General features: G+C 33.6%; 3 protein-coding genes across 6 annotated transcripts; 1 reads left to right on the top strand and 2 right to left on the bottom strand.

The window, feature by feature from the left end:
* Positions 1 to 9297: 9297 nt before the first annotated feature.
* Positions 9298 to 17245, bottom strand: LOC111997730 (amino acid transporter AVT1A). Of its 2 annotated transcripts, XM_065761284.1 has the most exons (12): positions 16904 to 17244; positions 13851 to 14137; positions 13261 to 13475; positions 12832 to 12855; positions 12566 to 12746; positions 12265 to 12484; positions 12046 to 12181; positions 11930 to 11947; positions 11674 to 11821; positions 11019 to 11062; positions 10581 to 10643; positions 9298 to 9688 (listed from the first exon to the last, which is right to left on the bottom strand). In XM_065761284.1, exons 1-12 carry the CDS (start codon positions 17107 to 17109, stop codon positions 9596 to 9598), a joined length of 1635 nt encoding a protein of 544 aa, XP_065617356.1. In that variant the 5' UTR covers positions 17110 to 17244; the 3' UTR covers positions 9298 to 9595. The 2 variants fall into 2 exon arrangements, 1 of the variants encoding a protein (XP_065617356.1); XR_010624115.1 differs by lacking the exons at positions 9298 to 9688; positions 11930 to 11947 and having other exon boundaries at positions 10583 to 10643; positions 11674 to 11781; positions 16904 to 17245.
* Positions 17246 to 41004: 23759 nt separating this feature from the next.
* On the top strand, positions 41005 to 46952 carry LOC111997715 (phosphatidylinositol 4-phosphate 5-kinase 4). Its single transcript, XM_024029853.2, has 8 exons — positions 41005 to 42718; positions 43857 to 44024; positions 44307 to 44472; positions 44557 to 44673; positions 44893 to 45086; positions 45243 to 45373; positions 45470 to 45542; positions 46264 to 46952. Exons 1-8 carry the CDS (start codon positions 41523 to 41525, stop codon positions 46550 to 46552), a joined length of 2334 nt encoding a protein of 777 aa, XP_023885621.1. The 5' UTR covers positions 41005 to 41522; the 3' UTR covers positions 46553 to 46952.
* A 6288-nt stretch (positions 46953 to 53240) lies between these two features.
* Positions 53241 to 58515, bottom strand: LOC111997679 (nonsense-mediated mRNA decay factor SMG7). Of its 3 annotated transcripts, none has more exons than XM_065761262.1 (7): positions 58351 to 58515; positions 57366 to 57971; positions 57135 to 57257; positions 56687 to 56913; positions 54644 to 56593; positions 54358 to 54506; positions 53241 to 53908 (listed from the first exon to the last, which is right to left on the bottom strand). In XM_065761262.1, the coding sequence occupies exons 1-5, from the start codon at positions 58414 to 58416 to the stop codon at positions 54658 to 54660; spliced, it is 2958 nt and encodes a 985-aa protein (XP_065617334.1). In that variant the 5' UTR covers positions 58417 to 58515; the 3' UTR covers positions 53241 to 53908; positions 54358 to 54506; positions 54644 to 54657. The 3 variants fall into 3 exon arrangements, with proteins under 3 accessions (XP_065617334.1, XP_065617333.1, XP_065617335.1); XM_065761261.1 differs by having other exon boundaries at positions 54358 to 54497; XM_065761263.1 differs by having other exon boundaries at positions 54358 to 54497; positions 58347 to 58494.
* Between the last annotated feature and the right edge of the window lie 13574 nt (positions 58516 to 72089).

Here is a 72089-nt window from a genome sequence, read left to right as displayed (position 1 = left end):
GGTGACACTGTAATGTAGTTGTCACTAAACATTGGCTAACGGGGTTTCAGCTGTTACTTTGATATGTGTGTGTGTGTGGAATTCTCCAGCATTGTAGTTTACCGACGTAGTTTTGTATCCATCAACATACTTTGATGTCAACCACAAGCATGTTGATGAAGGCAATCTTATCTTAGTGTCAAACTAATTGCCTCAATGCATAGGTAACTTAGAGTTTGATGTTTTTATTTTGAGGAGAGTATCATACTTGTTCAATCAGAGAAGGGTTGTAAATACCCTTTTATTTTATTTTATTATTTTAAGGATGATTTTCTATTGACTGTTCTGCATTTTGTGTTTACGATTTCACACTTATATTGGTTTGTGTGAAAATAACTTCTTGTCATGTACTTTCTTTTAGCTTTGTTTGGATTCAGCTGTTAATCAATCATAATTAAAATTTATCATGGAAGGATGTTGGTAGAAAGAGTAGCACACTATTTGTGATAACTGATTACTATAGTCCTATAGTTGAGTAATACAGTAGTCTTCCTGTATTTGAACATAATCTTTGGACACTTTAAGAAGACAATAGGATTCCATGATCTTCTTCCTGAGAAAAGTTAACGCAAGCAGATATGTCTTCAATTAATAGTCGCAATCTTTTCTCAAATGAGGGCATCTGTGCGTGACATGCATACAGGTTACAGTCTAATAAAAAGAATTGTTCTGGGTGTTAAAATACAGTGATAATATAGTGTTGATTATTCTAATGTTGAATAGGAATTTAGGAATGGCAATTGGGGAAGTCCTTATGTATGGTGCCTTTGATATTTGATGGCCCTAAAGTTGCAGATGCATATGTTTCTTTATGATGCTGTTTGGTAATTCAAGTGTTGCTGTCTGAAAAATACAATGTGTTTGCAGGTTGATTTTCATGATGGAAATGATGGACTGTATGTAATTTAAAGTCTTTGGTGTTTTCTTTAATGTGAGTTACTGAATTCAATTGTGGATTAGTGAAACTAAATAATATGTTTCTTATTCTGTTAAGGGGACATTTTCATCTGGTGGTCTTTGTTATTGTCAAGGAAGTTATTTTCTTTTTCAAGGCATATAAGCTGTACTTTTGGGAGATATAGGGTACCATGGAAAAGAAAGAACACTGCCAAGGCCTGAAAACAACTTGTTACTCTTTGGGACCAAGATTTAACTTTGCCTTGAGATTAAAAATGAGATTACATCATACAAAGATACAATTGTATACAACAATGAAGATTTCCAACCATGAGAAGTGGAAGCATATAAGCATAAACAAACTATTTTTGTATTTATTTGTATGTAAGTTTTTGGTGTTATATTATTGCAATTTTAATGTGGAAATTGTTACTATAAATCTTGATTTATTTGTTCAAATATACAAATTTTATTTATTAGTGCTTAATAAAGAAAAAAAAACATATAATATATCAAAATAAATTTCTTGAACTTTTTTATGCATATCACGGGATAGCGACTAGTTAAACATAATCAGCGCTAACTCATTTATTTAAGTAGTGATGATGTGACAAATTCTAAACCGCTCATTTAACAATAAATAGATATAAATTCAATAATGGAAACCTCTAAAGCATCTTAAAATCCCATATGCATGTACGGAGGGGAGAGAGACTTACAGAATCAAGGCCAGCACTGTCTTTGAGGCTGTATGCGTTAGATTCAGGATCATCCTGAAGATCAAGGAAAAATATAAAGTTTTGAGGAATGAATTAGTAAATTACCGAAGAAAGAAAAATCAACCTAAAACCTGTATAAATCACTAAAATTAACCTCTTTTTTTTTTTTTTTTCAAAAATAAAATTAGAAATTCAAATAAAGTATAGAAGGAAAAATCACCACAATTTTTGCGAGTAGGCCCGATTTGGAGTCGCCGACTCTCAGGATCTTAAACACAGGATAGCTAAATTTTCAACAAAAACAAAAAAAGAAAGTAAAATCAAATAATGAAGAAAATGTTGAAAATCGAAATTATAGATCGGAGGATGGTGTTTGTATAGAAGGAAAACGAAAACGAGGGACTTACTATTCGTCGTTCATGATTGAAGGTTTTTGGGCTTGCTCTGGATCCTCTTCGGTTTCTCTTTTGGGCAGCTAATCAAACAAAATTGTGAACAGTAAACCAGTTCTATTTCTATTTTTTTACGTATATAAGTGTGAATGTGCGTAAAGTAATTTGCACTGTGTGTTTGAATATCGTTTATTTTGTTAAAAATAAATAATTTATTGTTAAAAATAAAAAAAAAATTTAAAATACTGAAAATAATAAAAAAATATTATTTCTAAATTACTGTCTAGCTTTTCCTTAATGTACTGTCAGGAAAAATGCTCCCCCACTCCCCAAAAAACTTTCAGGTAGTGAACATCGCACAAGGAGAATTGAATAACCTGAACCGTTGAGAGAGAGGGAGGGGAGATGATCCAACCAGAAGTCTATATCCACCTCGGTATCCTCTCTCTGGTGCCGGAGTTCCGCCGTCGTCTCACTAGCTATTCACCGCTGGTATACTTTCCTCTCTCCTTTTTTTTTTTTTTTTTTTTTTGCTGCTCACTGTTTTTTTCAATTCTGCTTGTGCGATGTTCTTTTTTCTTGGTTTGATAGCTAGTTGTGGTGGATTGGGTAGGCTTGGTTGTGGTAAAATGCCCATAGTTAGTTGTTTTTCCAATTCACTGCTCTTTGTATGTATAATGCAATGCTTTTTGAGAATGCTACATAGCTGTTTGATGAAGTGCCTGAGAGGGAAACGGCCATTAGAGGGGTTGGTTGTTTGATAGGATTTTAGATGGGTTTGAAATTTCCTGATTATGGTTTTAGTTTATTTTGATGCATTTCTAATAACTTAATATTTTTGAGTATATTATTACGATGAGTCCGTTGATGAGAATTTACTTTGGCACCATATGGTTGTGAGCTAATTGGTGGGAGAACAGGTTGGGCTACTATTATTAACTGTTTACTTGGCTCTTCTAAAGTGAATGTGGTATATGTAGTGTAGTTAGATGATTAATAAGTGAGCTTGATTGTTTCATATAAGCTAATGGAAATTAAAAATGAAACAAACGTTTAATTTGGGACTTAAATTTACTGTGCATATCAAGTGAGGTGATTTTGTTCTCTAGTATAACATCATGTCATTCTTTTAATGATTTGCGAAAGAAAATTTGAAAAAGCAGTGGCTGTATTACATTTGGGGGTTCAAAAGGTAACACTGCTACATTTTTAAAAAAATAGCCCAAATCAGGTCTATAGCTGCGTTTTCTACACCCCTATGGCTGCGTTTTTACACACCCATAAGCTGAGATTTATAGCTGCTTTTTTATAAAAAAAACGCGGCTATAGACCCGCTTTGGGCTGTGTTTAAAACACGGCTATAGGCTAAGACCTAGAGCTGCGTTTTTTAAAACGTCACTATAGGTCCATTCCAAAGTCCACCCAAAATCAAACCCATTCCAAAAATCCAACCCAAACCCATCAGAACCCAGCCACAACTACGGCCCCATGCCATAACTGCACCTCCACAACCCACCACGACCCAGACCTGCCACAACTCACCAACCCAAAACCCACTCCCACACAAATCAAAACTCCACACCCACAAAAACCTCCACAACCAAAAAGTTCAAGCCACAAAAAATGAAGCTAAGGAAGAAATGTAAACATAATTCCACTTAAAATCAAAGAAAATATATATTATGGTACCTGAATGCCAAAAGTGATACTCTTTGAAAAGTGCAGGGAGAGATTTTCTAACCAATTGCATATCACCAGTCCTGCTGTATATGGCATGAACCATAACACTCAGGAGGGGAGGCTGGCTGCAAAAGGTACCCCTAAGTTTGTGGTTTAACTCTAATTATATAATCATTTAGATTATGAAAGAAATTATGTAAATGAAATTTGCATAAATGAGATTCATATGACAAAATGTCAAAAGGGAGAAGAAAACAAAAACAATAACTTGAGGATCAAATGATTAAGCCAAAAAGTGTGATATAAAAGCTGAAGCATTAATACCAAGTTTAATGAAATGAAACTGTATGTGCCCTACCTTTCAACTAGAGACTAGTGGTCTAGTATTCATTTTATTTATAATAAAAAGGTAGCATAAACAGTTTAAATTTCAGGTTTGGACTATATTAATTGATAGTTTAAATTTCAGGTTTGGACATAATGACAAGTTTTAAGTTTTAAAAATTTTTACATTATGGGTTATACAACTTATATATACTCATAGCCTTATTAATTATAATGTGCTTTAGAGTTGAGACACCTATGTTAAGACATTAATTTGGATTAGACATGAGAGAGAGAGAGAGAGAGAGGTCTTTAACAGTGCCCAGTGCCAATTGGTTTTAATAATTATAACATCTCACTAAATCCATGACCAAAATAAAGACCCTCTGATGGACTAGCATTCCTGACAGAAATAAAGACCAACAAGTGTTAGAACCGAGCCCCTAGAGGCACCCTCAGTTTGTGGTCATTTTAAATTTGCCCCTTTAACATTTTTATGTCCCTAATGTAATATAAGATTTTCATTTGATCTGTTTATTAGAAATTGAAAAGGATTTCTTAAACCATATAAATAAATAAATATTATAAGAAAAAAACAATATCAATAGATAACTAGATATTTTATTAGCACCCAAAAAAAAAAAAAAAAACTAGATGTTTTAGTAAACAATTAGAGGACATAGAGAATAAAAGAAGTGTTCATGTACTTACCGTTGCTTCTGTGGAAGGTACTTTTCCAAATCAACAACCGGCTGATTGATACCAACAGAAGAACCCCAAACTAGATGTTAATGACTGAATAGAAGGTCTCTTGGGCTTGTTGGTCTTTTTCTTCAGTCGAGCTGCATTGAGGTTAGCCTCTAACAGTTAGCGAAAGCTAAGAAACAAGGTTTCAAAACAATTAGATACATCAGGCTCTAATGGCCATTAAATAAAGTCAGTTTTTTTTTATAGCATTTTTTTTTATTATTATTTAATTTCTGGTATTAGTATCAACTCAAGCTAGGGACTACTACTGCATAGCCGCCTTCATTTAGCAGCCCATATTTTGATGTGTGTTTCCAAGTAGTGCTTTCACCTTTTATTTACAATGGTCATTTTGAAGTGGGATTAATTGGCAAGAGAGAGTATTTTGTTTTCCTTCTACTTGATTCTTCTTATGGAGGCTAGGAGCATACTTTTAAGTCCACTAATAGAATGGAGTCTTAATGATAACAGCAAAGCACTATAGTTCTCTCCAGTTTCTCCTTGCACTATAGTTTTTTCGTTGTTGATAAGTTTGGGGTTTGCTGTGTTTGAACTCCTTGCAGTTAGTATGTCACAACCCTAGGTGTGGTGTGTCATGGGGATTTATGATGCCATATGCTCTCCATGCATTGACTTTTTTTGGGTAATGTAAATCCTATACTCGCTATTAGCATTGTAAAAAGAATAGCCAATGACCCAATTGGTCTAATGGCACCTCTCTAGGTACTAAGTACCTAGGGGTTGAGGGGTAGGGGAGGGATTTGGGTATTAGGTTAGGAGATTTCTAACCATTTAAAAAAAAAAAAAAAAAGGGACCAGGCCCCGTAAACTTCCATACCATATCTCATTAATTTAAGTATATCATGAACTCATGATCTCTATGATCTCAGGCTTACACAATCACATGGGGACAAAAACTAGAATAATTTAGCATCCATTGCACATCAGTTTTGAGATCCCATCACAATCACTAAGAAGCGTGAGTTTTTTTTTTTTTTTTTTTTTTTAATAGATAAGACCAAGGGTAGATATTTAGCCTTTGTACACTAAAGTTTTGAGATCCCATCACAATCACTAAGAAGCGTGAGTTTTTTTTTTTTTTTTTTTTTTTAATAGATAAGACCAAGGGTAGATATTTAGCCTTTGTACACTAACACCAGTGTTAGGCTCCCTCTAAAAGTGTAGGTATGGAGCATAGCAATGTATAATACTAAAATGAACATATCCAACTATTGCGCACTTGACTTTGTAAGCAAATGCACAATTATAAGAAGAACAATTCATTGCCTCCAGCAGTGAAAAAAATGGTTATAATAAGGCACTCCATAGTGTTGTCTATGCATCAATAGACACAAAGAAGATAAAAATTTTAATTTTTTGTAATGTCTTAAACATATATATGAAATAAGAAAATAAAGTGTTGGAAATATGGATACTACAAGAATGAAGTGTCATAAACTGAGGGGCAAGTAAATTGATGAATGCATAATAAAGTGAGAGGAAGAAGAAGCCATCATGGCATTGTATACTAGTGGACACAATACATGCTAGAGCAAATCCTAGACAAAAAAAAAAAATCCATTTTTCTTTTATTTATTTTTATAAGTAACTCCTTGCAGACTAAAGGCTAACAATGGGATGATAATAAGCTCGACTGTAAGTAAAAATAGTTATTTGTGGAGATGATGAGATGACAGCATTGTTAGGGTCTGCGGATAGAGGTAGGGGTGGGGGATAGAGTGAAATTTTGGACAGATCAGTGGTGTGGGGAATCACCACTCTATATTTCCTTCCCGGCTGTGTATGGGATTGCTTTTCATAGAGAGGCATCCGTGGCCTCTTCTCTGGAAAGGTTAGGGTCTGCGGATAGGAGAAGCTGGAATGTTCGTTTACTCAAGGACCCAAATGATTGGGAGACAGGTGAGGTGGAGGCTTTCTTTCGAACCTTGGGCTCTAATTTACCTAAATCAGAGCACGGAGACCGTATGAGGTGGAAGTTGTCGAAGAAGGGGGATTTTAACATCCGCTCTTTCTATGATAAGCTTCGGAGTCCCTCGCCTATTATCTTTCCTTGGAAAGGTATTTGGAAGGTTAAGGCCCCTCCGCGTGTCTCTTTCTTTGTTTGGACTGCAGTTTGGGAGAAGATCCGTACAGGGGACAATTTGCGGGGTAGAGGCTTTGATTCTGTTGACTGGTGCATTATGTGTCGATGTAGCGGGGAGACGGTGAATCATTTACTTCTCCATTGTGTCAAAGCTCATCATCTGTGGAGCTTGGTTTTTAGATCTTTTGGGATCTCTTGGGTTATGCCAAGATCAGTTGCAGATACGCTTTTTGGGTGGTGGAATTGGTTGGGAAAGCACTCCTCTAGCATTTGGAACTTAGTTCCTCTTTGTCTAATGTGGTGTATCTGGAGGGAGCGAAACTGGCGAACTTTTGAAGATAAGGATAAAACCGATGATCAGTTGCTAGCTTTCTTTAGTGGCTCTCTATTTGATTGGTCTAGGGCTTGGAGACTCACCTCTAGTGACTCTCTCCCATTGTTCCTCAATTCTCTTCTTTGTTACAACCCTCATGGGGTAAAAAAGTTAGGTTCCTTTCCAAGCCCAACACGAGGGCCAGCTCCACAGGATAATTCTAGAATTACCTGACACATGGGTGAGGGCATTTGCTATGTTCTTGGAAGAACAGTCTCGTCTAAAGGGAATAAGTCAAAAAGGCTAATCAGCCTACAAAAGGAGAAACTGCAATTGTATTAACTGTTGCTTTAGCAGTACACAAACTTTAGAAGTATGAAAAAGAACTCTCAGTTGCCAATTAGTTCTAGCTCAAATGACTTAAGAATGGGGTGGAGGGTCATACTTATTAAATATATATATTTTTTATATTTTTTTATATTAAAGTCTCATACTTATTAAACAATTTCAATTTGAATCTTATATCCATGTCCTCATTGTTCTTTGCAATAACTAAGTAGAGAAAATGGCGAAACTTTTGATAAAACTTAAGTAATTAGTTTTGATTTTCTAGCAATCACTTTCTTACACTAAACAAAACTTTCACTCTCTAAGAGCAGTTTTCTCTCCCTACCATCTTTGTTCAATATGTTCCAACAGTGGCACAAATGACACCCAATACAGCTATTGTGGTACTTGAAACAATCTGATTATGTAGGTGAAGAGAAATAGTGTCAAGAAAGGTAGGAAACCAATATACACATCAAAAAGAAAAAAAGAAAAAAGAAAAAAGAAGAAGAAGAGAACATGGATATAGTAAGTAAAGAAAAACATGCAAACATAAATGGCACTATCTTTTCTGGAAGAGTGCAAGAAAATAGGGGGAAAAAAGAATATTGAAACGTGTTTTTGTATAATAAGTCTCCTTTATGGTCTTATTGTAAGAATTAGTCTTGCATGGGAAAAATATAAACTAGGAATAACTGTCTCAAAAATTTTTGTTTTAAGAAACCAAGAGGGACTTGAAGGGCCAGTTTGACAAATTCTTTGATAAATCTCAGGATTCAGGTCTTACTTATTGCCATTAAATTTATTCAGCCTTAAGATCCTCCTAAAACAAATTCTTTTCCTCTGATTTGAAAGACACTTTGCAGGGGGATAATCAATGAATTTAAATTTACATTTGCTATTGAGTCAGTATTCACTGTCCTAACCACTTTCATTGTTCAAGTAGAACTCACCATCTTATTAAATTAGTTTATTCTAGGTCCACCTAATGGTCTTCTATTCTTTTCTTTTTTATTTTTAAATTTCCCATCATCGGATTTCACCATGCCATAAAGGAGATATTTTGATGTATCATTTTGGGTTCTACTATTTACAGCTAGTAATGGGCATATTTTTAAATTTTAAGGAATTAGTCCTATCTGCAATAAACAGAGACCACAACAATAGTCTTCATATCAGCCGTTATCTAAAGTGACATGGTATTGTGTAGCACCAAATTGCTGTCAGATTCTTCCCCCATCTGGATAGAATAATTTTCTTCCTAGATGATTTTGAATAAAGAATATATATATATATATATATATATAGAGAGAGAGAGAGAGAGAGAGTAAAACTCTGCTTACCTGTGTCCTTGTAGCTTTATTCCCCTTTATTTTTAAAAAAACATAAAGCTGGCCTTGGGGAGCAGTAGAGCCTGCTTTACCGCATTAGCCACATAGCCGGCCGTCCCTCCTTGGAAGTCCTTGATGGATGCACTGGCTGGCAGAGGAGCCCCATCCAGCATTGGGGCAGGGAGCCAGGCTGGAGGTACAACATGAGGATCACTCCTCTTCTCAGCACCTTTTTGCCCCACCTTAGCTTGCTTGGCCGCTCTTTGGGCCTCATCCTTTTGAGGGGGGTGGGTTTTTCCCACTTCCACCACCTCCTTGCCCTTTGGCTCCCTTTTCCTTTTTAAGTCTGCAAGTTCTAGTCGGAAGGGTTGGGCAAGTGGGGGGGAAAAAAAAAAAAAAAAAAAAAAAAAAAAAGGGATTGCAGTAAGCAAAGGACATAAGTATCATCATTACAGAAATTACAGCTAGTGTGACTGCTGATCTTCTTCAATGTAACAAATGATAATATCAATGTATCCAGTACAAAAATTACCATAAAAAAATGTGTTTAATAAAAGTCCTTAAAGGCTACATTTAAAGATATAATGAGTTTCAGCATTCAAAAGGTCTAATTCCTGGCTATAATCTGTGACTTGAATATTTAATGTGATGCAAAGAGAATGCACATACCACAGGGATGGGTATTTACCAGAATTATTGACATGTTGAACCATTTGAATATTTCAGTAACTCTTCACAATGTCTGACACTGAAGAATATGTTCCAACAATTGCACAAATGACACCCAATACAGCTATTGTGGTACTTGAAACAATCTGATTATGTAGGTGAAGAGAAATAGTGTCAAGAAAGGTAGGAGACCAATATACACATCAAAAGAAAAAAGAAAAGAAAAAGAAAAAAGAAGAGGACATGAATATAGTAAGTAAAGAAAAACATGCAAACATAAATGGCACTAGCTTTTCTGGAAGAGTGCAAGAAAATATGGGGAAAAAAAGAATATTGAAACGTGTTTTGTATATGGATCCCTAATAAGTCTCCTTTATGGTCTTATTGTAAGAACCAGTCTTGCATGGGAAAAATATAAACCAGGAATAACCGTCTCAAAAAATTTTGTTTTAAGAAACCAAGAGGGACTTGAAGGGCCGGGTCTTACTTATTGCCATTACATATATTCAGCCTTAAGATCCTCCTACAACAAATTCTTTTCCTCTGATTTGAAAGACACTTTGCAGGGGGATAATCAATGAATTTAAATTTACATTTGCTATTGAGTCAGTATTCACTGTCCTAACCACTTTCATTGTTGAAGTAGAACTCACCATCTTATTAAATTAGTTTATTCTAGGTCCACCTAATGGCCTTCTTTTCTTTTTTATTTTTAATTTTCCCATCATCAGATTTCACCATGCCATAAAGGAGATATTTTTATGTATCATTTTGGGTTCTACTGTTTACAGCTAGTAATGAGCATATTTTTAAATTTTAAGGAATTAGTCCTATCTGCAATAAACAGAGCCCACAACTATAGTCTTCATATCAGCCGTTATCTAAAGTGACATGGTATTGTGTAGCACCAAATTGCTGTCAGATTCTTCCCCCATATGTATAGAATAATTTTCTTCCAAAATGATTTTGAATAAAGAATATATATATGTATAGAGAGAGAGAGAGAGAGAGAGAGAGAGAGAGTAAAACTCTGCTTACTTGTGTCCTTGTAGCTTTATTCCCCTTGATTTTTAAAAAACATAAAGCTGGCATTATTATTGACTGGATCAAAGACACATCCATCCATTAAAACATGTTATGTCATATTGGTTGGCATAAATCAGCATTTCAGAAACAATGCAGGCTATACACCACAAACCAAGTGAATTTGTGTTTTGCAAGTGCAGAAACATTTATATCAAACTACAATGACTTATGAAAATTAATGATCTTTTATGTCATGTTGCCCTCCAGAATCTTTGTTTAATAAGGTCAAACAAAATTCCTTTTCTTTAAGTAAAAGTTTCTTGACAAGAGTTTTGTGAAGAATCATCATTAAAATATTTAGAATGTTTAAAAAAAATGATTGTATGGAATTCTTACATGAAATTGATGTGGACTACAACTATGTATATATTGAACAAAGTGAAAGCTTACCACAATTATACTGAAGAGAGAACCAATTAAAGCCATAACAAGACCTGCAACCATTAAAAAAAAGAAAAAAGAGACTATTAAGTAATTGAGTTCACTTGATAGCCCAAGAAGTTGTTGGAGCTGGAAAAGAATGAATCAGAAGTTGCAACTATTTCCACCAAATCCTTACAGGTTACACCTATAAAACGTTTCTAAATTGAAAGTAAGAAAAATTAATTACAAGAAACATATTTAGATGCATGATTATTTTTGTTTTGTAAATAAATTAGTCAGCAGGATAAAAAACTGAAAATTGCAATGTCACCAAATTGGCATTAGTTCAAAAATGACCTAGTAAGAATGAACCCCTAAGTAAGAATGATTTGATTACTTATGAAATCAGATAATATGATTTCCCTCAGATTGCATAATTCGTGATCAAGTTAATTGCTGACTAGGTTATATTGCAACTGTACAATCAAAATAACTTACAGAAGAGCAGATGGGTTTATGTTGAACAAAAGCATATTATATTTAATTGCAGGATATGGTAGACAAGTTTTATGTCCAGAATCAAGTGAGTTTGCTGATAATATTTTGATACCTTTTACTATCTAACTAATAATATAAAATGAAACTAAGAACTGAAGTATTTGCCTTAAGTCAGATTATTTACCAAAAAAAGGAAGAAGAAAAGCCACACAAACTGAAGAAGCGACAAGTGCTGTTCTTAAAAGGACATAACACCAGAGACTACTTGAAACTCCAACCGGCAGCAGCTCCTCTATACTCCTTGCCAAAGGGTTCATCAATAGCGCATATTTGTTCAATGTTAAGAAATCAAAATCAATAAAAAGAATGCAGATAATGATTTAAAAAATGTAGCCTAATTTGATTTCAATAAATAAGTAATATTTGTAAAAAGGATATTTAGTGCATGGATTAATAACCTGCAGAAAGCAGGAAAGCCAAGCTTAGAATCCACGTAAATGTTCATGACCCAAGTTCAAACACAATCATTGCATTTCCATGACAATCTCATACTTACTGTTGTCCAAATTGCAACTTTGGAAACAAAAGCCTCTGGTGGCATATTCAAAGTTATCTGGGACAATGTATTTTGACCATAAATGAGATACCCCATCACTGCAACACCCCCGTATATCAAGACACACAAAAGAAAACTGCACAAAAAGATGAAGTCAAGGCATGCGAGAATAGAAGACAAGTACAACGTGAGCCCAATCTAAACAACAAAGTTGTTTACCATATTATGAGTGCCTTGCTAAATTTTGTCTTGTCAGCCATTGAGTGGTAGATATTTGGAAAAACAGAATGCCCAGAAAAGCAAAATCCATATGCACCAATGACAAATGGAATGCCACTCCAGTTCACTACTTGAGCAGTTTGAGGGAACTCAATTCCATCTATTGTACCAAGGAAAAGTACACATAGGGTTATCAAAACTGTTGCAAGGACCCCGCCAGCTGCAAAATAGATGACAAGAATTCAGATGTCTGTGCAATTTCAAGAACCAATGGAGGCCTGCCAGAACATGTTTGCAATACCTGAAAGGTATGAGATCACGCGGAGATCCCTCAACCAAACGGTTGGCAGAACAATCAGGGCAATTAGAATTCCAAACAAGTGCATGGAGTCCAGATGAACACCAGCCCAATCCAATGATGTTCCAGGGAATAGCTTGGTGAGATTATCTCCTTCCAAAATAATAAATTCTACACAATAGGACTGAACATATGGAAAATAAGTGGATTAACTTGACCAAGATTGAAGGGAATATAATCCAAGGATTCAGAATCAGCATGTCACTTACATATAATTCACCGTACAAAACGATCTGCACCAGGATCCAAAAAAATCAATAACATCAGAGATATTGGACACAAAACAAATCAAGGAGATGAGTAAAATAATTCATATTCATCTCCCAAGATTAACACTCCAAAAAAGTTCATAAGAAAATAGGGCTAAACAATAGAATTCAAAATAAATTAATTGTAGACAAATTATCATGTCTGTATATACACAATGAACTAACCAAACACGAGATTAAATTGAATCCATCCAATTTAAACTAATCGATGTTAATTCAAGATTTAAGATATTCCAAATAAATTCTTAACCTGTAAAGGAATGGAGAACCAACAGTTTGGTATCAACAACTATAAAGAACTAGCCTGACCAATTTAAAAAAAAAAAAAAAGAGATATCATGTTTCCATTTGAAGTTTCAAGCAACTCACAGCTATGAAAAGACGTCCATATCTTCCAAAAGCAGCTTCTCCTAAATCTGGGTAGGTTATGATGCTTTCTTTGCTCTCAAAGCAGTATCTCAGGAGGGAAGCAGTGTAATAACATACAACTGCGAAAAAAACTAGGATTACCAAACTTGCCCAGCCACCTTCTTTCACCGTGTAAGGTGTAGAAAGAAGCCCAACTCCAGCCAGCACATTAATTCCTGCCTCAAAAAAAAGTGATGTTATAAAACTATTCCAAAGACGGTCAGAAGATAATAAGTTCAAATTATAAAGCATACACATATGTCCAAATCTTCATTCATAATAATTTCAGTAAGTTATGTCATTACGCAAAGTTGAATCTCTGCTTCCTGGTATCTAGTAAGGATAAATGAGAACATAAGAGATAAACAACTATTAAACTTTATATCATACATTAGTCATTCTCTTCCGATGATGAGTATTGGTTATTTGATACCTTTTCACATATATCAGGAATTTCTCCACCAGTACTAGAATGTATGATATATCAAAAAGAGGCTCAGATCAGATATCTAATTGTTATAGTAACAAAACACTAGAATATCATAGCTTACCATTGAAGACAGTCTGAGTAAGGCTGCAACCATGACCAATGGGTAACTCCCCAGTAGCCTGCATATGAAATGAGGCTTTCTCTGACAATGATGATTGTGCCCTTGAGATCCTATCCAAGTCTTGCTTCTGATAACTTCTTTCATAATCAGACAATAAAGGAGACTTTCCATCAAGGTCTAAATTACTTTTAGAATGATTGTCAAATCCAAAAGATGTCACACTTGGACCATGACCAAGATATCCAAAACTTGGTGATGCAGCGATGGTATAAGAATCAGTAGTCTCTCTGCAAGATAATGACCAAAAGACAAGAACATAAAAACATTGAGTACTTGAGTGTATCCAATCTATAGAACATGACTTAAAATACACATTGCCTCACTAGTAATTCGATTTTTACGTATTGTTAGGACATATTTGAATCATATTAGGAACATATGTTATTTAGAATTAGCTAATCCTTTGAAAAAATGCACTTGTAATTGGATAGATCTAGGATGTGTTTAATACTTCAAGGAACAAAAGTTCAAGTCTAAGTGTTAAAGCCATGCAAATCTATTCAAAAATCAAGTGAAGAAGTGCTATATTTTAAAGCTCAACAGCTAGCTCGACAGATAGCATCTATTGAGATTTAAATGGCATGTTTAGCCCGATGCTCAATAGCTACTCGATAGATAACTTATCTATCGAGATATATGAAAATCAATTTTTCAGAACAAGTCCAATTGTGTATTGGGGTAAGGGTTCAATTGTAGATTGGTATAAGGTATTAAGATTACTTTACTTGTAATCGCTTGCTGTGATAATAGTGAATTTTCGGGAGTAGTAACCTTAAAATCACCCGGTGGAGTTTTTGCCTTGTAGGTTTTTCTCATTCGTAAACAAATCACCGGATTAACTTTATTTTTTGCTGTATATTAACTTAGTTAGTGATTTGTTTGTACTACCATGCATATTGCACGCTAATTGAATTAATTAATTAACTTAGCTAATTAATTGGTTAATTCATCACAAGGAGTCAATACATTTTTGACCTATCACGTATATACTATACAACATTGTACTTGATAATTTGCTCAAATGAACTCAAAGTACACACATATGCTTTGGGTGTCTTATCAATTAAGCACCAGGCTGTAGGACATATTGATGTGGCAAATGGCAAAGCTAGCTAAGTTACTTATTCATGTTTTCATGTGTGTGAAAAAAATCATTCTCAATTCTATAATTCTAGAATTTGCATCACATTGCTTAGTTCATGTGTGCAAAACATTCGTTTCCAGCTTTTCATAGAACATAGAAACTGACTGAAACAGTATCTCAAGGATGTAATTTCCAATAAATTCATATTGGCTAGCACTTTGTTTAGTTAGGACTAGATCATGTCCAAATATCACATGCCGGCAGATGGAGTCATCATAGGTACTCAAGATATTCTTTCTAGATAGGTGGATAGATAGGGCTATTAGTTGCTTGATCAGGACCCTAGATTTATTGCAAGCCAAAAACCATGACGAATTCCCCTTCCCTTTCTGTCTACACTAGTAGAAACAAAGGACTTCCCTACACCCAAAATTATATGTAATGTAATGCTTGGTATGTTTTTTTTTTTTTTTTTTGATAAGTTAATGCTTGGTATGTATTATGTATCATATGAGCATGATAAATATTTGTACTTCCTATGTGTCATCAAACACACCCTAAAATATACAAGAGCACTCTAACCAATAACCATGATAATACCATTTGTTGCCACATAGGTTACTGAACTTAACACATAATTGGAGGAATATGATTTCCTAAACCAATCCTCCATTTTAAGAGTCTGTTGAAAATTAACACATAAACAGGCTATGGACGGTAATATATATTTATATATATATATATATATATATTCACAATATTCATCAAGCTATTCAATATTGACATCTTAAATCTCATCATGTTCACCAATATCCTTGTTAGGGTAAATTATGGTCCCTCTAGCATAGGCAAATTGACTTAACAGAAATATCATCCCCTAAACCACAAAGCTTTGATGCAGTCTAGTTATATGACTTTGTAAATGGGCAAGCTCCTTCTCCCACACACTTCCAAGGGGTAGCAATGACGCTATTGCCATTCTAAAAGTTCACTTAAGACAACCTGGACACATGTTTGGATTGAAGAGTATGAAATGAAACTCCATATATTTCAAACTAAATCTGAAAAAAATATACAAAATTATTTTATAACATAAACTATTGATTTTAGATTGTAAATTCGGTTCAGCACTATGATGCTTAAAGTAACATATAGGCTAAGGTTGAAATGAAAACTCATAAGTTGAACAGGATTATTGGCTAAAACCACAACTCAAGCAGACTAATTAGACATTCTAAGCTTAGTTGAAATCCCTTAGTTCCAAAAAAAGCATAAAGTGCGGACATTACCTAATTCTTGATAAAATTTTGGAGTTTAAATGTTAGTGACCATAGAACATGTGTGACATACTGGCTTATTTTCATGCATGTCACGCAGGAAAGCTAGAATGTACCACATATACCTTATTCTGAACTGTCACCTGTCTATTTATGACTTATTCCAAACTATTATTCCACTGTTCTAACTACCGACGGCAGTCCCACATTTACTGTTCATTAACATTGATTTGAAAGAGTTTTGTGGGCTAGTTCTTTGTGCAACAAAAATTTTTTATTCAGAAGAAAAAAAAAAAAAAAAAAAAAAAAACACAGACAGTAAACTACACAAACTCTCTTTGGTTCAATAGAAATTATTATCCAATATTTTCTAAAGTCCAAATAAAAGCCCTAAAATAATTCTCACACAAAAGAAAAAAAAATGTACATACAAGTTGTTTTTCATTCCGAGAGAGAGAGAGAGAGAGTCAATTTCCAGTTAAAATTTTATTTTAGTCTACAGAATTTTAAATGACTTGACACTGAATATATGAAAACAGAATTAAGTTTTTTGAAATTGGTATCTTCTTGACTGTTTCAAATTATTTATTTTTATGCAAAACCAAACGGAGAAGATTGTGGAAAACACTTACCTATAACTCTGTGGCCATTGCTGAGAAATGAAAGAACAAGAAGGAGAACCCTGTAAACCTCCTTCAACATTTTCAGTATCACTGCTGCTAATATTATTAACAGCACCAGCACCACCATAACTCTTGTTCACTTCAAAAACATCATCAACACTCTCATCCAACAAAAACTGTTCAGCTTCTCTCTCCTTATCCTTTTCTGAAGCCATTTTGCACTATCCACTGGGATGATCTCTCTCTAGCCACACACACAAAACCAGGCAACTTAAAAAGGCTGTCTTTTTTGTTTCTGAGTTCTTTGTCTTCTTGGGAAATTTATAGTATTGTGAGATATGTCGCGAAGGATCCAGAGTGTACTTGGAAGCGGTCCAAAATATGAGACACTGACAAGCCTCTTCTGGAAAAATTAAACAAAAATTAATTATCGACTCAGCAATTTTAAACAAATAGAAGTTTTTTAATGAAATAGTGAACAAGTGACGTGGTCCACCAGAGGACTCTATAATTTCTCTATTTTTTGAGCGAGATTGGGTTCAAGGTTCACCAAAACGCTTCTTTTTTTTTTAATAGTTCTAGTGCCACTTAAACCGCCATAAGTTTTGCCTTAGCTATTCTATGCGTCAAATTATGGCCGATTATTTGTCACTTTTATATAGGTTAACTATTTTTTCTTCTTCGCTCATAGCCTATCATATAAACAGCTGTGATACAAATTGTGCAATTTTATGTGGTCTAATAATTTTTTCGCATTTTAGGCAACTACTACTTGGAACAATTCACTTTATGAACAAAAAGAGAGTTGTGAAAAATTGTCCTCTCTTTACCAGGTTGTCTTAAAAAAAGTTTTAAAGTTTCAAAAATAGGATATCTAATTCTAGTATATTAGATCATTAGTAGTTTATTTTATAATTTTAAAAAAGAAAAATGCTAATGAATACCTTAAGGGCACTTGTTAATAATTCATTTAAAAAAAGTTTTTATGAGAAATGAAAAAAAAGTAATTAATATTTTGATAATTTTTTTTATTTTTCATAAAAGTGGTATAAAAACTTTTTCAAAATGAATTATTAACGAATGTTGTGGTTAACATGACCTTTTAAAAAAAGCCCTTTTATTTATATTAGTTTTTTTTTTTTTTTTTGAGAAAAAACATTGTAATTGTTATTAACTATGGATGGCCGTGCTTCCTGATATAGCGAACTCCACTACTGCAAACTGGCTTACAAGTAGTTTTGCATCCTCAATTAGATTACCAAACTCAGTCAGCGATGGAACATTGATAAGCTTTAAAAAACCTTGTCTTTTTCCTCTACACGTGTGTGTGTGTGTATATATATATATATATATATAAAAGAGGTTTCCTTTAGTTTCAGCCGTAACACACGTTTGAGCTTTTAACATTGATAAGCTTTTAAGTATAGTTTTCTCCGGCTCTAAATTTAGAAAGTTGGAATATTGGAATATCCAATGGTTAGTAATTGTTCCCACGCTTATGGAAAGATATGGGTCTGTGCATCTATTATTTTTGGTACCTAGTAGAATATAATTGGAAAAGCTGACCTATCATTATTTGAATGGGAAAGCTGACCTATGATTGTTACAGTATTAATATAGGCATTGCACGTATAGCTGTATGGTCCTCCATAGGCTTTGAGATTGATTGGATAAAAAAATAGTACATGATAGAGTAATAGGCATAGACTTTATCAATTTAAGTTTGTCATCATGTAAATGGGAAAATGTTGCTTTATGGTTAATATACTTCCTCATCATCCTTCTAGTGATGTGTATTCATCTCTAATTCATTGCAGTAGGCAGCAATACTTTTCAAGCCTATAATATCTTTTTAGCTCCTATAACGCAGGGATAAGAAATCACGTCTTATCTAAGTTAACCAATTTGTCATCCACGCACTGCCATTGTTCAAAAATTTGTCCAGATTTATCATTTAATTTTGGCAGCATCAAGGGAATAATGGGCTAGCTATAGGATTGATAAATTAAGATATAATATTGGCTTCAACTATATTAGATTGATAAGATATGATTATAATGTGGCTTCTAAGAATTGTAGTAGACTATATGATGGCTGGACACGTAATGAAATGCTAGAGTTCTATAGAGTTGTAGTACAATCATGCCAATTAATAGATGGTGAGAATATTTGAAATATAAAAACCGAACAAAACTAAAAGTGAACTGGAGAGTGTATTAAATAAATGGAAAATTTTGGAAATATTAGCGTTGTTCAAGATTATATTGTTTAAGTATGAAAACAAAGTTTAGTGGGAAATTTTTGTATTGATGGACCTATGTTTAGTGTTGTTAGGTTCTAATTCTACTGATTTATTGTGACTCAAGGGTGGTTGATTTTTTTTTTTTTTTGTTGCAAATAAGAGGTAAGTGGTGTTTACTAATTTGAGGATTTTCCCAAAAGCAATTTTGATTATGAAACTATTCTTATATCAAAGAAATATGTTGATATTCTATGAATATATAGATATTCTATATACGTTTGATGTGCACATTGTATGAAAACGTTGACTATTTGTTATATGAAAAACTTGTGGGATAACCTAAACTTATTTTAACTTGTATGTGTGGATAAATCTTTGTATTTTTGAGTATTATGACTGAATTATTTGTTGTGAGCATCTTGAAATTTGTTTTGAATCCTATGGCAAGTCGTGATTAAAAGCTCAATGTTGTATTTAGTCTTTAGTAAAGGATAATCATACAGTTGCTAGTCCTTAGCAAGGGACAGTCCCATAAAGGGGACAGTATACATTTGGTAGCTCCTTAGCAAAGGGGTATATCATTGAGGATTCGAAAAGGTTCTCTTTAGCAATGGGTACACCTTTAGGTTCCAAAGGAGTCACCTTTAAAAAAGGGATGAAAGGGGATTCCAATCCTAAAAGGAGATAGCACAACTTTGTCAACGTGGTGTAAACGTTGACCACGAGAAAAGCCTAAAAATTTGTTTATATGATAGTGTTTGTATATCATGATAGCTCACAATATAATGATATTTTATACGAAATAAATGATGTTAAAAAAAAAAAAATAGATGGCTTGCAAGTTATAACTTTTTTTAATGGATTATTCTTTTAAAAGGTTTGTTCCCACACCTCAATTTTAGTGAATTTCATTTATTGAGTTATCCCTTCCCCCCCTCTCCCCCCCTTATTCCCTTTACAGATGCATTAGAGGGATCATTGGAGTAAAGATTTTTGGAAGACAACAGTTACAAATTATATTGTGGAACTAAGGATTTTATTATTATTTTATGGTATTAAATATTGTACTAGAGAATTATTTTGAGAATATTTTATCTTTGGTGGGATTAGAGCCCTGACAATTGTGATGAGATTTTAGGTTGCTGGTTGCATTTATTTATTTATTTTATGGATTATTTCCATTGAATAGACTTTTATTATTTATGATTTTGGGACGTTACATAAAAGGTTCAAGGATTTTAGAGTTTCAAGTTTCAATTAAGAATTTATCAATATAACCGTTAAAATTCTTTTAATTACTTAATTTTATTTAGAATTCAAATTTATTTTAGAGTAAAATGACATTAATTTTTAGTATGCAGATTGTGGGGGAGAAAAACCCAGCCCAACTTATTGGGCCCAGGCCCTGAATGAGGAACACTCTTCATCCGAGGAGATAAGGCCTTCAGTCGGAAGCCCACGCCAATGGGGGACGCCTGGGGATGAGCACGTATACCATCCGAGGAGATACTCATATGTCCGAGTAGTCATGCGTCCTCGGATCCGAAGAGGTTTGATCAAACACGAGTATGGGAGGTTCAAGTGATCTATTTGACAAGTGTCAAGGGGGAGAAGGACCTCGGACACACATAGAGATAACGACAACAGAGAAATATCAAGGAGGCATACTTCAACCACCGCATTTAATGCACTGCACCTACCTTCCTGGCCGCATTTATGTGGATAGGACCCCTGAACAGTGCTTTCTCAGCTACCGCCACTCGCATAAGGCTAAAAGTGGGGTGATGGGACATGTACTCAAGTGGGTGCCTGGATGACGAACAAATGGACGGAGGAGATGTAAGAAGGCAATGCTATATAAGGGAAGGGTACCTCTGATAGAGGGGGATCGAAAAACAGGAGAGAGAAAGGGTACCTTACATGGTTGTAGCTCCAGCAATTGTAACCCTTGATTATCAATGAACAACTTCTCTTCGGACAGAGTACTCATTAGTCCGAGAGCACATTAATTCAACTTCTCTCATTGGTGTTGCTGTTTAATACTGTAATTTTCATTATTTGCCTAGCCCTTTCGCCCACTCTCTACAAAATTTATTGTTTTGGGCTCAGAGGNCGGAAAACTACAATTTTGAGGGGCTAATGTGGGGGGAGAAAAACCCAGCCCAACTTATTGGGCCCGAGGCCCTGAATGAGGAACACTCTTCATCCGAGGAGATAAGGCCTTCAGTCGGAAGCCCACGCCAATGGGGGACGCCTGGGGATGAGCACGTATACCATCCGAGGAGATACTCATATGTCCGAGTAGTCATGCGTCCTCGGATCCGAAGAGGTTTGATCAAACACGAGTATGGGAGGTTCAAGTGATCTATTTGACAAGTGTCAAGGGGGAGAAGGACCTCGGACACACATAGAGATAACGACAACAGAGAAATATCAAGGAGGCATACTTCAACCACCGCATTTAATGCACTGCACCTACCTTCCTGGCCGCATTTATGTGGATAGGACCCCTGAACAGTGCTTTCTCAGCTACCGCCACTCGCATAAGGCTAAAAGTGGGGTGATGGGACATGTACTCAAGTGGGTGCCTGGATGACGAACAAATGGACGGAGGAGATGTAAGAAGGCAATGCTATATAAGGGAAGGGTACCTCTGATAGAGGGGGATCGAAAAACAGGAGAGAGAAAGGGTACCTTACATGGTTGTAGCTCCAGCAATTGTAACCCTTGATTATCAATGAACAACTTCTCTTCGGACAGAGTACTCATTAGTCCGAGAGCACATTAATTCAACTTCTCTCATTGGTGTTGCTGTTTAATACTGTAATTTTCATTATTTGCCTAGCCCTTTCGCCCACTCTCTACAAAATTTATTGTTTTGGGCTCAGAGGGTTCCAAATCCATACCTCCTTGGGCTTGGGCCGCAAAAACTGACCCTACAACAGATTAACATGAAATTAACCTATTTATTAATTATGTTAAAGTGTGTTAACTCATTTTTTTACACTAGCTAACCCATAGAAAACCGTGTCATATTCAAATTGTGTTAACTATTGCCACCCCAGAAAACCATACTCAGAAGATTATACAGTCCACATCATTCTTATTGAGCCTCAAAGCCACAATTATCTACGCACTGCTAGGGACCGTGAAAAGCACTTTTCAACTACAAGGCCATAACCATAAATAGATCACCCATAAATCCCCACTAAAGCCCAACGCAAACCCATGGCCTAAATCAAACCCAAACTGATCTGCCACCTAAAGCTTCCAACAGCAACCATGCAGTAACGGTTCTAGGAATTTTTTTTCAAGAGATCATTAGGAAATTTAAATTAAACAAAATTTAATAGAAAAAAAACACTTGAATATATAGAGTCCCCCCCCCCCCCAAAAAAAAAGCAAATATATGAAATTTTACAACTTTTACGATTTTTCATATTTTAAAATTGTTACATGATAGTTCGTTATCATTTTTTATTATCTATTGTCAATGTGGCTATGTGTGATCTTTTTATTTTGTTAAGTTTGTATAACACTTATTTATTTTTATAAAAATATTTTAAACTAAAATGACAAAATGCAACCCACTGACAATATATTATTTATTAACCCACACATCCATAATCATCTAAATATACTTATTACACTAAGTGTCTACCTAACCAATCAAATATTTGAACAATTGCTAATTTTACTATTTTTTTTTCTTCAATTACATACTAACATAAATAGTACACTAAATGTTTGATTGTTGTTTAGTTTTAGGTTGTACTGATTTGTGATTAGAGTGTGCAAGATTTCAACCAATGTATGTAAAAATATTTTTAAGTGTAAAATAAAGTAATAATATATATATATATATATTAAGTTAGGGGGTTCATTTGAACCCCTAAACAACAAGTGCCACCGCCCTTGCCACCACGCCTCTCTGCCTTCAACCACATGCCACCGAAACACCAAACTTTATAGCAAATTCATCGAAGTCCTTACTGTAGCCTTAGACCTGTGGCTAAGGTGACTGAAACCACCATATTCCAAATCTACCTTTAGCCTTAGACATACTGCCAAGTGACCAAAGGGATTTTGATAATAACTTAATTTTGTATATTTATATCATTATTCGAAAGTATTATCATATTTATTTTGAGTTAATATATGCATTTTATATTAGGTTTTGAAATAATATTGAATAACTAATTTTATGTTTAAATGAATTTTAATGCGTAAATATGTCTTTTTTATAGGAGAATAAGATTAAATGAGTGGATTTGTGTAAAGAAGAAAACTAATGGACTTTATTTATACGAGGCCATATTGAAGTTAAAAAAAGTCAACCCAATTAAATTTGAGTCCAATTGGAGTAAGAAATCAAATGAAATTTGCACAAAATCCAAGTCAAATTCAGATCAGGATTCTAACATGCGCACCTGTTAGTATTTTAGGCATAACTTTAAGCTTAAATATCCAATTGAGATGATTTAAGTTGGGCTGGAAAGATACATTAAAGGGCTACAACTTTGTAGTTTACCAAAAGTCCGAATTTTGAATTTAAAATGGCCTAAAATGTCGGTTAAATGAAGCTTGAAAACTTGAAATTTTCTCCAAATGGGAATCCAACTTGTAATAGGATTACTTGGCTTATTTAAAGGCCCCTCAGGGAAAAATTCAGAAGGTAGCTGCCCTAGAATGAAAATTAGGTTTTCTTAAAATTTCTTTAGAATTTTCAGAGTTTTATTTGGTGTAATGGCTTGCTAGAAGCCTTGCTAAGGCAAGGGTTGAAACCAAACGGTTTATTGGTATGTTCTTAACAATTATTTTATGGTTTTAATGCTTATTTTCTTGTGTTTTTGATTTATTTAATTATCTAGAAAAGTTTAGTTCTATATAATTCTTTGATTTAGCGTAGACTTTGGGCATGTTAAATGCTTAATATTCCTTACGAATTAATTCGCTAATTTGTTTTGCTTAAAATCAATTAATTTTAGGAAACTACGTTAGAAAATTAATTCTTGAATTCTTATTTTTAAATAATCCGACTAAGATCATCCTTTGTATGAATTTTAGTTGAGTTATAAAATAAATATTGTTAATACTACCAATAGATGTGTGTGTGTGGATCCCTAAATTTTTATTTTTTATTTTTTTGAGAAAATGGATCCCTAAACTTTATGTGTTTTTCCTCCCTTGAAAAACCTTCTTTCTTCAAGTTCAACAACTCCACGACAAATCCTCGATAGATTCTCTTTCTATCGAGCCTTCTTTCTCTTTTCTCGATAGATTCTCGATCCATCGATCCAAATTTCTGAGCATTCTATCTGCTCGATAGCTTCTCGATAAATTCTCGATCCATCAAGGTGAGTTTTATCGTTGATAGATCCTCAATAGATTCATTTCTATTGAGAGTTTATGCTTGACAGATTCTCGGTAGAATCTTCGATCCATCGAGCTGCATTTTATATTTAAAGCTAAGGCGCGATTCAAACTTTACTCTTCTCATATCTCTTTCAACAAATATCCTTCTCTCTTGCCCCAAACACTCTCGTCTCACTTAAATCACTCCACCCACCCAAGTTTCGGCCTAGATCAAGCTCAAATCACTTGGTAAGCATCCTTAATCGCTTCATTTCCATGCATTCATGCATTTTTAGACCTAGGTTTTGGGTTTTTGAAATTTTTTGGGGTTTTTGAATTTTTTTGTGAAATTTTTGGGTTGGGTTGTGTTGATTTGGTGATATATGCTCATGATTGCATTCTCATTACATTATAACAACGTTTCATGCATTTTAGATGTGTGATTGATTATTGTTGTTTGAGTGCTAGTAGGTTTGGATTGGGTTTTTACCCATGATGCTTTAAATTTTTGCACATCACATGTTCATGCATTTTTCATGCATACGTTTCTTTTCTTTCCTATTCTGAGTTGTGTTGTGCTTTGTTCTCTTTCTCTCTCTCTCTCTTTCTCGGATAGACTGCGCTACGGCACCTAAAGCGCGTAAATCCATTTCGGCTTGGAATCCTCTTCAAGGTTCCGGGTCTTCTTCTTCTGATCCTCCTGTCCCCCTCCACATTTGGTTCCGTATTGAGAAGGCCAGGAAGGACTTCTTTGAGAACTTCTAGAAACGCGGTGTTCATCCGGAATGCCAGGTTATCTTGTCGAATTTTGCCGACACTCCTCTTCCCGTTGTCATTTGGACTCGGGGTTGGGAATCTCTTCTTGAGAGACCCATAAGGTGTCCCATCGTGTTTATACAAAAGTTTTACTTTAATATACATGGCATCGATACCTTTGTACCTCAGTTTGCTACTACATTCAGAGGTACACGTATCGTAGTTACTCCGGATCTTATATCCGAGGTACTACATGTTCTCGGGGTAGCGCATCCTGACTATCCTGGCTGTGAGTGTATCTTGATAGTGTCTAGGGATGAGCTTTTCTCTCACTTTTGTGAGAATCCTTCCATATGGGGTAGTAAGCTAAACACCCTACGCTCGAGCTTTGCCAAAGGCTTAAGGTTCCTTCACTTGGTGATGACATTCACTCTCATTTCGTTGTCTCACTATAACTCTATCATTGAGCCTCGTGCTCATTTTCTTCTTTCCTTGATGGAGGATCTTTCTATAGACTTTCCCTCTCACTTCATCACATCTATTCTAGATATGTATCAGGATACCACTACTCGTGATAAGCTCATCTTTCCTTCGGCTATCTTGCGAATCCTTCAGTGCTTCTCCATTCCTATTACTTTCTCTCATCTTTTCACCTTTATGGGTGCCATCAGCACTAGTTCTGTCCGATGGAGAGAGGCTCAGCTTCAACTGAAGTGGCCACGAGTAGAGACGGCCGATCCTGCAACTCCTATGGCTCCACCCTCTTCGGCTCCTTCTTTTTCTGCTCCTTCTTCTTCATCTCCTTCCTCTTCCGTCGCTGGTGGTGTAACCCTCGAGGCCATCATGGAGTAGCTTCAGTGGATGGATTCTTGTCTTGTCTATCTCACAGATGAGATGTGTTAGATGAACACTCGAGTCGATCGCATTGCCTACGGACAGACTTGCATGGCTGGCTTTGCTCCTTCACCTTCCCCTTCTCTAGAGGTCTCGGTTGATGAGGGTGATGATGATGAGGATGATGATGCTAATGATGATGAGGATGATGATGTTGATGCTGATGATGATGAGGATGATGCTAGCTCTTTCGGTGATGACGAGATGATGACCTCTCAGTGACTTGCCCTTTGTCATTCGTGATAAAAAGGGGTAGTAGTTTTGGTTTGAGAGTAGTCTTATACTTAGGGGGAAAGTTAGTATATATATATATATATATATTTTTTTTTTTTTATAGGGGGAGTGTATATAGATTTTGAGGGATGTAGTGAGGTTTATATGTACTTTTTTTTAAAATTTTTTTTTATTTACATTAGCCTCTTGTACACCGGTCTTGTGATCATTTTACATACATTGTACTTTATTTTCATATATATGATGATGATGTATGTTTTTATTCACCTATCTCTATATGTGTTGTTTCTTTTCTATCTTTATACACATGTTTCTTTATGTACGCAATCTTTATTTCTGTTTCACACATGATGCCTTGATGAGTTTTGTTTAAGTGTTTCAGAAAGACATGTTGTGAAAGTCTATCTTGCCATGAACTCTCTTTTTGCAAAGTTTTTCAAGAGTTTATATTAAGGTTAGATTTATTTTGTAATTCAACAAGTGGTTATGAGTTTAGTAATTTAAGACTTCTCTCATAATTCATTTGTTTGTTGTGGTTTTGTCACGGATTGCCAAAGCAGGAGATTGTTAGGGACATATTTATGTAATTGGCTAATCCTTTGACAAAACACACTTTACTTGTAATTGGATAGATCTAAGATGCATTTAGTACTTCAAGAAACAAGTGCTCAAGTTAAGTATTGAAGCCATACAAATTTGACCAAGAAACAAGTGAAGGAAGTGTTGTTCATTAAAGTTCGACAGAAGTCTTGACAGAATCATTTCTATCAAGATTTAATGTTAAAACTCGACAAAAGCTCGACAAGAGCTGTATTTGTCGATAATTACGAAATCAGACTTTTCAGATCTGATTACACGCATATTCCTATGTATTTGTGTAGGGTTTCCTTTCTCTCAACCTTAGACATATATAAGGATTATTTTAAAGGCCATCGCACATGCATTGTGCGACCGAATGCAAAAAGTGACATAGTTCATCATTCTCTCTGAAGAAGCTACTGCGTCTTTACGCCAAGGGTTTTGTGACCAAGGAGCTTTCTAATCTTCGTTATTGATGAACTGAAAATTTTTGCAGCCAACATCTTCCTCAAGTTGGTGAGTTAGTCATGTACTGAGATCCGTGTATCATTGGTTAGTCACGTATTAGGATTCGTGCATTGAATGGAGAGATTGCCGCAACAATACAAATCCAATTGGGTAGTTCAATTGTAGGTTGGTATTTCGGGATAGGCCAAAGGGTTTGGTAAGATTTTTTATACTTGTAACCGTTTGTGATTGATAGTAGTGGATTCTCGGGAGTGGCGACCTTAAATTCACCCGATAGGGTTTTGACTCGGTGGTTTTTCCCATTTGTAAACAAATCACTTGTATCAAATTCATTTTCTGTTGCATTTAGTTATTTGGTGATTTGTTTGTACTACCACGCAATTGCATGTAATTTGACTAATTAATTAACTCGGGTAATTAATTAATTTGGAAGGGGTCAATTCATTTTAACCCAACATTAGGGAAGATGATGACCTTAGTATTAGGGTGGTTAGTCTAATTAAGAAACTTGAAGCCATGGAATTAAGAAAGGTCAATGGAGTCATTACTTTGCCTAAGATTGATGAGGTTTGTAGAAATTGTGAGACCATGGAACAACCTACAAATGAATGTCTTACAATTCTAGCTTTTAAAGAGGGGTTGCATGATCAAGCAAATGCTATAAACATGGTGAAAAAATCATGCCTTTCACCCTATTCATAGACTTATAATTTAGGGTGGAGGAATCACCAAAATCTTAGTTGAAGGAATGATAATGTGGTTACACCTTCTACACATGGTTCTTCTAATTATGTTCCCTACAATCCCCCTCCAAAAAAGAGTCTTGAACACACTTTACAACTGCGGTACTTTCGTTGAGTACAACCAGGGAGTTGAGGTGGCAAAACATGACCTGTGGAGGCAAAGTGTTGAGATATTGTAGTGTGGCTAATATGGCAGCCGAGTAAGGGGATTTTTTATTTTATTTTTATAAAGTAAGATGGTAACTTTAGGTCTATATATGTGTGTTAGAAAATTTTTTCCTTTTTTGTATTTGGACGAGTGCTTATTCCCGATTTACATAGAAGAGGAATCCTAATTTGGAAGGGATTCTTTTTCCTTATGTTGCGGACTTGAGATTCGGTGTTTGGATTTGTAAAGATTATAGGCCAAATTGTATTTTATTGGATTGTTTCAATTAATTTTTTTTTTTTTAAATTTTTATGGATATTTTCTTATCTCAGAATCTGGGGGGCTAGTAAGTTTCTTTTAATTTCCCTAACAATTATAAAAATCTTCCATTTTATCAGTATTATAAATGGAAAATTTGAAAATTCAGCCCCTTGGCCCCTCCCTGCAAGTACTCCAGTTACAAGTTGGATTTCTGTTTGAATTTTTTTTTTTTTTTTTTTTTTTTTTTTTTAAGTTTTCAACCTCTTTGCCTCATTTACAGTCGTAATTCAAACTTTTGGTAAACTGCAAAGTTGTAGCCTTTAAGTCATCTTGCCAACCCAACTTGAATCATCTCAACTGAATATCAGAGTTGAAAGTTATGCCCAAAACACTAACAAGTGGACAAACTGGAATCCTAATAAGAATTCAACTTGGATTTGGTGTAAATTTCCTTTGATTCTTTAATCCAATTAGACTCAAATTTAATTGAGTTGAATTTATTTAACTTCATTATGACCCTTGTATAAATAAAGTCCATTAACTTTCTTTTTTGTACAAATTCAATCAATTAATTTCATTCTCCTGTAAAAAAGACATTCACGCATTAAAATTCATTTAAGTAGAAAATTAATTATTTAATATTATTACAAAACCTAATATAAAATGCATGAATTAACTCAAAATAAATATGATAATACTTTCTAATAATGATATAAATATGCAAAATTAAGCTATTATTAAGTTATGGCTATTGAAATCAATAAAAGGAAAATGTTTCTTCATCAATGCCCAATTATTGACTTCGTTCATTCTCAAAGGTCAACTTACTAACTGAAATGAAAAACATGACCAACATGTAAACAAAATCAAATATGAAATTTCAAAATAAAAATAATCCCCAACTTTAAAGGTTAAAAAGTGTAATTTAGTTTAAAAATTACTTCTCCAATCAATGAACAATTACATTATATTATATACTAGGAAAAAGTATTATATATTTTACATACACTCGAAATACAAGATACCATCTCTTAACCTAGTAGGTATTTTACCAAGTCATGCCATATCATTACAATGCATGAGAAATAGTATAAGTGGTTAGTCTTTCATAAGTACTCTAATCACTATTTATTACCTCAATCACTTAATGCATGAGAAATGGTATAAGCGGTGAGTGATGCATGCATACCCTAATCATTGTTTATTACCTCAATCACTTTTATATATATATATATATATATAATCATGAAAAATAATATTTTAAGCAAAAAAAATCTAGTAGCACAAATAAATTCATTTTGTCACCAACTTTTTTATGTGAATGACTTTGAGTAGCAAAAAGAAAAAAAAAAAAAAAAAAAAATCATGTGAAAGTCACATGTGGTCACTCGTCATATATATAAAATTGTGGCAGAAGTTGTTTATGAGTTTGTAGTACTTCAACAAAATTGCCCTAGGTAGATTGCTTTACATTTTTTATTATGTCTCAACTTTGAAGCGAACCAGGCGGGACCACATCACATGCATACTTTGTCTCTTTGTCAATTAAGGTACCTCCAAGCACTACGCTCCACAAAAGTTCCATCCTCCCCAAAGATGTGTGACATCCAGAGTCTACAGATGTCCAAATTAATTATATAAACAAAAAGTAAGACTTTTAACTGACATTAAAAAAAAAAAAAGTATGACTTTTAACTCTAATTACCCCTTCCCCTACCCCTAACTCTGAACTCATGAAGGCAGTGATAATTACACATTGTATGTATGAGATATATAAATATAATTGAAATTGTATTTTTGAAATACAATTTTAATTATAATTATGAAATGTTTCAATTAGAGTGTGTACGGCAATTTATAATTTAGCATGTACAAAAATAATTAGTGACTCATAAAAGTGACATAGTTTTCTCATGCCATGCCTAACATTAAAAAAAAAAAAAAAGGGCATGGTTTGGCACCCTCACACTTTTAGCAGTCAAGTGACATGATTTATAAAATGGGAAAATTATTTATCGTTGTTGTTATTATTATTATTGTTTTTGTTGTTGTTCTTGGTTCAGTTATGAAAAGTAGCTAACAAAATTAATAATTCTTTTCTTTTCTAATAAAAATTTTATAAAAATATTTACTAAATCAATACTATTAGGGTATCTGTTAAAATTTTCCTATTCATATTAGGAAGTGGTGTAGATGATGGCAAGTGCTTTTTATGAGGGTTTGGATCCTTTTTATTTCCGAGTGTCCATTTAAGGGCAATGATTTAAAGCGGAGTAAGTTTAGAGTCTAGATTGCGCTAACTCATTTAAAAACTTATTATAATTCTAGTTTTGTTTAGAGAACTTATAACTCTAATTTAGTTTAACCACAATTAAATTTAACCATAGTTAAAATTGAAATGAGTTGGCACAATAATCTAGATTCTAGAATAAATCCACTTAGTATCATGGCCTTTGAAATAGAGAGGAGAGGATCCTTATCCCTTTCATGGTTTTACCAAAAACTATCATGTGGTGGTTTAGGTACCAAAATCACTCTCCCAAAAAAAAAAAAAAAAAAAAAAATTAAAGAATAATGTTGTTTGCCATCACTTCTCTAGAACTCTATAAAAGGGGAAGTTTTGTACCCCTTTTACCTGTGCAATGTATATTCTCTATCTTAAGTGATAGGTTGTTGTTGGTTGTTATAGGTGGACAAAAAAGTAATTTAAGGTGTAGATTCAAATTGGAACCAATAACAACTTAATACCTATAATTTGTTGTGAAAATATTGTGAAAATACTGTAGACGTATCACCTCTCTTTGCTTAAGAATAAACAGAATCTCCATGAACCAAAGCTTTTTATGTTACCCAGCGCCAGCGGCCAGTGGAGAATCAAAGAAGATTTCATTTCTAGGGACAAGATGAGTATAAATAATTTCTCAAAGTGGACTTCGTAAAATACATCTAGATTATGGAGTTATCGATGGAAAGTTATAAATTATGGGGTATCTCTAAGTCTAACTTTAGCTAGATTCTTCCCTATGATTTCTTAATTTGATAATGCTTTTTAAGCGTTTATAATAATTGATTTTGTTATTATATCCCATATATATGGAATATCAGGTGTGAGAGTGAGAATATGTAAAAATGTAATTCTTTATACTTATCATGACATATAAAATGAATAATAATCTTCTATTTCATTCTTATTTTATTTTATAATTATTAAAGTTACTAACTCTAATATGCCATGATCAGTGATTTTTAGGTCAAATGACATTTCAAGATATTTCTAAATGAGAGTATTTTCCATTATCTGATTTTTTTTTTTCCATTACTCTATAAAGAAAAACATTTTGTTAGTGTAGTAGGATACAAATTTTCTGTACTACTTTTTATGCTCCCTCTAAGAGAATCAATATCCAAGTTTGCATTTGAACAAAAGAGAAGGATTGTGGTTGATCAACAGCCAATGTTGAATTTCAGTAACGTTCAAAATTTCAAAAAATAAAAGAGAGAAAGATAGCAAAATTCAATAGTTTTTTAGGACTCCTCTTCCTTTCAAAATGGATATTTGATGAAACACGCTAACAACTAAAAAAAAAAATAAGCCAAAGCATTTCCTCAAATAACAGTAACTTGCAAGTAGTTCCTTCCTTGAGCATAAAATTAAATAGCTTTTCCAAATTCTTTCCTCTCTTTAATCTGACAAGATTTCATCATGACTTTGCTTCTTGCCTATGAAATGGGAAATACTCTTCTCACTGGCCAAGTCTTGTTGTTCCTTGGATCAAATAAAGCATATAAATTTCCTTTGGTGTCTGTGTAATTAGCCACCCTATCCCTATTGTGACACTGACACCCCTTTCAAAGGGAAACAGAAATATGGGTGGAGCTTTGCAGAAATTTGCTGCTGGTATAACCTCTAGCTCTATGTCTTTTATATAAAAAGTGGTGTGCACAATTATGTTACATATTACCTATTCCATTTTTAAAAAAAAAATTCTTTTGAACTATGATAAAGCTGATGTTTTGCTGGTAAATATATGGAAAATGTGCATACATATATGTCAACGTGTTTAAAAGTCCATTGTTGAATTGAATGTTATTTCAAGATTATGTCCATCATGATGGGATCATGGAAAATGTATACATAAATGTTATGAAATGTTATTATTTAATGTGTATAAAAAGTTTGTTGTCGGTTATCCAGTTGAATTTAGTAAATGTTATGATCATCAGGGTGCAATTGAATTGCCCCAACATAGTCAGCATAATCCACAGTAATTGGAGCAGAAGACAGTAGGAGCTAACATGATTTCATAAAATTCTAGATGTTTAATCTCTCATCAACAACGAAAGCAAATCATTTCTGATACTTACAGAAAAGAATGGCTCATTCAAATGCCATGTAATAAGCACAACTTTGTGAATGAAATCTCACAAATTGTCCAAATTGGAAAACTTATCTCATGTGGAAGACCAGCGTTGCATTTTTCCGCACAACATTTTTATGCGTAGATTGTGGATTACTAACACCATTTACTTGTTTTGTTATATTTATAGATTTTCAAATTGATCCTTGTTATTGATATGACCAGAAGGGCTTCTTATTTTTTACTTTCTCATGCAGGAAGTGAGGAAAAGGCTAAAGAAATCAATGAAATTATAGAAAAAAGCTATGACGCACATTTTACCATCACCACGGAGCAGATGAGCTATGTTGAATTCTTTCGAGCAGTTTGAATCAAATTTTGACAGAGATATCAACAAAAAGCTCGGTAACACACAATTTCGTGTACCGAAGACCACAACACTCACCTATGCCTACAAGGTAAGAATTGACTCCATCAGGCACCTTCTACCTTTTAAATTGATACGTTTCATATGTTCACTAATTTGATAATTTGCCCTCCTCTCCAGCCCCCCTAACAGGCAATGTGGATGAACTGTGTGTGACCCTTAGTTTTTTTTTTTTTTGGATTTGGGTGACCCTTAGTTATTGATCCTATTTAGTTTCTTTGCATGTGGCATTAATTACATGTATGTTTCTAGCACATCCAAATATGGTAGGTGCAACTGTAGTTATTAAATGTGATGAGCAGTCCTTTAGGCCCAAGATTTGCACAAACAAAACAAATATTTATCAAACTAATCTTCTACAAGTTGTTTGGAAAATCAAACTAATATTTGGTCCAATATTATGGATTGTACTTGATGCACAAAACTCTTATTTTTGCGAATTTGGGAGGGGTGGTTGGTAAACAACCTTACACCAAATTTTGGCTTAGTATTATGAGTATTATCCATTTACAATTAACCTTATTATAACATAAATAATCAAAATAATAGTTTTCTGATTAGAAATCAATAAAATAAAGGGTTTGATTAACGAGTGTTTTTAGGAAATTTGTTAATAGACCACTTAAGAAAAGTTTTAATACTGCTTTTATGAAAAAATATAAAAAACTGTCAAAAAAGTTAATTTCTTTTTTTTCTCTTATAAAAAGTTGTTAAAAATATTTCATAAACCAATGCTCTTAGAACATCTATAAAATTTTCCCTAAAATAAAATAGAAATAAAATGGGCTTGGTTTAGTTTCTTGGAATTGATCCCTTTAGCAAATTGTTGTCAACCCAAACACATTCAAGATCAATGGATTTTGATGCATTAAAATGAGCTACAATTCACAAAAACGCTTGAATAAACAGAGGTTGGAGCTGCCAAGTGATCATTGTCTTTATCATCGTATAAGTTAAAAACTAAGTCCCACTTGAGAAAAATGGTAGCCCATGCTTATGTACTGTACAATAAAGCTTTCTATACCTTATGTTAATCATTGATTTCTACGAAATTAAATGCTGATAAATGGTTAATATCATTTGCAGAAACATTTCAAAAGCAAAGGAACACCATTGAACAAGGATGAATTTCAAGATATGCTCAAAGAAGTGATTTTAGATACAGGAGTTACTGGCATTGGTGGGGCAAAAGATTTAATCCTTTACATCTTTGGTGTCCCAATAACTGCATTTGTTATCAAGCAAAGTATAATGCCACGTGCAATTCCTAATGAAATTTTCATCCCAAGCATCACTTCAGCCACAGTCTTCATTCTTGCCAAACTCAACAAGATATGAAAATTATGCAATTGTATTGTTTAAAAAAACAGGTTTACTAAGGGCCATTGAATGGAAATTATAATGTTGTATGATCTTCTAATACTTGTTATTTATTACACGGAGTCGACACAAGGCATATATGCTCTTGTACATGGCTCAATGATTAATAGCTTTCCGTGTGTAAACTAAACTATATGACACAAAACTATGCTCAATGTGATACGCAAATTGTACAAATTTATTTGTATTAGATTGTTTGAGTGCGTGTTGTGTGGGTGTGAGCTCAGGGGCGGCTTGATGCATTTGGGAGCCTAAGGCAAAAACTAACATTGAGGCCTTATATATATATATATATATATATATGACTTAACAAAATTAAATATTACTTAAACTCTATTATCTTGTTTTATATGCAAAATTATTACTAATTAACATGAACCATATAAATTTTTTATTTTAGTAGTCTATAGACAAAAAATTTGACAAAACTTTTCACACCTATTGATGTGATAGATTAATAGTGGTAAGTAGAAGAATGATGTTAGTGGTGGATCTAAGTGAGAACTAGTAAAAGTTTGTCAACTCAACTATTGTGAAAAATATTGTAAACTTATTTTTTGTGTATTGCTCTCTTTTTTATTTTTTGAGAGGTGTTATATTCACAATATTTTTCTTAACAAATCCTAGGTGTTAAATTGTTACTGATTCTAATTTGAAGCTACTACTAGAATTATATTCTTGCCATTGATAACGGCTTGTAATAATTTGCTACTTAGGATTTTTTGTAAAAAAGTTGTGAAAAAAGTTGAGGATGCATTTTTCTCTATTTTTTTCTTGTCTTTCATTTGATAAAAAAAAAATTTTATTTTATTTATTAGCTAATATTTGGACTTAATTAATCAAAAAAATAACCCTATTAGTTAAAATTTAGGGGCATTTTTTCTACATGGGGCCTTAGGCAACTGCATCAATTGCATTTACTGTAGGGCCGTCACTGTGTGAACTAAGTCTATTGGGTGTTTCCTAGGTAGATTTTTTGGTTATAAGAGAGTTCTATTCTTATTTTAATATAGTTTAGATCTAGTGTCCAATTGGACCCATCACAATGGTGACACACTATTCTTTTTTAAAGTAATAATTATACATCAATTATAATATCGATTGACTAACTTATATATATATATATATATAAATTTTTTATACAGTATGTAGGGCTGTACACGTTGCAGTGCGGCCGGTTTTTGGGGGCTTTTTTGCGTCGCACCTACAGGGGCAATTTCCCCTTGTCCCTAATTGCACCTCATCTGTTGAGGAGAAGTAACTAGTTTAAACAAGGTGTGGTGCAAGATACCGGTTTGTTGCAGTTAGTTCAGTTAATTCTCCATTTTCTTAGGAACCAAACACAATGCAATTAACGACCTCAAACCACGTCATGACCATTTAAAAATTGAAATATTCAACCCCCCCCCAAAAAAAGAACGAAAGAAAACAAAAAATTAAGTACAAATAGATTCACAATCTTTCTCTCAAACTTACCCCCATTTAAAATCACAAAAAATCCAAGTAAAAAAAAAAAAACTAAACTATACCCATAAAAGATCAAACAAAACCATTGAAAATAAAATACATAAACAAACCTGGTAGGAGCATCTGAAGTCAAAAGCATTACTAGAAATTCCTGAGAATGTTGTGACAAAAAGGAGAGTGGAGAGGGTGAAACTCCAAGAAAAATGACATCGAGCTATAGATTGTGGTGGTACCAAGCAACAGAGGTTGAGAAGAGAGATAGAGAGAAGAGGCGATTGGGAGGGAGACTAATGAGAGAAAGAAAGAGAGAGGTGGGTAACATAAATAAACATAGGGTTTAAAATCAAGCCAACTAAAACGACGTTGTTTTATTTATTTTTTAAAATATTTTTTTAAGAATTTAAATTTTATTGTAAAATGACGTCGTTTGGAACTGATATTAAAATTAATATCAAGTGCTAAAACGACATCGTTTTTATATTTAAAAAAGAATTTAAAAAAACCTATTATTTTTCTTCTACCTTGCGTCTTTTGCTTTCATGCCTTGTCTGAGTTTTCTTCTCTCTTGATATATGATATATGTTAAATTATAGTGTGTGTGTGTATATATATACCAGTGCAGTGTGATTTTTTGTCGGAGTGTAAGACAGCCATTGCTTGTCGCACTGGCAGTCTTTGGTTTGCTTAGATCACCACCAACCACTACGCCAAACACCTATGGTGGGTCTTTGAAGCAGTTGGATCAGTTAGGCGCTGGCCGGTTTCATTGACACCGGTTGAATCCTAAACAGGCCTAACAGTATGTCACCATCGTGATGGATCCAATGCATAATTATTACTTTAAAAATACAACCAAAAGAAAAAGATATGAAACAAAAAAAAAAAAAAATCAAACAAAAGAGAAAGGAAAATATATATATATTTGTATGTGTTGGTAAAAAAATATCATGCTTTCTAATAGAGAAAAGTAACCAACACCATATGATACGATTGTTAATTCAACTTTTGAACTTATTAATTTGACGTTATTTTTTGATAGATAAATTTTTAGCATTTTTATTTTTAATGAGATATCATTCCTCCATGAATGATTGTAAGGTTGAATTAAGTTAACCATCTTGTTGACTTTATTCTGTGCCAATTTGCTTGTATTTTAGCACTTAGAAATCCTGTATTTAGGTGGGATTCATGTAAGAGTAATGAGTGAGAGAGTGTGAAGAAATACTCAAGAAAGTGCAAAAATGCAGGGCTTCGTGGCTGGGACTTGCAGGTGACTCGCAACTGGAAAACCGCCAAATTCAGCACACGAGTGAAGCATACGAGAAGATGAACAGTCGCGCCAGCTGGAGCACTACAGGACAAAAAGTCCAGTCTGGCCATTCTGTTAGCTTGCAACTTGAACTCGCGACTTAGCCAAGTCGCGAGGCCAAGCCACCAACCAGCTCTGTTTTGAAAAACCTGACTCTTTGCATTCCTATCTCACCCTAATATAAATACCCCTTAAAGCCATGAAACGTAGAGAGCTTCCAAAGAGAATTTTGAGAGAGAAACCCTAGAGAAAAACAAGATTGCCTCATCCACAATCTTCACAAAAGAGACTCTTCAAATTCCTTTACTTTCACCCTCTCTATTGATACATCTTTGAGAAGTTCTTGACCAAATCATTTTCTCACCATACCCACATCTGTGAGAAGGTCTTTTGGTGCTAAGGGAAGCAGTTTGGAAGGGACTAATGGTTATTGGTTGATGCTATGGTTTATAGCGGAATCCGGCAAGCTAGAAAAGAGAAAGGTTCGGCGTAATCTCGTTGGAGCAAGAAGTTTTGAGGGCTTAAGTACCTGGGTAGATTAGGCTTGGAGGGTCTATTGCTGTTTATGTATCCCAACTTCATTTTCTAGTGGATTATTGACTGCTTGGATAACACATCGTTGTGTTGTCCTTGTGTTTGCATTTCTCTTTCCTTAATCTTTACCATTTAATTTCTGTTGTGGATGTGGTTTTAATTGGTTAGATTATTTATCAATTCCGTTATAAGCTTGTTATCATTTTTCGCACATACATTGTTTGATATAAAGTTTGAATTGGTTTTTTGTTGTTTGGGGGCCTAAACGTTCATAGTGTTTTCAACGCTATTTGAACTTTCAATGGTATAGGGCTTAATAGAAAATGAGAAAGTCTGTAGACACAACTTTTGTCACAATTTTGATGTGGTCGACTATGACCGATAGAAAAAAAAATTGAGAGTTCATGTGAAAGTGATGGTTCACTAATTACAGTCGATCATAATATCATTTGTGAAAAAGTGTGCAATAGTAGAAGAAATGATAGAAAAATTATATTGTCTATGTATGATATACTAATAGGCTTATTGTCATTTATATTTGCTTTCATAAAGGTTGGAACCTCTTGAATGTTAGAGTTTGAAAATTTTTACACATTTTCCTTTCGAAAAAATGAACTCATAATATTTTAGAGGGCCAAACCATGAATATAACCTTTTAATTATTTTTTAATGAAAAAAAGACGAGCATTTTCAAGGTTTTAGGGGGCCAGTCCGTCGGCCATAAATAACATGCCTCTGTCCTTTGCTGACAAGAATGTTAACTAAACCTTCTTTACCCACAAAACTTCCCAATATATTGTCCAAACTTCGATTACCAACCTTTGTCTGCTCATCAGTTTGAGGGTGACAAATTGAGTTAAATTGAAGAATAGTTTCAAGCTTTTGCCAAAAGTACTGCACCAAAAAATGACTCATGAACTTGGTGGCAAAAAAGTTCTTAGTAAAAACTTCACAACTAACACTCAGCTCTCCACCACAACTCATAATGGCTATGAGGAAATTGAAATATTCTATTGAAAACGGAAACATTCCACATGATTTCGGCTTGGGTTCGGAAAATGGGCTAAGTTGGACTTATTGATAGTCCTAAAGACTAGCTTTAGAGGAACAAAGAGACAGCCCTGCCCAGTTGAAATCTCTTTTCTTTTCGCATATGCACTTTAAAGTTCAGGCCCATTATCTTTTTCTATGAGTCCCAGGATAAATTCTTGAAGTATTTTCCAGATTGCGAATTTGCGTTTTAGCTCTTGGATACAAAAACATTTTTGCACATATGTTACCTTTGTAGCATTTGAGAATTGAAAACGAAAATATATTATATGTATGGACAAAATGGGCTTCTGTCATTTTCGGGCAAATTATATAGGAAAATGCCCAATTTCTCAAACTAAATAGGAAAATGTCTCTCTTTTAAAACTTGATTTTTGATAAATCGAGTTAAAAAAAAAAAAATTCTGAAGCCCTATAGTGGCGTTTTAAGGAGCCTATAGTGATGTTTTAAGGACCTATAGTGATGTTTTTTTAACTCGACTTCAAAAAAATCGAGTTATAGGTAAAAAAAATGCCACTATAGGTCAGTTTCATTGCCTATAACTCGATTTCATTGAAGTCGAGTTAAAAAACGTCACTATATGTTCTTAAAACGTCACTATAGGTTCCTTAAAAACGCCACTATAGGGCCTAACTCGATTTATCAAAAATCGAGTTTTAAAAGAGGAGCATTTCCCTATTTAGTTTAGGAAGAGGAGGCATTTCCCTACATAATTTGCCCGAAAAGGGCAGAAGCCCATTTTGTCCTTATATGTACTATAAGAAGAATAATCATGAGAGAGTCTTGGCAATCATGCATGAATGTGAATGTTTTCATTATGCTTTCGTTTTGTGAGTGTGTTCATAGGTGGTGTCAAATAGGAATAACAATGATTAAATTTGGGTTGGGATTGGAAAAGCCTGTCCAAATTCGAAATAAGAATGTTTTGAACTAATACACCAAACCAACGAAAACCCAACTCAATTTTCCTGTTTCCAACTTCCAAGATTTCTCTTCTCACTTAATAATCATTCCCTTTATAGGGTTAAATCTCAAAGATTTTTCATCTCAAAGGTAGAGAAGTAATGCAAAGCAAACTTTTGAGCTTCTCATTTTTCATATACGAAGAAGTGTTTTCTTAACAACAAACCATATTTGGATTAGAAAAATGTTAATACTATTTCCAATCAATATATAAAACTCATGCATACAAACAAACGTGATTATGATTGCTGTCACTTCAATAATATAGTAAATAAATGTTAATTTTTTATTTTTATTTTTTATTTTTTATGATTATTAACATATTGGTTTATAAGACTTATGTAATTGTAATATCTTTAGTATTACTCATTAGATTTAACGAACTTAGGATGATATAAGTGAAATTTTTAATGGGTTTAATTTAAGTATAATTTTTAGTTTTTCAATTGAATTTAATCACATGATTGTATTGACCAATATAAGAAAAACAATGTTATCTTTTCTATGTTCAATGCAATCAAATGATTGAGCAATCAATCGGAGAATCTAAGTAAAAACATATAAGAAACTGTATCTAAAGTTTTGGCGGTTGTTAAAGTTCGGTTGGTCTCTTTATCTATCCAAAATTAGGAATAAAGTTCCCTAAATTTTTGTAAGGGAACACCTAAGAACAGTAAATAACAACCTTGCTTTTCGCCCTTTATCTCCAAAAGTTACGGCTTGTAGAGGTTGTAGGAGATGAACGAGTCTCTCTCTTTTTGGATCACAAAACCAAAAAAGCACACTAGAGATAATCATGCTCCTCTGGCCAATTAAGGAATGAAAGTTAATTTCTTGGTTTTTCTTAGTCAAACTTCTTCACAAGAAAATTTTAAAGAAAGGTATAATAAAGCATGTGAATCCTAGTTTTGAACAAGGTTCAATCAAACACAAACTAAATTTTTTGCAGGCCCTATTGTTCACTTTCTCACCAGTGACAAGTGTCCACATCTAGACAGTTCATTGTATACAAACTATGTACACATGCTGTCAGAATAGCATAACGACAAACCAATTGAGAAAACAAAAACAAAAACAAAAAATAATTTGACGACCAAAAATTTACACCACCATGACCGTTTGTTCTGGTTCAGAAAGAGAAAGGCACTCTTTGGTTCAATCGCTCTTTTCGCTTTCTTAACAAAAACTAAGAAAACAAAGAAACATATAGAAAGAGAGAGAATGAACATTGAAATATTCAAAATTCTCCGACCCTTAACTATTCATGCATTGGTAATTAACCAATGCTATTTTGATTCATTTTTTTCATCAGGGTCTTCGTGATTTCTCTCAAACAAGCACATAGTATGGATATCCAATCCCATTTCATGTCTCTATTGTAAAACTTGAGTATGCACATGTGAGAGAGAGAGAGAGAGAGAGAGAGAGTACTAAAGGAAAAGTTCAAAAGCATTGCAGAATGAACAAAGAGAGTGGTGTTTTAAAGGCATGGGAGGCCACAATTCGAAAAACACAGGCTGCAAAGAAACGTGCAAACAATTTCTTAGGAACCATGTCCGTGGCCCATGTAGATGACGATGACGATGACAGCAATGATGACAAAGACAACAATGGAAGACACAGTGGGGAAATATACCATGCTGAGAGGGTTCTCCCCAATGGTGATTACTATAAAGGCCAATGGTGCGATAACTTTCCTCATGAACATGGCAAGTACTTATGGACCGATGGGTGCATGTACGTGGGAGAGTGGCATAGAGGCAAAACTATGGGGAAAGGTAGGTTTAGCTGGCCTTCCGGGGCTACATATGAAGGTGAGTTCAAGAGCGGTTATATGGATGGGATGGGCACGTATACGGGGAGTAATGGAGATACTTATAAAGGACAATGGATCATGAATTTGAAACATGGGAATGGTGTGAAGAATTTTGCCAATGGGGATTGGTATGAAGGCGAATGGCGGCGAGGATTGCAAGAAGGTCAAGGGAGGTATCAATGGAAGAATGGGAACCATTATGTTGGAGAATGGAAGAATGGAGAGATATGTGGTAAAGGTACATTTGTTTGGACTAATGGGAACAGGTTTGAAGGGTATTGGGAAGATGGATTGCCTAAAGGACATGGAAGTTTCAAATGGGTTGATGGGAGTTTTTATGTTGGGAATTGGAGTAAGGATCCAAGTGAACAAAATGGGACTTATTATCCACCAGAGTCATCCCCAGAAGCCAATCTTGAATGGGATCCTCAAGATGTGTATAATGTTGATTTGTGTGATTGTAAGATTTGTCCAGGAGAGAAAGTCTCAATTTTGCCATCACAAAAGAAGCTTGCGGTTTGGAGGTCAACAAAGTCAGGGGATGGTGCTAAGCCTAGGAGAGTGTCTGTTGATGGGAGAGTAAGTGTGGGGATAGAGAAGCCAATGGATAGAATGCGTATATGGGATGGTGATGAATCTAGTGATTTTGTTAGTAGGACACCAATTGAGGAAAGAGATTCTGAGGATGATATGTTGGGTCTACATAACGATGATGTAATTCCAAGGGGGGTACCTAGGATACCATTGAAAGTACCAAGGAAAGCTAAGAGACAAGGAGAGACAATATGCAAAGGGCACAAGAATTATGAGCTCATGCTCAATTTGCAGTTGGGAATCAGGTATTTTTACTGATATAGGATATTATTAGGCTTTTGTCACCTTCTCTTTTTTTGTTTTTTTGATCTGCTTTGTTCCAAACATATAATCTATGTCATTGCTATCAACGCTATATTGTTTTATTGATGTTATCTAAAGTTGTTTTTTTCTCAGTTTGTTGGCCTTGTCAAGATGCGTATAGGATTTTATTTAGTTGGATTAAAAAATTCACAATTTCCTTTTTAAGGTGTGGCAATCACTTCTCTTCTATATGTCATTTTTTTCTTCAGTTTTTCTATATGTAGTTGGTTCTGTTTGTTTGCTAAACAAAAAATTTAATCTATTAAATTGAATTCGGAGGCTGGACATATTTCCAAAGTCCAAACTCCACTCTAGTGAGTCAAATGCAACTTATCTGATTTAATCTCATTATTCAAATTTTGTTTCTAGTGCTCAGTTTTCTCAGCAATCGAAGGACAAAAAATAAAACTAGAATTGGCTACATCACTTTAACAGCTGTCACCCAACAATCCTTCCATTCTTACAGGGTTACCATGTTTGTTTCTGAATACGTCCCATGATCTATTCTTGTGAACCATCTAATGGCTCCATTTTCTTACCTTTTAAAGTTGCAGTTAAAAGTCTTCTATTTCCAATTCAATTAAATACTAGTAGTAAGTTATCCAGTAAGATTGTGCAATTTGATGAACAAGTTCTAAATCATCTTTAAAGGAGTTTTGTTAAATGATGGCGCATTACAAGAGAAAAAGTGGGTCTAATAATGGAAGAAATACAACTTTCTGACTATTCAAGCTTTGGCCTTTTTGTCAGGCTTACTGTAAGTTTTCTTTAACAATCAAAAAAGGAAGTTTTGTCAACTCTTATCATTTCAAATTCCTGCTCAGGCTATTCTTTTTGGCTACATCACATTCTAGAATATATAATAAGGATTATGATTCTGCTTGCTGCAATGATTTTTGCATGTTTTCTTACAAAAGTGATTATAAAGACATGAAAACTATGATATGTAGCACATAGTCTCCAAAATTGAAGCAATGTATCTTTAATTTTCCTTTTCCTTCACCAGTTTAAAGGTAAATGTCTACATATGATTGCTTTGTGTTTTGTCACTCATTATCAGTATGTGGACTGATTGGACAGGCATTCTGTTGGAAGACCTGCTCCTGCTGCATCCCTTGATTTGAAGTCTTCAGCTTTTGATCCAAAGGAAAAGGTATGGACAAAATTTCCTCCAGAAGGATCCAAGTACACTCCACCACATCAGTCCTGTGAATTTAAATGGAAGGATTACTGCCCATTAGTCTTCAGGTGAATCCTCAAAGTATAATATCTTGTTTCTGTTTCTTGTTTTCTTTTGCACTTGAGCAGCTAGTACTTCATTACCATTGTCACAATGTGCAATAGAGCCTTCCAACCTGGAACATGGGTTATTGACTACTAAGTCTACTATTGCATGTCATCGGAATGTGGGAGCAAGACTCTTATAAAATGATAAAATAAGTCACTATTTAAGCTAACATGTTAAACCAAAGTTTTTAGTATCATCTTGTCATCCTCATCTTTTAACTATTTTTCTTTACTTGTCTTCAGGACTCTAAGGAAGTTGTTCAATGTGGACCCAGCTGATTACATGATTTCAATCTGTGGGAATGATGCTCTCCGGGAACTCTCCTCTCCTGGTAAAAGTGGTAGCTTCTTTTACCTGACCAATGATGACCGCTACATGATAAAGACTATAAAAAAGGCAGAAGTAAAAGTGAGTTTCACATAGTTTTGCCCTTTCTATTTTTTGTTTGACACTGTTTCTAAATATAATTCAGCAACTGGTTTCATGGTGTAGGTGCTATTAAGGATGCTTTCAGCCTATTATAACCATTTTCGAGCCTTCGAAAACACTCTAGTAACCAAATTTTATGGTCTGCATTGTGTAAAGCTAACTGGAACTATCCAGAAGAAGGTAGATGTGCTATAGTTCCATAGAAAACTAACGTGCAAAAAAAACAAATTTGTATGAAAAAGATCAGGTCATCATTTCTTACCATTATCATACTATCAGTTTTAAATTTTTAATAGCTGCATCAATTAGTATGTATTTATGGTTCACATATCTAGAAAGAAAAGTGTTTTCTAATCTATCGCTTTTATATACTCATATGTAATGTGTTTGATAATATAGGTACGCTTCATCATAATGGGGAATCTCTTTCGTTCCGACTATACCATCCACAGACGCTTTGACTTGAAGGGATCTTCCCTTGGCCGCACAACAGATAAGCCGGAGACAGAGATTGATGAAACCACCATCCTTAAAGACCTTGATTTGAACTTTTTATTCAGACTGCAGAAGTCATGGTTTCAAGAGTTTTGCAGGTGAAACATAGTTCATGCCTTTCTAAATGCTTCATTAATTGCTAGCATGCTACAAAAAAACTATTGCAACCCCAATAGTTTTGCCACCAAATGGAGCATTGCTTTCCTTTCCATTTTCCTTTATTGGCCTTCCTAAATGTACATTTGTTCCTACAGGCAAATTGATAGGGACTGTGAGTTTCTCGAGCAGGAGAGAATTATGGACTATAGTCTTTTGGTGGGTCTTCACTTCAGAGAAATATCAAGTGCTGGTGACTTAATTCCTTCTGGAACTCAGAGTCCTACTGGTCAATTTTCACTCTTTCACAGGATTACTTTCAATTGATATTAATCTCATATTTATGCTTTTTACTTACAACAGTGGACTGTTTTTCTTCTTGCAGGTGACTCTGAGGGTGATGGAATTCCTCGTCTTTCAAGAGCAGACATGGATCAGCTTCTTTTAGACCCATCCAGGTGAATTGTATATATTAAATCGTTAAAAAGTGATCAATCAATATGTGAAATAGAATTTATGTAAAACTATCTCAAAATATATTTGTGAGTTGATTTCAATTAGAAAATGTAGAGAATTTTAGATCTATTACAGATAGTAAGAGGGGAAAAAAAAAAAAAAAAAACCAACAACATTCTTCCTGGGAAGAGAAACACCTCCTGAAGAACAAGAATTAGAGAATGACTAATCATGAGGGAGGATGAAATGGCCTTGATGCTCCTCGAAAGTAAATTTTTCCTAATAATCAGTGGGTAACTAATGCAACTTTTTACCAATCATTTTTTACTCAATGACTACATAACCCCTAGAATTCAAGTATCATTGCAGAACCCCTTTGCCTTTTTACTCAATGACCACAAAGTTCCAACCTAGTTGGTTGGGGAAAAGGAAGATGCTAAAAATTGGCTTCCTTACATAATTAGGTTGACCTGAATTATACAATGATCAGTCATTAAGGTTGAGCTTACATATAAAATGTTTTTGTATTATGAAACAGTATTAGAGGTGAAAAATGATGGAAATTATCTCCTACAACAGTAATGAAGTTAACAATGACCACTACTTATATATCAACAATGATGATTTGGTTATAAGTAGTGGACATGATAACAGCACTTTATCATTATTACTCAAAGTAATGAAAGAATTTGTTTTGACATAGTTGAATATTGGCTATTGCAGGTGGGCTAGTATTAAATTAGGCTTGAACATGCCAGCACGGGTGGAAAAGACTATAAGAAGAAATGATTGTGAATTTCAGCTCATAGGAGAACCAACAGGGGAGTATTATGATGTTGTAATGTTTTTTGGAATAATTGACATACTTCAAGACTACGATATCAGCAAGAAGCTTGAGCATGTATACAAGTCCATCCAATATGACCCGACCTCTATATCAGCAGTTGATCCAAGACAATATTCAAAGCGCTTCCGGGATTTCATATTTAACATATTTACAGACGACACTTGAAAGACTTTAAGCAAGTAGCTTTTGCATTTCAGTTCATCATAGCCCAAGAAGTCTGCATTTGCCAGAACTGCCTCCGGTTGCTACTAGCATCCTGTCCCGGCTAGAGTACCACTGTGGCTATAAATTTCACCATTTGGAAGACCAACTGTAGCATTCGGGGCTAAGCTCCACATCATATTGATTGGTCCTGTTGTCCATTCTATTCTTTCCTTTGCTTTATATACATCTATAGATATATATACAGTATGTGTCAGCATATTATAGAAAATGCTGTAAGCAGAAGCAGAGGTGTGTCCAATTGTAAAATTGTATCAAAATATATTGTTTTGATCAATTTTTTAGTTTCAAGAGATATAGAGATGTACGATTTGTGGCATTTGTTTTCAAATGAAATGTATATAGGAAAATTGTATTTATTAATTATTTTTTCTAATAATATTCCTCTCTCTCTCTCTCTCTCTCTTGGTAAATTGATGAGTCAATTACGAAAAAAGACATTCTCACACCCATCTTGGAATGGTAATACTCAAAATTAGAATTTACAAAATTATAATAAGACCTAATGGTATTGGGTAAAAGCGGGATAAAATCCCCTCCCATTGAATCCTCCAATTCCATCTAATTTTGATTTAGATGTAAAACATGTGGCATTTAAAAATCGAATAAATGTCACATGTTCAACATCCAACTAAAAATTAGAGGGAATTAGAAAATTTAATTCAATTGGATCCTTTTTAGAAATTTAAAGGGTTTTTTAAAAAAAAAAAAAAAAAAAAATTTAATTTAAGGTTACACCTATTATCAAGACTAGATAAATTTAAGGCAATGCATGGATACTTTGCAAATTTATTTGAAATATTTTGTTTATGTTTTTAAGACCTATTTATAATACTCATTTTGTTGTATAAAATTTATGTTTTATCATAATATTTTTGAATGCGTTGAAACTCAATTTTCTTAATTCATACTTTATATATATATTAAAAAAAATCTCATAAAATTGGTTTCCGAATATTGAGTGAAATTTCTCTACTAATCTAAATTTTTGAGGTTGGAACAATCAAGATTTTTGGTCATTTTTAGGAGACTAACATATTATATTATATGTAGACTTTAATTTTTAAATTAATTAAATGATTTAAAACTTGAAAATGATAAAATTCAAGTAACCTCCCAAATACTTTCTCAACTACTCAATTTTCACAACAAAATACAACCCACAAATCTGAAACATCCGTTTCATTACGTTAAAGAAAGAAAATCATTTTTTAGCATTGGCATATAGAAAATGTGATAAAATAAAGAAAAAATGGTTAAAAACATTTCCATTTATAAATATTTAATTGCCTTTAGTTAGGCTTCCACAAAAAAAAAAAAAAAAAAAAAAAAAAAAAAAAAAAAAAAAAAAAAAAAAAAAAAAAAAACTATAAAATCATCATTGACTTTCACTTTTATTGTCATAGCTCATATTGATATCATACTAAATAATAGTAAAGACTACAAAGAAACCTAAAAATTATGAGTTCTAAAACATAATAAAAAACAACTAATCTCATTAATAATCAATTAGGATGTTTCTTTCTATTTCTATTTAGTTCTTAAACAAAATACAACTATGAATTTCCCACACCAAATACTTAAAGATCTGAAGCCAATCATATCCTTTACACAAACCACAATATTTGACCTCAACATCAAAACAATAAATCGTCGTCATCACTCAATAAAAAAGCAGACCATCTTCCTTGGTTATAGTAAACTCATACAGGTTAAAATTAGATGGGATGACGAAGTTGGAGCTAAGTAGTTGTCATTTAAAGGTTGAAAATATATAACATCATTCTTAGTTGGGATGTAATTGAAATGAGATGGCATGAAAGGTTGTGGGTGTGTATATATAAAGATGTAGAAGTGCAAGATGTTTTTAGCCTGAAACATTGAACCAAAGAGAACAAAGTCTTACAAATAATCATTATTCTTTAACAAGAAAAGTCTTGAAGCATTGAACTAAAGAAACCAAAAGTCTCTATTTTTTTGTTCTTATTTTGTGGCTTTAAAGATTATTTCAATTATCTTTTCAAAGAAAACGTCATATGGCAGAACATCATGCTCTCTTACATGAGGTCTCTGTTTTTATATATACTAGCTTATAATTCTATGCATATGCATGGATACACTTAAAAATATAAATTAAGATGTATAATATAATTCATATGTATATAATTGAAATACTATGATAGTCATTTTTGTATTATGATAACTCTTTAAAAAAATTTGTAAGGATATTATTAGGTATAAAATGTAAATTGTCCATTTTATTATTATTATTATTATTGTGAAGTACTTTTTTTATGATTCATTTATTCTAGTCTCTTTGGTTTTTGTACTTAATAACTCACTTGGATGAATATATATAATGTGGTCCCACATTTGATTCTAAAATTAAGAAATAAAACTCTTTGAAAATAAATAATTTAGGATACATGGCGCAAAATTGGAACTCTAATTTGGAATTCTAATTTGATTTTTTCTCAGTTTTACCTATTATTATATATATAGATTGATGATTGATCATTGATTAGATTGCATTAATTATTAATGCATGATACTCTAATTTTCTTTGGCTCAAAATTTAGGATAGAAAATAAATTGAAAAAAGAAAAAGTAAGATTTTTTTTTTTTCTTTTAAAGATAATATCATTTTGTATTGCTTTGTCATAAACAAAAAATTGAGAGAAAATAATTAGTATTTTTTTTTCCCTTACATCTTTCACTTCAAATTTCACCTATTTTTAATGGAAAATTTTACCATTTCTAAAAGGAAGATAATGACATATATACCTTTAAATTTCTTTTATGTCCCTCTTGATAACTCAATTACCACAAACAAAGGATGTGAAATTAAAAGCTCTCTAATCTTCTCTCTCTCTCTCAACCAAACATGATGTTGGGGAATTTATTTGGAGTGTATTTTACTTATATACTAATTGGATGTGACCCAAAAATAGGAAAGAATATTTTTATTTTTTTAGAGAGGAAAGTAGGAAATAATATAAAAAAAAGGCCTTAAACAGTGCATAACAAACGATTTTTAGTCTAGTCTATATACTTGATTCCTCTTGTTTATAAACAAGCATTGATATGCTCCAAGATAGGATTTGTTCAAAACTGACGAGGTCGGTGCGATGCAGAATGCTCACCAAAAGTCGATCATGCCAACTGATGAGATTGTTGATTGTTTTCATTTCTAAACTCATTGGTCCTCCTACAACTACAACATTGGTGATTGTTGTCTCAAAATCAGATATTCTCTATGCTTTTAGAAGTGAGACGAAACGATCTCCTCAACTAAATATGATCACTAGTTATACATAACTATAGTAGAGTAGTTTATGATCCTTAATTTTCAATTTTTATTAATCTCAAATCAAAGTCCTTAAAAAGCCCCATCTAAATCATGAAGCTACAAGTAGTATTTTATGCCAACTATCCACTGAAAAACCTACCATCACTGCACTTGGTTGTTTCCGCTTCGTTGTCCATACTAAACTTGATTCCTCTTAACTGAACAGAATGTTAAATTATTAATTCGGTCTAAAATTAGAAGCTCATCTTGAGTATAAAATGGCACACCCAACTAACAAAACTCCTACTTTTATGGTGTTTCACCATTTGAGAGAGGTGATTGATAGGTAATGTTACCCATATACAAGATTTTTAGACTCGGACAGTTCATTGAACCGTAAAAGGGAGAGGTTCAAGGTTTTTAAGGTCGAACCGAGGTCGAACTGGGGTCGAACCATGATGACGTCATAATATATTTAATAATTAATTAAAGCCTAAATATTGATATTAAATTTATAAAACTAGCAAAATTGACTAATATATCTATATATGTGAGGGAAATTTAATGATTTTCAGGCATATATTTAATAATTAAATAAGAAAGTTAATAAAATAAAATAATAATCATGAAAACTTTAAAATTTATAATTAATTTTTTAAGTATAGTTGAATATCTTTGAAGGATTTTAATTATAATTTTTTTTTTATTCCTTGTAAGAGATTGATAATTTAATTAAGTAGAATAAAATTGTGTTAAGTTGTTTAAAAAAAAAAAATTGCTAAGGGGTTGGACTGCGTGGTTCTTGCCACCGGTTTGTGTGGTCCAACCTCGGTTTTAGGGGTTTACGGAATTGCTACATATGCCCAGTTCTTAATGCTTAGAAAACCGATTTTTATCTCGGTTCTCAATTTTCATGGTCCGACCTCCCGGTCCGGTCTGATTCTGAGAACTATGCCCATATATAGGCAATCTTACCTCTCTCTCTCTCTCTCTCTCTCTATATATATATATATATATATTCTTTTTTCAAGGCACTAATTCCCAAAACTTAAACTAGCGATGTCTTGCTTTTAATGGAAGACACTTTCTGTCAAACTAAAACCTCACCTCATCTATATAATATTTAAAAGCTGAAGCGTAGTATTTCGGTCCACTTTGGTTCACTTTCTATCTATTCTATCCACTTCAGTCTATGTTTACACTCTGTTTGTTTCAGCATTAATGTTTTCTTGAAAATGATTAATTCTTCAGAGAGCATTTTTTAGAAAACTATCTCATTTTCTGGTATTTGGTAACAACCTTGAAAATGGGCTTGCGAATATATTCTGGTGTTTGGTATCCACAGTTTTTATAACATTTCTTGTATAATATGTATATTGTGTAAACCCACCTAATGTAATCAATATAAAAAATAAAAATAAAAAGAATGAATTTGGTTTTCAAACTAAAATTTTGACAACGGATACAATCAAAATTACCTATCCAATTTTCATGATCTCAAATACTCATCTTGCTTTGGTATATGAACAGTAACGTACATCATACATACATACATACATACATACATATATATATATATATATATATATATAAACCATACTTCTCATAATTCAAAATAACCATTTTAACCTTAAGTTCCATTTTAAATAGTTCAAAATGCCACATAGGCCAAATAATTTTACTGGCAAACTAATCCAATGCAAATAGTTTGATATATATACCAAAAATTGTTATAGAACCGTTGACCAATCTATGAGGAGGAAAAAAAAAACCTTATTAAAGAACGGTATTATAGAGGGGAGAAGAAATAGGGAGAAAAAAAGAGAAGAGAGGCAGGTAAAGAGAGAATATGTGGGAAGAGAAGAAGATAATAGTGAGGGTGTGAGAAGAGAGAAAAAACAAAGGGAGGAGAAGAAGTGATAGAATTTATTGTGAGAAAGGTTGAATGAGCGAAAGAAAATATTTTTTCTTAGGTCAGAAGAAGATAATACTTATAGGAGCTATGCACTGTATGAGAGAGAGATTGTTTTCCAATTTTTTTTTTTTTTTTTTGGAAAACAACATATAGAAAATAAGACTCATTTTTATAAGAGCTTTCCGTTGACTAAAGATAGTTTTCCGTTGACTAATCTTTTTTTATGCTACCAAACATTAGAAAATGTGGAAAACTATCCTTATAGAAAGTTTTCTAGCGAAACAAATAGAGCGTTAGGTTAAGAATACCTATTCTAAATGTGAATTTATTAAAATATTTAGGTCTCAAACTTGTGATCATAAGATCAAGGGAAATTCATAAGCTTTTCTCTGTTCTTTTTTCTTTTCTTTCTTTATTGTTTCCCTTGTAATAGTCCCTTGAGATTTTATACCGGTAATTACTTGCTTGAAGGGCTACATGTGTTTGGGAATCTAATTGTTTTGAAAGAATTTAAAACGATCAATGAAACTCCCAGAGTAACAAGAATTAGAGCATTAGCATTGGGTGTGCTAAAAGCCTATAACACCCAAAATGCTATAGCACACCAAACAACAAAAAACAAGCTCCATCTAGCGGGTCATTTCTAAAAATATTACAAATGTGCTACAATGATCTACTACTAGTTGCAATGACTGTAACCCTCAGCTACTTCTTTTTTTTATCCCCCTCTCTCTCAAATTGGCGAAGGTGTTGAGATTTGTTGGTTTTGTGAAAGTTAGGTGTTTTTCTAGTGGGAATGCTATAGGTTTTTGTGGTGGACGTGTGTTCGTCGGTTGTTATGGTGATGGTTATTGCAGTGGTTGTGGGTTGTGTATTGGTTTTTGCAGTGGTTGCGGGTTGGGTGTGTGTTGCTCATGGTTTTGGAATCAATGTATGAGAGGCTTCGATCTCTTAGAAGTCATTTGAGTTTAGGCTAGGGAGGAAATGCTCACACAATGCTGAGTTCCTGACAAAGAAGAGGAATTTTGCAGGGCATTTGTGGTATGGTACATAACGGGTAAATTGAGCACAATTTTGGATGGGATGAAAGTGGAGACGGTGATAAATGCTTAGATGAGGGATAAGAAAGTGATTGATTTGGTGAAGTGGACATTGAAACATTGGTTGCTTTATTCTTTTTTTAACTTTTTTTGACGGTACAGTTGTTTTAATGGGAGTTACATTAAAATAAGATATGGGATGTATGGTGAATTGTGAAATGATTTGTAAGTAGCATTTTTTTAGCACACAGGATGCTAATACTCTTATGAAAACTAAAGATTAGCTAAAGAACAGGAATACCAACAGCCGAACAAAAATCTTCCAAAAGAAAATAGTTGCAACATCAAAAACCATGTCAAGCATACATAATAAAAAAATGCCAGCAGTAAGATCGAATGACAGTAACCATAATGGTTAAAAACACCAAATGCGTTTCTATTTGCATAGAATACTTATTTATCAACTAACATCCCAATACACCAACATAATACCGCGACCCTTTTTTCTACAAACCTTCAATTTGATAGCTTGAAGCTTTTTAGCAGTTCAAGCAATAATTGCAACATCAAAATCAATGTCAAGCGTACACAAAGAAACATGACGGCAGACAGACAGAATGAAAATAACCATAATGGTTCAAAACACCAGAGGCGTCTCTACTTGCATAGAATACTTATTTATCACCTAACATCCCAAATCCACCAACATAATACCAAGACCCTTTAACCACAAACCTTCAATTTACTAGCTGGAAGCTTTTATGCAGCTCAAGCAAACTGTCTATTTAACTTTTACAGATCAGTTGCCTGCTACAGGAACTATGGGATTGACTAGTAGCACACCCTTCTGAAACAACTCTTCCTTGGACAGTACGTAGAATAGCTACTTTCTTTCAACTCAACTCCAGACGTTTGCCCAACCCCATGGAAATGCAAGGTACAAGTTATACGACCAACCCATCCAACCAGGAAAGCATTTATTTTCAGTAAATTTCCCATTTCTCAACCTACTCTCCTTTTCTCACCATCAGCCAGTCTGGAGAGCTCAACATAAGCTGTATAAAAATACAAGAAAACATATTCAGGGCAATGAATAAGTGCAATAACAAAGTAAGCAACTACAACTCTCTAGTCCCATGTATAACATGTGCCAGTCGTCTCATGGCACAAACCCACAGATTGCATCATAATTGCTCAGGTTGCCACCGGCATTGCAGATAAACTAACTAAAATTCTATTGTTCAGTAAATTTACATATATTTTAAGGAAGTTACCCAAACTTGCACCTAATGTAGTTTCACTTGTCACAAAACCTACATCCATACAGGATGTGCATGTTAATCTCATTACTAACCTCAGAAACAAGTACAACATACATATTGGTAAGCATCATTTATGCGTGCGCGTGTAATGCACCAGCAAGTGGCAAAAAAATCACACAATGGTGTAAGCAAAAAATGATGAATGATGAGAGAGAGAGAGAGAGAGAGAGAGAGAGAGAGACCTGTTTAAAAAGCAGGCACCTGCAACACTCCAAGATCATCCATGCTCTCCAACTAAAACTTAATACCATTGGCAGAACTGCAAAGAACTGAGGCTGAACTTGGTTGTGCCAGGCCTCAGGATTGTTCACCATAATAGATTCTTCATAACCTCAATGTAGAAAACATATCAGCAAATTTCAATGTGGAAAAAATTACACGAATATAATCATGAAAATTTTTAACTTCATTGCAAGAAGATCAATTAGAAAATTCAGAAGCAGAAAACACTACTGATTACAAACTTACCACACATAATGATCTCACACAAAGAACCGATCATCCCAGATAGATTGTCCTTGATACTGCTTCGGCAGTGGAATGAAATCCTGATTCATTTTAATAGTTTTCTGCTGGTGCAGTACCTGGTATGCTTTCAGAGGATCAGGAGCCTGGTATTCCTGCCAGTTCATCTGGTTTTCCACTTGGACTTGAGATGTTGGAACTCGTTTTCCAGGAAATGGAAAACTTATCATCCCCATATTGCCCTTACTTGCTTGGTGATATGATTGTGGTGTATGATTTATGGAATTGTCAAACCTGGTGCAGTTAGCTGATGATGGCATCTGATATCCATCTAGCCATCTATAATCATCCAACTGCGAGGTCTCATCCTTCAAAGTAGTGTCAGACAAGGACTCATCATTGAGATTTGGAGCAACAGGCTTAAATCCAGGTGGAGGACCAAAGTGTCTTAGTGGCCGACTCACTGGATTCTTTCTTAAACTTGCTGCCAAGGTTGATGACGGATTCAGAGAGAGACTATCAAAGCTGGCTCCAGTAGACATAATTGAATCAAACTTAGACGGTATCCCAGCATCAAAACCCTGAGCAAACTCATTGCCAGAACTTGTATTAACAGAGTGAGGAAAAGGAAGTGACAGTGCTGCATGCTGCAAAACTCCAAAATGTTCTCGCAAACCTGGTTTCACAACCACCCCATTCTCTGTTCTGTTCAATTTGTTCAATCCACTGGCCAGACGAGCTTGCTGTTCAAGCAGCCACTTTGAAGTACTTGGTTGGAAAGATTGCACATGCTGGGGCAGAATGGTAGCAAGTGATGTGGGAGGACCTAACTGTGCATTGAGAGCATTTGGACCTAAATTTGAATCTAATGCATTCCCTGATACTCTACCTTCAAGTGGAGCTGAAACAGAAACGTCACAACTTCCCATATCACCCTGGGAATCATTACCACCAGGGACAAGAGCATCATAAGAAGACAACTCTGGATCAATGAAATTAGCATGCTTATAAGCCACAAATGGTTGAAAAACAATAACCTCATCCTCTTCTTCTCCTTCTGCATATAATTGTGCCTTTGGTGGAAAAACTCCCACATTCATTTTCTTCTCCCGTGGTTCTTGCTCCAACCCATTTGATGCAGGCATTTCCAAAGAACTAGGAAGCCCAAAATCATCGGATATTTGAGGCTCAGCGCCAATAGCAAAGTTCTTCAACCTTGGATCAAAATACATGTATTCTTGCCCAACCCGAACTACACTAACAAGAGACTTTCCAGCTGCTATAATCCTCTGAAAACGAGCTTTTTTCTCCTTGTCACTACCATCACTTCCAACTTGCTTCCGTGAAAAATCAAGAATCATTTGTGCAGGAACAAGAGGGAGAAACCCTCTCAATTCATAGTCTTCCCACAATGCAAACAGATTAGCAATTTCCCCTTCATCATACCTACTCATATTGAAAAAACATGTTTCATCTTTGTCCTCATTAATGGACATGAATCCACTTGACAAGAGCTTGTTCAAGAATGAAATGCAATTATTCCAGAAAGATGATCTAGCAGTAGCTTCTTTCTCCTCAACTTCACTGCGACCTGCAATTTCTGGATGACAAGCTAGCCACTCCAAAAATATCAGCACTCCAGGTAGTAAATAGCTTTCTGTTGGATCATGCAACTGCATGCATCTCTGAAGTATGTGTCCCATAAATTCAAAGGTAGCAGTATATGCATTCTGAAGAAGAACAGAACGTTGTAACATTTCAGCATACGATTGATTCTCACTTTCCCGATTGACATTGTAAACTGTGAATATGAGAATGCTTATAAGCCTAACAATCATAAGTCCATTCTCTGTGGCACTTGCACCAAAATTGTAAACGTCTTCTTGCCCAGAAGAAAGAAGCTCAAGAAAATCACTAATAACCACAGAGAAAACATCTACAAATGTTTCCAAGCTGGAAAATAAGAGAAAAAATATATATATATATATCAAAAAGGAATTATTTCATGATTCCATCTAAAATGAAACAAGGGGTGAGAATTAATACCTTGTGCGAGTAAAGAGTACACCATTAAGTCGGACAAACCGAATGCTGAAAGCTTTAAATGTATCAGGTATACTGGATTGACTTTCCTTAATTGCATCTGTTTTATCATCTTTCAATGGGCGCACTGCTCCACCTTTTCCTCTTCCTTTCCCAGGCGTTCTCACACGTGCAGTCTTGATTGTGGAAGCTTTGCCATCTCCAAGCAGCTGGGAAAAATTCTGTCGATTCTAGGGGAGGGAAAAAAAACGTATTACACAATTTGCCACCTATACTATCTAAATCCATATCTTTTCCCCCATTTTTTAAGGAAATGCTTCTAGCCACAAAATGACTTCTAGGGAAATATCAGTATGTATAATCAGAATAGGCTTTGTATTCCCAAAAGAATACAATTAACACATCTTCTAATGTATGAAAGAAAACCTCATTTCAGGCCAAGAAATAATACCTTCTCAAATGCAATAATCAAATTATCTCTTGCAGTTGAAAAGGGGTTATCAACTGCCAGACTCCGAAAATAGCGATAGATTGACAACAATTCATCCCCGGAATAGGAAGCCAATATTGAAAGCTGAAATAAGCAGAAATGAGCGCATACCAACATGATAAGGCAATCAATTATGAAAATATAAGACAGCGTGAAGTAATGTCATAACAAAAATGGATTGGAAACAAAAACCTGATGATGAGGGTTGCCACTTGAAGGCCAGAGTGAAGAAGCTTGCAAATAGTAACTTGATGCGGCTGCAAAATCTCTACTTTTGGAATCAGCTTCCCCATATAAACCTTTATAACGTGATAGGTCACCCAGATAAATCAGACAACGATGACAAGAAATCAAGCCTTTCTTCATCTCAGCAGATTTATTTCCACCTTTAGACTTAACCATCTTATTCTCTTGATCATCTGGAAAAGAACTCAGTGGTAGACCATACTTTGCTCTGATTTTCAACATCAGATCATGATAAAATCCAGTTGCTTCAGAAAGAAAGGTTTTAAACTGAGAGCGTATTTTTGTGATTCGATCAGGTCTTAAAGAAGATTTTGCACCCTGGGAAGTGGCCGAAACGTTTGCAGTCACAGCAGCATTAAGATGTGCACGGAGCTCCTCGATTCTCCTGTAATGCAATTGCCATAGAGCATACTCTATATCATGTTGTTCACAGAAAGCATGATCTTCAAGAATAATTGCTTCATAGTTCTCTCGCATCTGTTGCCAGGCAGTGGGATCTGAGGGAACTCTTGCCTGGGCCAATCTCCTACGCCTATTTTCCAACTCAACATTCTACAGTACAACAAATATGTCAAAAAAAAAGATATTCATAATTCTTAACACTCCCCCTTCCCCCCACCAACAAAAAAAAGTACTTGACATTAAAAGTTGCTCATAGTAGATAACCAGCTGGAACAGCCAAGCTAGTTATTCATGATAAGTTTAATAACAATCCCTAATGACATATGCAACATGCTTACTTTTAATGCCTCATGGCACATATATGATAAACTTAATTTTGCATGCCTAAGCAAAAGCTACAGACTAAGACCAAACATACATCCACAAATGACATATAAACACAATCAGAAAATTTGAGAACACATGGCGCAAAAGTTAAAGAATTTTTACAACATAAAATAATATATCTGCAATAAAAGTACTGACATGCCTTGTTGTAAAGACATTGAACGTGGTCCCTCGATGAAACCAAAGAATTATCCATCAGAACCGTCATCTTCCATCAAACATGTGTCACGAAATTTGACTATGAAAAATCCAACTTCAGTAGCAATAAACAGAATCTAACCTGCAAAGAAATTACAAGGAATAATACCGTTCAATCAGAAAACAAGCCTCAAAATGAAACCGAAAGAGGAGGGGGGGGGGGGGGCATGGGCAAAATAAATAAACAACCTTACGCATAATCAATTATATTCAACAATAACTGGTTTACGGCATACCACACATTAGCTTCAGACATTAAAATTTTTGATAGGCAAGACTGATTTTATTAAACGAAGAGTACTTCATTACAATGGACACAAAGTAGACTAAAGAATTACAACAAAGAAAAAAAAGGAATTATGTATGAAAGGACAAAGACCCTAAAAACAACAGAATGGAATCTCTATGGATAAAATCCTCTACATGAGACCAATCAAACAAAGAGCCTTCAAAGGTGGCTGGTAGCTAATCCCCCATACTCTCCAGTCTCCACATCCTCTGATGTATCCTACTGCATTCCCACCATATAATCCAAAACTCCACATCAAGTATGACAGAACCAGGTCAAAGAAGACCAAACAATATTTTGTAACTCACCTTCTACTTAAATCAAGAAAACACCAATATCTGGAATATCAATTGATAAAGAATCACAACAAAAGATATGCCCAAATATTTTTTTTTCTCCACTCTGGAGCTCTTATGAGAACCATTTATAATATAATTGAAGCACTAATCAAACTGTAAATTTGGTCAGGGGTATTAAAAGCAAGAAACAGCCAAAGGTTCAAAAAGAAAATGTGTAATCAAAGCAAAAAAGTAACAAGATTTTTCATAAAACCATAAAAACAAACAAAAAACAAAATAGTTTTAGCCAAACTGAAGGTTATCCATATATTAAAATTCTAAGACAATTGAAAGACACCACTCAACTTTCTCTTTTTAGCTTGCCAACAGGAAAAAAAGACCACAAAGTCCATTATTTATCAATGCCTCAAAGCTTTATCTCAATTAGTTAGAAAACGAATAAAACCAGTTCATAAACATTCTATTTTTTCCAGGCCCAAAACACTGCAGTTATAATTCATAAGTTTTCCCTGACAAACTCAAACTAAATTCTTTCAGCCATCACCATGATACTCTTTAAGCTTTACAGTCACCTCACGCAACTACTTCCCAAGTATGCACCAGTGTCCATACTTTTACTTTGATATAGACTTTCTCCTTCCAATCTTAAAGACATCCTTAGAACACAAGCAGATTTCTTTCCTATTATATGCCTCGCATNAGTGTTTTATGGTGTTTATTACTTTGTCTTAATCTTGAAGTCACATGTTTTTTGACTGTCGGACTTGATCCTTTTGAGAAAGGCATAAATAACCATCTCACCACTGTTCACTAGCCAATCATGAACACCTTAGTGCATATCATAAGATTCTGTGCTCGAGAAAGTGTACACATGCACAAAAAGAACATAAGGTGTAGCCTCAAATTAAAATAAAACTGGTGTGTACTATTAGGCTTGATGCCAATTCACTTAATTCAAACCGGTGTGTACTATTAGGCTGAATGCCATTTCATAACAAATAAGAGGCAAAAATGCAAGAAACTTACATGATTGCAAGCTAATCAAAACAATGTTAATGTTATACTAATTTGCAAAATAGTTTTAATTACAATGGTCCAAAATCATAGAAACAAATTAAGAGATTGTAGAACTTGACTTGCTTACGATATTAAGGTGCTTCAATGCTTGTGAGATTGAAAATCCATTTTTTAACCACTATCTATAACTAAATTGTAGTAAAAAGTTGCAGTACCTATGGCAATTTCTGTCTTAAGATAATTATTAAAAAAAAAAATGGTGTAGAGTCTATGAAGTCAACTGCTTTTAATTTAATATATGAAGAAAAAGTTATTTAATAAATATATATATAAATTATATAATTATAATATTATTTTATATAAATGGAGAAAATGTTTTTAAAAGAACTTAATATATATATATATATATATCAATTGACTAATTTGAATATATCTAAGAATTTTAAAAAAGAAAATGTACACCCCATTCCGGCTAAAATGGGTAAATACCCTTAATTTTAAAACTGTAAAGCAAAATATTTTTGTTTTGAAACTCAATTTTAGGAAAATTGAATTCTGTGTAGAACTTGATGTCATTAAAATCAAGTTATGTGTGCTTTGTGCCACGATGGAAGTTGCTAATGTAGCTTTTCCGATTAAAAAATGCCATGTAGTACTCAATTTTAGTAAAATCGATTTCTATACAATTCTTTTTAAAAATACAACTCGATATATGTAGTATTGAGTTCTTTGAAAAAAAAATGTTGAACTCATTTCTATATGAACTTTTTTTTTAGGGGAATATTAATCAATGCCTTAAGAATATTGATTTAAAAGCTATTTTTAAAATCATTTTGTTGAAAGAATGATGAAATAATAAATGTGTTAATAACTTTTTATATTTATATGAAAGTAGAGTCAAAAAATTTTTATTATGATTTATTTACAATTGTCCTAAAAATATTTGTTAATATGACCCTTTTTTTTATACAAAATTGAAGAACCCCCATACTGCACACAAATAAAAAAGATAAAAAGAAAAAAAAGACAAACTTTTTGAGTATTGTTTAGGGCAACTGGATCCTTCAATAATCATTATATGTCGTTTGGTAAGATAAAAACTGAAAAAGTAGTAGCACTAATAGAACTTTATTTGTGAGGAAAATGGGTGAATTGCACCAGGTGCAATACCCTAGGTATTGCACCTGATGTGAATCCCAATTTTGGCTATGACATTGATGTGATTTTCTGGTCACTTTCTCAGTACCCTAGTGATGCAATTTTGCCTATAAATAAAGTAGAACTCAATTATCCCCTTCTTTAAAAAATAAATTTTTCCTAAACTTGATAATTTAGAAATCGATTTGTATTTAAAAAGAAAATTTATTAAAACTTTATTGAAAATACTTTCGCTAAAGGTGAAAATATATTAATTTTTCTTGAAATTTTAGTTTTAGATTTTATGGTCTTTTTAGGGTTTTAACTTAATAAACATGATAAATGAAGATGCATTACAAAATCTTATAATACAACTATCTGTATGATTTTTTAAAATTTTTTTTTATAATTAATTAGTTACAATAAGGGAGAGAGAAGGGAGATTAGAACTCTGGATTTCATGGACATATCATGAGGTGCCAATTAGTTAAGCAACAATCTTCTTTAAGATTTTTAGTTTTGAAAAATTCTTCTGTTGATGGTTTTCCAAGATAACATTTTTTTTTTTTTTGGGAGAAAAGATAACATGTTGATTAAGGAATTGTTATGTTTCATATCCTACTTAACTATTCCATGCACCATAATTATTACTTCTTCTTCTTCTTTTAGAGGAACCATAATTATTACTTAAAATCACCTTATCTACCAAAATCCCATCTCTAGGGTAGATTTCTCTACATGCGCACGCACGCGCACACATATTTCCACTCAAAAAATTTTGATAAACATCATATGTAAGCTATTATTTACAAAAATCTCAATCTAGCAAAAATAAATAGTGAATTAAAAAAGAAGAATCAGCTAGCAATTTCATCGTACTAACCTTTTCCTAGTCTTATTATCATTTCATCTAAAAAGAATAAATGATGAATTGTAAGAAGATACTATTGGAAGTAAAGTGAACAACATTACACAAAAAAAATACAAATGTTAGTCATCAATAAACAATAATAGAAAGAATGAGTCAAATTCTATCTTCATCTACAAATTTCTGTGTCTTAATCTTGACAGATAATGTATAGACTTTAAAGACGGTATTGATTAGCTTTTCCACAAGTCCTCTTGACAAGCTCCTTTTGTCTTTAGGAGATTCTTCCTTACCATAACTGGCGGGTTTGGACTTTGGAGGGACTATGAGTAGACAGAAATTTGTCTAGTGTAGGAGACGGAAAATTGAGTCATCAGTACATTAATTGGTAATCAATTTCCACATTATTGGATATGACATGTACATTAGTACATGTTTTCTTTATACAGTTTTGGCTATGACACCGATGTGATTTTCTGGTCGCTTTGTCGGTATCCTAGTGAAGCAGTTTTAGCTATACATATAAAGTGGAACTCGATTTTAATAAAGAAAATCAAGTTATACTTTATTTTTTATAATTTTTTCTAAACTCAATAATGTAGAAATTGAGTTGTATTTAAAAAAAAAATTTGTGTAGAACACGATTTTAGTAAAATAAATTTATACATGGCATTTTTTAATCAGAAATGCACATTAGCAACTTCCACTTGCCACAAAGCACATAAAGCTCAATTTTAATGATATTAAGTTTCAAAATAAAGGCATTTTGCTACATAATTTCAAAATATGAGCATTTTGCTACATAATTTTAAAATTAAAGGTTTAGCCAAAATGCTAGTATGATTATCCATAAGGCGAGAGAGCTTTGCTTGATGAGTTCCAAGTGGCCAATTTTTAACTATCTCGGCATGTGGTGAAGGATAGTGGTCATTGGATTTGCCCGAAACCTCCTTAGTACAAAATTAACACTGATGCAGCAGTTTTTGAGCAGCAACAAGCTACCGGGGTGGGTGTTGTGATTTGGGATCATGAAGGTCAGGTTGTAGCGGTGTTAAGTAAGAAATTGTGGTATCCTTTGGGACCCTGGAGGCTGAAGCTAAGTCTTTGGAAGAGGCTATAGAATTCGCATGGGATGTGGGTATACGTGATGCTCATTTTGAATGCGATTCATTAGTGGTTTTCTAATGCTGTGCAAGAACTACGTTGTCCACCGGTTGTCATCAGTAATATCGTTTCTGGCATGTGTCTTAGAATAAAAGATTTTCACACTGTGCAAGTGTCACACGTTAGGCGAGTAGGAAATAAACCAACTCATTTTGTTAGCTCAATATGCTAGAGATTTAGATTCTTATGTAACTTGGGCAGAAAAAAATTCAATTATTATTGAGTCAGCTTTGACTCATGATGTATTGAATTTATTTTCATTTGAATAAAGTTATACGTAAGTCTTTTCATAAAAAATAAAATAAAAAAAGAGGGTATTTACCCATTTTCGCCTAAAAAATATATCAAAGAGCTAATCATATGTCGACATGTGTTGATAATTTAATTTGAGTGACACAAGTAATCTAATTAAATATTACTATGTGTTACTTCAAATTAAGCAACTTCGGCAACTCAGATGATGTCATGTGTCCTTTGAAAGGCAAGACTTAAAAGTCCTTCAATTCAAATTATGGCATGTGTTGCCAATCAAAACTAACCGTTTGTTATTAAATCTTCTTAAGACTCTTGTAAATAGAATCTCTCCTCAATTTCATAGAAGGATTTGGAAGTTTTGAAACTCTACTAAAATAAAACTCCAACTTCAAGAACTTTAACCTTTGAAACTTCATAAATTCAAACCTTCAAATATAAACAATCATTCATATCTTCATTCTAAATCTCAACATTCTACTAGAATCAAAGCTCAAAGGGCCTCTAGAAACTTCAAAAGATTTCAAATCAATGAAACTCTATGGATTGAAGACTCTAAAGCCCCAAAAAACTTCCACACAAATTTTCAAAAGCTAAAAATATTCGGAAAAACTTTAGAACTCACAAAAAACAGGAAGAACGCAACGAATGAAGAGTTTTTAACAAATGCGAAACCAAACATTCACTGTAATTTCATTTCAAAGAATTTTCAATTCACTTTTCACTCAAAGTGGAGGATATCTTGTGTTTGAATCAAGACCATATTGATGTAATTCTTGAATCAAGGAATCCTTCAAGGAAATCGAGTCAAAGAATTATTCTATTGTAACAGAATAAAAACATTGAGAATGTTGACATGGGTGGCTTGAATTGCCATTGAAGCCCAAGCCCATTATTTGTATGTCAGTCAAGTATGACCGAATACAACTAGGAATATAATTCCTAGTAATAGTCGAACTATAACATATATATATATAGGACAAAGTTTAGTTACAAAATTGGATGTAACCTTATGCTACAAACTTACTCAATAAAATAAATATTACTGCATATTTTGAAAATATAACCGTTGAATTATATGTTCTTTACACTCTTAATACACATGACAATTTTTGTGTTAATCAGATATTATTTACTATATAATCTATAATCTTATATTTTATGCATAATTTTAAATTACAAAAACTTGCAATTTAAAAATTTATTGATGACATAGCTATTGATCTTTAATTTTCTTGAAATTTTGCAAACATGGAGAATATAAGAAGAAGATGTAATCTAATGGTGGATTTGTCAAAATTCACCTCCAATAAAAAGATATTGATCGAGTTTGTAGCCTAAGGCTACAATTGATTTTGTAGCTAAACTTTGTCCATATATATATATATATATATTAGGTTTGAGATGAACGGCAATACAACGAGAGAATTAGAAATTCCTAAAAGCCTAGCAGCAGCTGCATAAGAAGAAGAATAGTGTTTTCTTGTCTTGTGGGTGAGAGAGAGTTAGGGTGTATTGGGATTTGAGTTTCTTGAGAGAGTTCTTGTGCATTATTGTTTCTTCCTATTTTTTTAAAGTAAAATTTCTCCGTCGTCTCCATGGAGGTAGACAGTTTGCCGAACCACGTAAATTCTTGTTTTTTTTTGTGTATGCTTGTTATTTAATTTCCTCTTATTTACTGCTATTGATTTGAGTCATGTGTGCTATCTGCACAATAGAGAATTGTACCATTGATCATTCATCAATGCAAAAATTTATTTGTAAATCATTTATAATTGTTTGATGATTTTTTTTTTTTAATTTTTTTTTATGAAAATTTGTGGTTACATATTCTACGTAATATACAAACATGCATTACAAAAGCTTATAATAAAGCAATATTTTAGATTTTTAGTTTTAATAAATTCCGCCTAAATAAGACTCAATTATTTCGGATGGGCCACTACGTGATATTTTGCCACCGCGATTATTTTCGAATGCATCATGTTGATTTTGGAAATGATTTTTTTCCCCACAGGAACACCCCAAAATTCATAAATCACATTCTACCAAGACCTATTCAAGCTGGATTGGCTAAGTCGAAAATGATTAATTTGATGTAATGTCGATCGTGGGTTAGATTGCATTTTTCTTCACATAATTGAACAACACTTTTTTTATAGAAGAAATTGCACAACACTCAGTTGAAGCAAAATGTTATATATTGACATAATTTAAATGTTACCTTTGTGCATAATTGGAGAATGATTGTATTATTTACATTATTCAAAGATCAATGAAAGGCGAAAATGCAAGCGAAATTACAAATTACTTTATTCAAAAGACCAATGAAATTTTGGTAAGTGATGCTAAAAACCAATTGGATAACTGGGAAGGTTCTTGACCTCAGCGTGGATTTAAGTGCTGCCAGTGCTGCAGAGGAGTGAGGATAGAGGAACACTTCACAGTTCTGCTTTGTTCCAACCTCCTTCGAGAGCGTTGAAGTTGCCAGTCACTTAATCCAAAAAAAAAAATCGGAGGCAACCACACAAGTATGCAAATTAATTTCCTCTCCATGCCACAATTGAATACACAAGGAAATATATTCTCTTTTTATGGTTTGGTGCGACGGTGAAAGAAATTTGAGGCTTGCTACGATACGAACAGATACTCTCTCTCCTCTCGTTAGGGTTTGTTGATTTTGGAAAAAGATGACGATGTTGGGGATTTTATTTGTGTATCTGATCTGTTTTTAGATTCTTCTTTTTTCTTTTTCTTTTTTTCGAAATGAAATTTATGGTTTTTTACTAAAAGGAAATCACTCAAAAATTGAATTGGGTTCATGTTGTGCATGGCTAGTGTCAAATGGGTGAGTTTGGGTAGTTTGGCACGGGCATAATTGGATTGGATATATAAAACTCATTTACCCATTAAAACCCATTTAAACTAATTGTTTCTAACTCAAACCCAACCCAATCCATTATAATGGGTAAACCCCAACACACCCAATTAACAAAATTACTAAAATACCCTTAAAGTGAAAAGGACAAAGTACCAAAATATTTTAGTTTGCATTTTTTGACACATCAACATTTTGATTAAAAAAGCCAAGTCAGAAAATTAAAAATAAAATGAATTTATAATTTTTTAAATTTAATTAAATTATTTTTAAATCTTAAATCAAATATTTGTATCAGTGCAGAGAGAGAGAGAGAGAGAGAGAGAGAGAGAGAGAGAATGATCTGGATCAGAACCGGCGTCCGCACCGTCTTACTCGACCCTACCTCTGGTGCCCTCTCCGGCCTCCGCCACAATGGCATACTCGTCGACATGACCACCTCCGAACCCTCCCTCGCCGCTGAGATATCCACCGCCGCTTCCTCCAAAGACTGCTTCTCCATCGACGCACCAGTATCCGGCAACGATCTCAAGGCTAAAAACGAAAGGTTGGCGATATTCGCCGGAGGGGACGAGTCAGTGGTGAAACGTTTTAGTCCACTTTTTGCCTTCCTTGGTAAAGTTAATTACATGAGTGCCACTAGAAAAGGTCAATTCGCGAAACTAGCGAATCAAATAACGATTGCTTCTAGATTTTTTATTATTATAAACTACATTTTATTCTTCTTCTTCTACTTCTTTTTTAATTGTTTTTTATTTGTGAGTATTATTCTGTTTGGTTGGGGAGAAAATGCTGGAAAAGAGAAAGAGAATTTGTATATTTGAGTTTCAAATGTTCTCTTAAATTTGTATATTTGGACGTTGCTTGGTTACCGAGAAAATCACAGGATGGTTAATTTTCATTTGTTTAGTCCAGATTTTTTAATATTAAAAACTACGTCTTATTTTTTTATTTTTTTATTTTTTAATAGGAAGGGCTGGAATTTCTATCTTCTTCCTCTCTCTTTGTCCTTATCCATGGATGGGCTGGAATTTGTCATCTTGAAGTGTAGGAAACGGAAATTTGAGTTTTGAGGCCTTTAATTTGATATAAACTCCAGCACCAATTTCCAAATTCTTGTTAGAAAATAATTGCATGAGAATCAAAGGACCTTTTTGAATTCTTGTTAGCAAATAATCATAAGAGAAGAATATTCAAACAAAAATGGTTTCTCATATTTGTTTATATCTAGCAACTAGCATATAGAAAACTAATAAATTATGATTTTAAATTATTCTACTAGCTATATAGGTATTTTTTTCCCTTCTCTTGCATATATCATTTATGTCATAAAAAGCGCTCATAAATCAATGTGAAAAAAGCCTTTTTCTCATTGGCCAATCCACTTTCAACATCTTACTGAAAATTGAAAGTAGGATAGGATCCACCACTTTGGAAAATAAATCAATCGCGTAACATGCCATGGATTAATTGACCCGCAATACCATCTGTCTAGGCAACACTATTATTATTTATTAATGGGACAACAAAATTATATCAATACGTTTTATGAATCCTTCTCAATATATATATATATATATATGTGTGTGTGTGAATAATAAGTTGGTACCACCATATCTCCACTATTAATGAGTTGGCAAGCATATTTCCACTAATTTTCTTATAAATTAATATATTTTTGTAAATAAATAAATTGAAGATTATATTGCAGTATTTGCACGGTTAATGTTTGAGGTAATTTTGTTTTTACCCCATAATGTTTGGATATAAGTCATTTTATTATCATGTTGTAATGTATCTTTTAAGTATTTTTGATGGTACAAATGTCTTAGTATTTGTGAGAACAGTCGCAACTGATTGTTTTTTATACTGGCATGCTACTTGATTTGGCTACCAAGTACCAAGTGTTTCTTATCTGCAACCATGAAGAATTTGACAGCAAAACCACAAAAATAACCTTCGAACTACAATATTATTTCACCTTGTCAACCAAATTTATTACATAAGACATTTTTTGTTAATGAATAAAAAAATATAGCGGACAATGATTGGAGTGTCTTTTCTGCTTAAGCGTTACTATAGTAAATTCTTAGGGCATGTTTGGTAGACTGTAATAGGCGTTGTAATGTAATAGTTATTCCTATAGTTTAATTATTCTTTAGTTTGGTTATGTTTTTATTACAAGGAATAGTCATTCCTTATGAATAGCTATTCTTCAAAATGAGGAATAAATATTCTTCTTTAAAAGGTTGTATTAGCTATTCCTTAGTAAGTGCATTAATTTCAAAACTTAATATATTTCCAAATAAACAAACCTTCCATATACATCTAATAATTATAAAAATAAAAAATCATAAAAAATAACACATATCTTTCTTAAATTTAAAAATAACAATTTTTAAGGAAATATAATTGTATGAGTAAGATATTTCCTAAAATAAATGTTAAGTTTCATTATAATGTTATAACTTACAACCAAACTAATGAATATGTTTAGTTATTACATTACAACACATTTTATTACTAGTAATAAAGATTACAATTCCTGTTGTAATTCTCATTCAGTGTACCAAACATACCCTTAGACTACATATCAAGGTGCTAGGTGTATAGACATAAATGTATAAAGCATTGCACAAACACTATTTAGTCATTTAGTAGCCAGTGGCCATGCCCCCATTTATTAAAAAAAAATTAATTATAAGGAAATAAGTATAAAGGCAAAAACATCTACAACTACACATCACACTACTAAACGTCTATCACAAAGTTAAATACTAAGTAGTAGAGGAAAAAAATACAAAAGGAAAAAACATTTACAACTACACGTCTATACTACTAAATGTCTAACACTAAGTTAAATACTAAATAATAGAGAAAAAAAAAAAATACAAAAGGCAAAATCATATACAACTACACGTCTTCACTACTAAACGTCTAACACTAAGTTAAATACAAAGTAGTAGAGTTAAATATTAAGACTAAGTTACTAACACTAAGTCTAACTAGCACAATACAAAACTAAAGTAAAAGAAAAGGTCCAAAAGTCCATATCATTAGTGAACTTTGAATCAGAAGTGTGTAAACTTAATATATACTTTTTGTGCTCCTTAAAATCTCTCTCTCTCTCTCAAGTTGTAAATTTGTAATTATAAGTAGGGTTGTCCATGGGTCGGTTTGGGTCAGGTTTGTGCCCAACCCGGAACCGACCTGCCAGAATTGGGTGGGAAAAAAAGTCACTCACCGCTGACCCGCCGGAGTAATTGGGTCGGGTGGTTCAGACCATCAACGGGTGGCGGGTAGGTCGGTCAGATTCAAGACAGCGAGAAAACGCATGGAAAAAACATAGATCTGGCAAAAATCTCATCGGATTCTATGATATTTCACTAGATCTAATGAAAATCTCACTGGATTTGATGAGATTTCACCAGATTCGGTCAAAATCTCACCGGATCTAAGGGAAATAGTGCTAGAATCTGAAAAACTATCACCGAAATTTGGGTTTTTTCGTCGGATTTTGGGAAATTTTGGTCGGAATCTAGAAATCTTTCAGTCGGTTTGGGTTTTTTGGGTTTTAGGGGAGGAAAACATAAACCCCGACCTGCAAGAATCAGTTTCTGGTGATGAAGACCCATTGCCGACTCGCAGGAGTAGTTGGGTCGGTTAGTTTCAGGTCGGATTCGGTCGATTCTTCGGGTTGGTCGAGTTATCGGATGAATCTGGACAACCCTAATTATAAGCATTATGCCTATGAGTTATTAACATGAAAGATTTTGTTATTATGAAAGTAAAGAATTTTAGTTATGCACAAAACTATCAAAATTGGAAAGATATAGAAAGTTTTATGTTTTTTTGGTTTGTTTGTTTTTTTCCCTTTACATGTATACTAATAACACAAATAGTCTAATAATAGTAAGTGCCCACTTAACGAAAAAAAAAAAAAACAAAGGGTATTATGTATAATTCGTTTCTTTGATTGATTTGATTCATTCTTTCTAAAAATTTAACATTTCCTTTTCTTTTCTTTTTTTAAAGTTTTTTAAAAAAATTTTTTTTTTCATGTGAAAATACAGGTTGACCTGAACCCGCCCACAACCTGATTGGCCTGACTTGTTTTCAATCCATTTAAAATGGCCCGTATTTTAACCCGACCCATTTAGCTCACAACTTGATTAACCCAACCCGAACCCGACCTGACTCGACTGTTTGCCATGTCTACCCTTATCATGACAAGGGCCAAAATGGTTAAATATCCTTAATTTTAAAACTATGTTGCAAAATATCATTCTTTCCAAACTATTTAGCAAAATGCCTATATTTTTGGAACTCGATCTTAACAAAATAGAGGTACAGGTAGAACTTGAGTTCTATGTATATTTTGCCACTTAATATTTTTTGAAAATTTAAGTGGACTCAACATTGCTAATGTCGAGTTCTACTTAAAAATGCACATAGCAAATCGAGTTTCAAAACATGGGCATTTTACTAAATAGTTTGGAAAGAGGAATATTTTGCTACATAGTTTTAAAATTAAGGGTATTTACCCATTTTTGCCCCATGAAAAGCCTTCATTCAAATCATGGTCCCCACTCCTAATTGCTCCACTATGCCTCCTCAAGTTCTCCAAAAACTCCCCCCATAACGCCTTCATGGTGCCTCAAAACTCTTGTAACTTCTCCTCCGAGAACTTGGATTGTAAATCACAATATTTCTTGTTACCTTGAATTATTTGGATTGTGAGAAAATGAAAAGGAAGATAATGAACCAAGGTTTTAAAAACCAAAATGGTCAAAGAACTGAAAATGAGTCTAGTTCCCAATTTTTACAGGTTCAATCAGAAGTTTTCATTGTTGAGTACCATTAATTTTCCCAGTTTTTACCAAATTGGTTCCGTGTTCAGATTCCAGTTGAACTAGTTCAACTTGTTAGTCTAGTTTTAAAAACCAAGGAATGAACTGAGTTATATTTTGGATTTCTTGTTACTTTGAACTATAAAATTGAATTCCATATCTTGTTTAGTGGGTGTTAAAATTTATATATTTGGTTGGATATGAGTATAGAAATATTGTATTTGGATAGAAAATTTTTTGTTGAATTTGTAAACAATGTATAGAAATTTTTGTTGATTTTGTATATGGGTTTTGATGAATCAATAAATAAAAATTTCAAATTCTTATGAAAAATTTTGTCTTTGAAATTTGATGTTTTTGTGGGTCTTTATATTTCGCAGGAAAGTTTGTATATTTTGTGGAAAATCTGTACATTATATGGGAAAGTTTGTACACTTTGAAATAAGCCCAATTTCAATATCCTAATTTCTAATGGTAATGTGAAGGAAATTTAGACCCCTTAAAACAACCAGATTGGTTAGCCTAGATTAATTAGCCAAGTTGTTACTTAGTCAAATTATGCAATTCTAGGTTAAAGCAATCAAATAATCATATCAAAATAATAAAGCAGCGGAATAATAAAAGACACAATGATATGATTACCCAAGAAATCACACGGTAAAAACCTGGGGAGGATTTGACCCACCGATCCTCAAGGCAAACCTGAATCCACTATGAAAGAATCGAAATTCATACAAAAGGACTACAAGCTCCCCGCTCGACTTCCTAATGCTACCCACCAGTAGAACTTACTGACACGACCACGTGCAAGCTCCGAATCCACGGACACTCCTTCTTTCTTGGACTCTTCAATCAAGTACAAGCACCCACGCTTGTTATTCTTTAAGTTCTTGAATCTGCAACTGAATGATCATCAAGGTTTTGATAAT

The sequence above is a fragment of the Quercus suber genome, unplaced genomic scaffold, assembly GCF_002906115.3.
Source record: "Quercus suber isolate HL8 unplaced genomic scaffold, Cork oak 2.0 scaffold_404, whole genome shotgun sequence".
Classification (NCBI taxonomy): Eukaryota; Viridiplantae; Streptophyta; class Magnoliopsida; order Fagales; family Fagaceae; genus Quercus; species Quercus suber.
Note: the sequence above shows the minus strand (reverse complement) of the source record. Positions and strands in the feature narration are given on the sequence as shown.

Bases quoted from the DNA above. Each gene is read 5' to 3' on its own strand.
- LOC111997679 (XM_065761262.1), bottom strand. From the start codon at position 58,416: ATGACGGTTCTGATGGATAATTCTTTGGTTTCATCGAGGGACCACGTT. The intron at 57,972-58,350 runs GCATGTCAGTAC...GTTGTACTGTAG, and splicing joins TTCAATGTCTTTACAACAAG to AATGTTGAGTTGGAAAATAG. The intron at 56,914-57,134 runs GTATTATTTCTT...TCCCTCCCCTAG, and splicing joins TGATTATTGCATTTGAGAAG to AATCGACAGAATTTTTCCCA.
- LOC111997730 (XM_065761284.1), bottom strand. From the start codon at position 17,109: ATGGCTTCAGAAAAGGATAAGGAGAGAGAAGCTGAACAGTTTTTGTTG. The intron at 12,747-12,831 runs GTAAGTGACATG...CCATATGTTCAG, and splicing joins TTTTGTACGGTGAATTATAT to TCCTATTGTGTAGAATTTAT. The intron at 12,485-12,565 runs GTATTGCAAACA...TCTATTTTGCAG, and splicing joins CGTGATCTCATACCTTTCAG to CTGGCGGGGTCCTTGCAACA.
- LOC111997715 (XM_024029853.2), top strand. From the start codon at position 41,523: ATGAACAAAGAGAGTGGTGTTTTAAAGGCATGGGAGGCCACAATTCGA. The intron at 44,674-44,892 runs GTAGATGTGCTA...TTGATAATATAG, and splicing joins CTGGAACTATCCAGAAGAAG to GTACGCTTCATCATAATGGG. The intron at 45,087-45,242 runs GTGAAACATAGT...TTGTTCCTACAG, and splicing joins TGGTTTCAAGAGTTTTGCAG to GCAAATTGATAGGGACTGTG.